Source organism: Pteronotus mesoamericanus, unplaced genomic scaffold, assembly GCF_021234165.1.
Source record: "Pteronotus mesoamericanus isolate MK-2021 breed Mesoamerican mustached bat unplaced genomic scaffold, CSHL_Meso_final scaffold_550, whole genome shotgun sequence".
Classification (NCBI taxonomy): Eukaryota; Metazoa; Chordata; class Mammalia; order Chiroptera; family Mormoopidae; genus Pteronotus; species Pteronotus mesoamericanus.
In genome coordinates, this window is record NW_026555322.1 from 48,216 (window position 1) to 105,504 (window position 57,289).

General features: G+C 38.2%; 1 protein-coding gene across 1 annotated transcript; it reads right to left on the minus strand.

Annotated features, from left to right (window-relative positions):
- Positions 1-8,893: 8,893 nt before the first annotated feature.
- FAM199X (family with sequence similarity 199, X-linked) lies at positions 8,894-42,851 on the minus strand. The gene is made up of 6 exons (XM_054561882.1): positions 42,452-42,851; positions 30,766-30,985; positions 18,287-18,436; positions 17,880-18,041; positions 16,498-16,764; positions 8,894-14,854 (listed from the first exon to the last, which is right to left on the minus strand). Exons 1-6 carry the CDS (start codon positions 42,646-42,648, stop codon positions 14,684-14,686), a joined length of 1,167 nt encoding a protein of 388 aa, XP_054417857.1. The 5' UTR covers positions 42,649-42,851; the 3' UTR covers positions 8,894-14,683.
- Between the last annotated feature and the right edge of the window lie 14,438 nt (positions 42,852-57,289).

The window sequence follows — 57,289 nt, forward strand, 5'->3', positions numbered from 1 at the left end:
CTTATTTTCCCCATTGATTTGAAACAGCAATCATATGTTACATTGTTAGATATATATGTTTGTTTCTAAGATGCTCATTTTATTTCACTGATCTACATGATTATTTCTGTGTTGGTGTCATGTTTTAATTGCTGAGACTTTATTGTGGATTTAAATTTTTTAATATTTTATAATGGATTTTGACATTTAAAAAAATAAATAAATAAAAAATCTGCATTTAAAAAAAAAGAAAGAAGGAACTCCTACTTTTTGTGACAACATGCATGCAACTGGAGAATATTATGCTAAGTGAAATAAGCCACTCAGTGAAAGACAAATACTATATGATCTCACCTATAAGTTGGATTTATTCAACAACATAAACTAACAAACAAAATAAAGCACACACATAGAAACATGGAGCAGACTGAAAGTGACCAGTGGGCATGGGGAAGGAGTACAATGGCAGAAGGAAGGGGAAGGGTCTAGACAAAGAACATGTATGAATGATCCATCGACATGGACAACAGTGTGGGAATTGACTGTGTTGCGGGGTGGGTGGAGGAGGGCAAAAGGGGAACAACTGAGACAACTGTAAGAGAATAAACACGATTTTTTAAATAAATAAATAAAACCACAATGAGATACCACTTTACACTGGTCAGAATGGCCATCATAAACAAATCAACAAACAAGTACTGGCGAGGTTGTGGAGAAGAGGGATCCCTAGTACAGTGTTGGTGGGAATGTAGACTGGTGCAGCCACTGTGGAAAACAGTTTGGAATTTCCTCAAAAACTAAAAATGGAACTGCCTTTTGACCCAGTGATTCCACTGCTGGGGTTATACCCTAGGAATCCCAAAACACCAGTTCAAAGAACCTATATACCCCAATCTTCATAGCAGCAAAATTTACAATAGCTAAGTGCTGGAAGCAACCTAAGTGCCCATCAATAAATGAGTGGACCAAATGACTATGGTAAATTTACACAATGGAATACTATACAGCATAAGGAAAGAAGGCAGGCAGGCAGGCAGGCAGGCAGGAAGGGAGGGAGGGAGGGAGGGAGGGGGAAAGAAAGGAAGGAAGGAAGGAAGGAAGGAAGAAAAGAAAGGAAAGAAAAGAAGGAAAGAGAAGGAGGGGAAGGGAAGGGATGGGAAGGGAAGGGCGAAGGAAAGAGAAAGAAAGCAGGGAGGGAGGGAGGGAGGGAGGGGGAGAGAGAGAGAGGAAGGAAGGAAGGAAGGAAGGAAGGAAGGAAGGAAGGAAGGAAGGAAGGAAGGAAGAAAGAAAGAAAAAGGCAAGCAGAAGAAGGAAAGAAGGAAAGAAAGGAAAGGAACAGAAAGAAAAAGAGAGAAAGAAAAAGAAAGAAGGAAAGAAAGAAAGAAAGAAAGAAAGAAAGAAAGAAAGAAAGGAAGGAAGGAAGGAAGGAAGGAAGGAAGGAAAGGAAATAAAAGAGGGAAAGAGAAAAGGAAAGAGAAGGAGGGGAGGGGAAAGGAAGGGAAGGGAAGGGAAGGGTGAAGGAAAGAGAAAGGAGGAGGGGAGGGAGGGAGGAAGGGAGGGAGGGAGAGAGAGAGAGAGAAAGGAAGGAAGGAAGGAAGGAAGGAAGGAAGGAAGGAAGGAAGGAAGGAAGGAAGGAAGAAAAGGCAGGCAGATAGGCAGAAAAAAGGAAAGAAGGAAAGAAAGGAAAGGAAGAGAAAGAAAGAGAGAGAAAGAAAGAAAGAAAGAAAGAAAGAAAGAAAGAAAGAAAGAAAGAAAGAAAGAAAGAAAGAAAGGAAGGAAGGAAGGAAGGAAGGAAGGAAGGAAGGAAGGAAAGGAAAGGAAAGAAAGGAAAGAATGAAAAGAGGGAAAGAGAAAAGGAAAGAGAAGGAGGGGAAGGGAAGGGAAGGGAAGGGAAGGGTGAAGGAAAGAGAAAGGAGGAGGGGAGGGAGAGAGGGAGGGAGGGAGGAAGGAAGGAAGGAGAAAGAAAGAAAGAAAGAGAAAGAAAGAAAGAAAGAAAAGAAAGGCAGGCTGACAGGCAGAAAGAAGGAAAGAAGGAAAGAAAGGAAAGGAAGAGAAAGAAAAAGAAAGAGAGAGAGAGAAAGAAAGACAGAAAAAAAGAAAGAGAGAAAGAAAAGGAAAAGGCAGGCAGGCAGACAGGCAGAAGAAGGAAAGAAAGGAAAGGAAGAGAAAAAGAGAAAGAAAGAGAAAGAAAGAAAGAAAGAAAGAAAGAAAGAAAGAAAGAAAGAAAGGAAGGAAGGAAGGAAGGAAGGAAGGAAGGAAGGAAGGAAGGAAGGAAGGAAGGAAGGAAGGAAGGAAGGAAGGAAGGAAGGAAGGGAGAGAGAGAAAGAGAAAGAAGAAAGAGAAAGAAAGAAGGAAAGAGGGAGGGAGGGAAAGAAAGAGAAAGCGAGTTACTACCCTTCGCAACAGCATAGATGGAACTGGGGAGCATTATGCTAAGCAGTGAAACACAAACACCGTATGATCTGACCTCTAAGTGTTACCTAATCAACAAAGCAAAGAAGCAAGAAAAATCTAACCAGCAACATTGAAATAAAAAACCAACCAATGGTAACAAGAGGGAAGGAAGGAGGGGGTAACAGGGAAAAGGGGAAGGGTCAAATCAAATAATTTGTATAAAGGATCCATGGACAAAGTCCAAGTGGGGAAGGATTGAGGGTGTGGCAGGGGAAAGTGGTGGCAGGAAAATGAATGTATTCGAACAATAAAAACATTTTAGTACTGCTTTGAAAAATACACCCCAATGGAGAATTAGGGTTGCCTTAAAATGCACTAGAATTAGGACTTCCAAAAACGTCTAAATGCGGCCTATGCTAGCCTGTAATGAAGTTTCTACTGGTCTGTAGCAAAATGATAAAAATGTCAACGTGGAAAAGTTTTTCGTATAGCGTCCTTTTTAAAAAAGATTTTATTTATTGAGAGAGAAAGGAAGGGAGGGAGAAAAAAAGGGAGAGATACACCAATGTGTGAGAAAATCAATTGGTTGCCTCTCAGAGAGCCCCAACCAGAGACCTGGCCCTTAACTCAGGCATGTGCCCTACCGGGGAATTGAACCGGCTGTACTTTTGCTTTGCAGCCTGGCACTCAATCCAGTGAACCACACCAGCCAGGGCTTGTAATAGCTTCTTTATATTATTTTCTTCTTACTTTCTTGGCAATAAGTATAGCTCTACTTTAATGAAATGCATCTTGCTTCCCTCTTTTATGAAACTCTGAAAACCAATGCCAAAGGATGTAAGCTGTGTGACGGAAGACACTGTGACTGCTCATTTAGTACTTATTCCCTAGTACTTAACAGTGCTTCACATATAGTAGGCATCCAGCAGATATTGCTTAAATGAAAGAGGAAGCAGCATCTGAGTGTTCTTTTCCTTGAGAAGAAGGATATAATGGGAAGCCATTTCATGGTATGTTTAATAAATTATGTATTAGTTATTTATGCTGCATAATAATTTACCCCAAAATATAGCAGCTTAAAACAATACACATTGATTATCTCACAGCTTCTGTGGGTCAGAAATATGTACATGACTTAGATGGGTGCTTGAGCTCAGGATCTCTCACCAGATTGCAGTCATCTCAAAGCTCCACTGGGAAGGGTACACTTCATAGCTCACTCACAATTGATAGCAGGATTCAGTTCCTCATGAGCTGTTATACCATGGTCTGCTGTCTCTCAGTTCCTTGCCATTTGGGCTTCTTCACAGAGCATGTCACAGCATCACAGCTTATTTCATCAGAGTGAGCCACCAAGGTGAGGGAGTACAAGCAAGACAACTGTCACAGTCTTTTGTAATTACAAAAGTGACATTCCATCACTTTTGCTGTATTCTAAGAGTTAGAAATAAGTCACTATGTACAGTCCACACCCAAAGGAAGGGGATTAAACAAAAGTTTGAATAGCCACGATCCTTGAGGGTCATATCAGAAGGCAGTTACCACAAATATAGAGTAGGCTGGTTGGTTTGAGTCTAGCGTAAATGAAGAAATTCATGGAAGATGACACTGGAAAGTATATTGGGGCCCACCAGACCATGGAGTCTTGTGTCCTAAGTTATTTGGACTTTGTTCTGACCCTCAGTACTCAAAATGTAGTTCATGGATCAACAGCATCCATATAAATTGAATACCTGCTAAAACTATAGAACCTTACACTCTGACCCCACACCTACTGAATCAGAATCTGCATTTTAAGAAGATCCTATGCACATTAAAGTTTTTAAAGTGCTGCTCTGGATGCCAAGGAGAAAGCAGCTTTAGTGAAAAGGCTGAACATGAAAGGAAAAGGAGGAAGACTGAATCAAAGATGACATTTTTAAAATTATAATCTTCATAGTATTTCTGATCATGGCATTAGGAGATTTACAGAAGAATATGGTTCACTCTCCACATCAGTAGTTCCCACACTTATCTTGCATAAAAATCACTTGAGCGACTTGTAAAAAGAGGCGACCAGTTCTTTGTAGAAATGCTGATTCTAGTGCTGGAGTATCATATGGTACCAGAAAATAAAATGCTCAAAATACAAAATAGGAATAGGTCTAAGGGAGACTGGATTCAACCTTTATGAGTTCCCAATGTCCAAAGTTGAAAACATTTGACCACAATAAACAACATAGTATTACGTTATAACCCAAAATATAAAATAAATACCCATGAATGCATGCTAATATAAATGATCAAATAAATAAATGAAGCAAAGGCAAATCTTTCAAAGAGAATTCCCAAGAATATGTATAAATACTTCACTTTCTAGGAGGTGAGCCTATTTCCCCTTTCCTGCTTGAGTGTGGGCTGGACTGAATGACTTGTTTCTAAAGAGTATAGAATGAAGAAAATAGTAGCTTTGCAATGAGAAGCCTGGCAAGTGCTACCTTAGCTAGGTACTCAAAGTTAGCATGCCTTGTATTAAGTCATGTTGATAGCACGTACCCTTCAGGATGATGTGATGAGAATGGCACCTCACCATTGTGGTGATCCTCCTCAAATTCCAATACCCTAGTCAATCATGAAGAAAACATCAGACAAACCCAAATTGAGGGATGACGTTTCATAAAATACCTGATCAATTCTCATATTTGTCAAGATCATGAACAAGACAGAATCTGTCACAGACCAGAGGAGGCTAAGGAGACATGATGATAAAATGCAATGAGGGATCCTGGATTGGATCCTGGAATAGAAAAAAAAATTAGTAGAAAAGCAAGCGAAATCTGAATAAAGTCTGTAGTTAACAGTAATATACCAATGTCAATGCCTTAGTTTCAACAAATGTGTATCACAGTTACTTAAGATATTAATATTCAGGTACTGGGTAACAGATACACGTGAACTCTCTGTATTATCTTTACACTTTTCTACAAATCTAAAATTATTCCGAAGTGTTTATTATAAAACAATTGATGCCCAGGCCTCATCTCTAAGATTCTAATTTTAACTTCTCAGTTAGTGAGGGTGATGGTGCTTAAGCACCATTATTTTCTAGGAGTTCCCCAGATGACTCTGATGTTCAGCCAGAGTAGGGATTCCTTATTCTGTACTAGTGGCTCTGAAACTTGAAGGTATATCGGAATCCTTTGGGAGGGGTTGTTAAAACAAAGACTGTTGGGTCCCACCCCAAGTTTCTGACTGGATAGGTCTGGGGTGGGGCCTGAGAGTTTGCAGCTCTTACAAGCTCTCAGGTGATGCTAATTTTGCTGGTGTGGGGGCCACACTTCAACCACTGATTTATACCAAACTCAAGGTAGTTTCTCCCAAACCACTGTGAAAAGTAGCTGCATGAGATAAAGCAGTGCGATACAGTGAGAAGAGCTCTAGTTTATAGCTCAAGAGACTTGGATTCTGGTCCTGAATTTGTCATCATTCAGTCATGGGACCTGTATGAAGCACTTCACCTCTCTTAGCCTCAGACTGCTCATCTGCAAAAATAGAGAGATTGGTTTAATGACCATTAAATCAAAAAGTTTTACATCACATCTTTCAAGTTTTTAATTACCATCTGGTTCTCTTATCTCGGATTTCAGAAACAATTTTGTGAAATCTAACCCAATATTCCTCAAACATTAGTGGAAGATTTTTCTCTAGAACACATGTCATGATTATAAAATAATGAAGGCTTTTTAATCAGTAAGCCAATACATCCAAATTAATAACATCCTCATTCCATGTCATCACCATACACCTAGTCCAGTGATGCTGTCACTGCCCAAAATATTTCTGAAATTCTTTTAATATATATCACAGCCAGTTTTTAGGCCACAAATGAAAACCAGTCTTACTACCCGTGAAACCACACCTCACTGACCAAGTGTAGTGATTTCTAGCTTTCTCACCTACATTAACCTCCAGACAGCCTCCAGAGGACCCTTGGTTATTTCCAAAAACCACAACTGCCCTTAAAAGGACAGAGTCCTTTTAGCCATTAAGGGGAAGAAAACTCATTTGAGAACTTGATAAAAAGAGATGGAGCCCTCCCCCGGAAAAATACATCAGCACGCAAAAAGTCTTTTGCCAATAATTTTAATCCCCAGACTACCATTTAGAAACTTACCATCTAGGGAGATAAAGACTTACCACTACCAAGAAAATCCAAATGTTCAGATGAAGACTCAGAGGAATTACTTGAAGGCAACTAGTCTGAAGGAAATTAACTCACAACAGGGAAAGCACTGGGCCTGCAGAGTTATTAAGGAACCTTAAGATTTGGACTCTGATTTGGCTATGTCACTAACAAGTTTAGAGCACAGAAGTGACTTTCCTGTTAGTGGAAATTTCCTCATGTGTAAAATGTAGGCAGGGAATAAAGGGGATACACCAGTGGTTCTCTGAGTTTTCATTGGACCAGCAGCATCAGCATCATCTAGAAGCGTGTAAAATATTCAAATTTTCAGGCCCCACCCCCAGACCAATTCTGGAAGTGGGGCCTTGCCATCTGTGTTTTAACAAGCCCTTCAGGAGATTTTGATACACACTCAAGTTTGACAACCACCAAGCTAAATGACCTCATAAGTTCCTTCAAGCTTTCAAACTCTACAATTTATTTGGAAAGTATAAACTTCAGTAAGTTAAAATATAAAACCAAAACCAACAGTCTCAGTCACATTTGTTGAAACAGATTTCCTAAACTTAATTTCTAGGGAATAAAAAAAAATTTCTATTTTTATTTATATTCGTCCATAGTACCCTTAAAAAACTCCTTATAAATACTAGATATTCAAATCTTTACCGTGACCAGAGGTAGGTAAGACAGAAAATACTTATCTTAAACAGTTACTTCCCTCATTCCTGCCTGCTATCAAAATTAGACCATGGCTTTATTAACAATGTAGTAAAGAAAATCACTGGAATTTGTTTTAAAAAACAATAGATAGCTCGCTTTCGATGAAAAAGTGCTCAAGACACACCATCAGGTCTTATCAAGCAATAATAAAATTATTCTAACTTATTGCTAACAAAATGCAGAATGATTTTGAAATTAATAAGACTAATGGTAATGGTTTTGATTCCAAGCCAAGTAAGCACAGCACATATTTAATGTAAGGAATCATTTTTATTTATGGAGGTATGATGATACCATAGGTAAGTATAAAACAAAAGTGCCCTTATTTTTTAGAAATCTGATACTGAAATATTTTCAAATGATGTTATATCGCCTGGAGTTAGCTTTAGCATCATTGGGAGTTGAGATAAGGTGAGTGGGTGACAGGGTAAAACAAACCAGAATGGCCATAAGAGAAGAACTGAAGTAGATGCGGGGATGTGAGGATTCATTTCGCTGTCCTACTCGAAATATTTTTTATGGCAAAACTGGAAGTACATAAATGTGGTTATCTGCTATTTTTTTAAGAGAAAAAATAAGCATATAATGGGATCCTGACAATCAAATGAATAAACTGGAATGTTCAAAATGTTACTTCCCCATTACAAAGAGGAAATTTACCTAAATCTAATATTGTCAAAGTATTACTAAGAAACATGGCTAATGTAATATAAACATCCCACTTACCATAAGATCCAAACTGATAGTGGCAGGACGGGGGATTGTCAGACCCAAGTAACACTGACTCTATTAAGGCTCTCACATCACAAGAATAAAGAAACACTCTGAGGGATGATTCTTAAATTCACACTTCTTATTTGATATACCTTACTGTCCCTCTCACATCAGTTGCCTACAAGTTAATTGTGGGCAGCAGTTTTGAGCCACTGATCAGTTTTCATTGGTAAAATGGTAACAGTCACTACGTAAACCATCAAATCTCTAGAATCAGTGTGGTCCAACAGATCCTTCTTTGACAGCGGAAATGTTCTGTATCCTGAGGTTTCCAATATACTAGCCTCTCACTATATGTGGCTATTTCGCACTTGAAGTGTTGCTAACGTGACCAAAGAACCAAATTTTACATTTTAATTCATTTAAACAGCCACATGTGCCTAGTGATTACCATAATGGACAGAAAAGTTCTAAAATACCTCACACACACACACACACACACACACACACACACACACACACACTCTTCACTTAATATCTAACATTTACTAAAAATTGAAGGTTACAAAAAACATGAATAAGACTGGGCTTTATTATACAAACTTAATTAACTCACCTAAGACTAATAAATGAAAGTATTTAATATCACAAAAGGAATTCTGAGAATGAGGTTGATTTCAACCTCTAAAATTAAAAACAAAAGAAAAGCAGCTAAGACATTTTCTGAACTGAACAACCAGACCTCCCTCTAGTGGCAAGAGATAAAGTTGCTGCTGAACAGCTGAATTGCTTCTGTATCTGCATGTAAAACTGTTCACAGACACTTCTTTTATATAACTTGAAAAGATTCTAGGTCAATATATAAGGAAAATAGATATGATATTTTAAATAAAACTTAGACCTAATTTTCACTTTCTATGAATGCTAATCTCTCTAGAAATTTGATCTCTCCAGAAAAAAATGACTTGCCAATGAAATTTGGAAAATTGGGGCTTTCGGAGCCTTAACCAAACTGTGAGCAAAAGGAAAGAGAGCAATTCTTCCTTGATAAATGTTCTGGGATGGAACATGAAGAAGAGTGGATTCAGCAGCAATGGGCTTTGTAGAAACTTCATTGTACATTTAAAAAAAGAAAGAAAGAAAGAAACAACACATTACAAGAGTCCTTAATATCCAAAACAACTCTTTTCATTCTGATATTGTTTCAAAAGACAGTTCTGCCACATTGCCAGTTTTAATTACAACCATACATAATCATTTAGATTTAACTACTGAGCTACTACTTTCAAGTACAAGAAGGAACTCAAAATAGAAACGACTTGTATTACAGCTATTGTTTTTCCCTCACAGCTTTAGGAAAAACAGCTTTTGTGTGCACTATAGTAAGTACAGAATGTAGAGAAGACAGCTATATATATGAAAGTGCATTAATATAATAATACATTTAGCACAAATACAGGGGAAAAAATCCTAGTTAACAATCTGATATATTACAGCATTTAAGACTACTTGAAGATTCTCCAAATGAGTCGAATTCCTACTTGCTTTGGTTATGATATTGATGCTATAGAACTAACCTTTAAACTAAAAAATGGAAATTTTTAAACCATCTGAGAAAATTTTTACATATACTTGTGTTTATTTTTAATAGCGTTTGACTACAGTCTTATTAAATTCCCAACACAAAGATTTAAAATGGATAATACCTATATCTAAATTAGAGTACTTAAAAAGAAAATTAAATTGATCCACTACAGGGAACAGACATAGTCTGCTCTATTCCCAAAAGCCTGAGCTGGATGAGTTAGATAACCCAATTCAAAAGTTTCCACTTAAATCTAACTGGTCTGCTACCATTAAAGAGCAACCAGCTCCACAAAACAAGCCATGGCTTCAGGCCACTGTTCCTTAGAACAATTAAGAATATGTAAATGTTAACTTGTCATTTATACACATTAAGTTTATAGCTACCTTTATATAGTCAAAATGCATATGTATAATTAGAGCAATTCTCCTCTTTTCTACTCCCATCCTCTACCACAAAAAAGAGCACACATTTCCATAGATTCCATTGACCAAAAATGTAACATAGAAACTTAACAATAAAGAAAAAAATACTACATATTGAAATCTGAGAAGACCAAGTTTTTCTGAGTTAAATATGAATATCAAATTAAAAATTAATTTACCATAATGTTGAACTTGATTAAAACATTAATAACCTTTATTTAAAATATAATTGTGAGGAGAGCTGAAAGTAATTTTAATATTAGAAAACATATGAAAATAAAATTTTAGTCAACTCAGATCTGCAGCTATTCCACGCAAGTTCCTTATTCTTAATAGCCAGCTAATTAGAGGAATTTGAACTCCTTCTAAGCGTTTTGGGATAAGCTGTTTTCCAAAGAAATAAGAATTAAGCATTCTAAGGAGCTATGTTCCAGATACTATGCTGACAGAGAAGCTTAGGTCTAAGTATCTCTCAGATGCTTCTTACCCACTTAGCATCATTTCATTGTAAAGACAAAATTTATCTTACTTTGTCAGACTTAAATCCAAAGTTATCACAGTACATGTTATACAAATGCTTATTTTCTAACTAATAGTCCTTTTAAGAATTAAATTTACCTCTAAGTTTAGAGATGTTGAATGTCAGTGTGCTCACCATCAATACTATTGTTTGAATGCAACTGAGAATTTTCCTATCAACCATCTCTAACTATACATTGACTTTAAGTAACTTCCTCCCAATTCCAAGCAAAAATTTTTCTTGAAGATAGGAGTGATAAAAGGTAATTTGTTAAAAGTGTGAGGATTGTTCAGCTGTTCACAAATGAATGCAAAGAATCCCTAAAGTTAACAAGAGAATCAACTTACTATATATAATCTGTGCTTGAAGTACTACTGCCTTAAAAATTATCCTTCCAGATACTAAGAGTTTGTCTGGTTTTAAAAAGTATTCTCGCATATGACATTTTTCAGGGGGAAAAAAATAAAAGAATACACTGAGCATACTTTAGATAACTTTCAGTGTTCTTCAATGGCCAAGATGGTCCAAACAAAGTTATGCAAATGAAATTTAAAATCTGAAAGTTTTTTTTCTTATACTCTCTGTTACCATTGATTGTTTCAATTTAATGGCTTTGCTTACTGATATCCAATTGCCATGAGCATTTTATAAAACAAATATCAACATTTAGATTATTTTTTAGTTTGGAAAAGTCACACTGACAAAAAGTATAGAGTTCACCTTTAAGGCACATGAGGCTATACAGAATAAGCCACGAACAAAAATCTCTGCTAGAGAAGCTGGAAACCAGACTTCTATATTTGTCATGTAATAACATTTTTAGCATAAATATGAACACATTTGATAAATTTCAATTTTTAAAAGTCATCAGAATCTGTATTCTTTTATACTTTTGTTTCTTGTAATTTTTCATTTATGAGGGGATTTAGCACTTTAAAAACTATAAAAATGAGATGCCCACCCATTCCATAAAGTCATTAAGTTACAAGTCAGTTTCTGGGATTAATTCAGCAATATTCAATTAACACAAAGGACTGAAAAAATGGTCAAAACCACAACAGCCTAAGAAAAAATGAGACAAGTCTCAAGGGAAAAAAAGGTTATTTTGCTCTAAGTCCTTACTGGGACATAATGAACTAGCCCTTTATACTCCACTATGCATTATACTAACAACATTGTCCTTACTTTAATTCCATTGCAAAACTGTAGAAAAAGACATGCCACTTTGTTTAACTCAAAGCTCATACTTTAAAAAACTGTGGTGGGGACTGACAGACCTCCATGGTCTCTCTTTTTTTCAGTTTTATTGAGATATAATTGACATGCACACAAGACCTCTAATAAAATGTGGATGAATCTCAGATGACTTTATCATGCTCTGCATTAACAAAGCTTATTTTAAAGCGGAGAATTGACATTTGAGCAAATAAATTTCACATTTTTATTAATTGGTTAGCTAGGGCTTATACTTAAAAAGAAAACAATACTGAGTTGTGTTTTTTTTAAATTGAACTCAGAGACATACCAGATTGAATAAGTTATTACTTATTCCAAAAAAGAAATAATTCAAACTTGAATTATTTACCTGACAAAGACACGAACTTTTTGATTTTTCTGCTGGGTTTTTTTGAAGGGGGATGAAGAGTTTGCAATCTCCTTCTTGAATCATAAGCAATCCCAAGTTGTTTTACTTTTTTATATTTTAATCAGAGGAAGCATTACAATCTCTTCCAAACCAACTTTCTGGGCTATTTCTAATTTATATAACTGTAAAAACAGTTCATCCAGATTTATACAAAGTATCATGGCATACTTTACTATGAACTCTCAAAACTTCATATACTTTTAAAGTTGGCTTTGCGGTGCTTTAGTAAACTTGTTTAATAGTGACTTAAGTTCAATCTAAGGTAATAAGACTATGTGATTGTTGGGAGAGAAGAATTAGTCTTATTACATCACAACCCTGTTTAGGATTTCCTTTTCCTGGTCACTGTCAAGTAAACTGTTTCCCAGTACTAACCAGAGAAATTCTGCTCTATGTTCTCCAAAAGGGGACTGTTTTCCTTGAATAGTAGGTAAAGAGAACAATCATTCACAGAAATTTTGCTTTTGACAAGAGCAGAGAGAGAATTTAGCTCTGTTTGCTCTTCTTTCCATCTACTCTCCCTATACCTGAAAAGGAAAACACAAAGAGGATGGCCCTTCCCATCTTCCTCAGAGTATTCTGGGGTCCATCCTCAAGCTCTCTTTGGGCCCTCTAAACTGGTTAGGAGCATCAAAGAGAGGATAAGGGGAAAGTCAGAAGGACTACTCCAACTAATAACCACATACACATACAAATTTTTATTTTAGTAAAATTGAAGTATGAATTTAATGGTCTTCAAAATTTTATAGACCTTAACAAAGCTGCAATATAGCAATTTTTATCCTCAATTTCAATTCTTTAACCTTCAAGGAACCATGATGAAATCCAATTTTCAAAACACCTGACTATAAACAAAGGTTATGCCTTTATATTTAGATAAAGAATTTTAAATTAAGAATTTAGGTCATTAATTTTTATCTTTACAAATTACTTGATGTGAATAAAAAGTTAAAAAAGTGTAGAAATTCCCATCAACCTGACTCTAATTTTAAAAATATTAACTACAACTCCTATAGTATCATGATTACCTTCCAAAAGTTATCTACAATAAAATGAAAATTATGAAAGTCAGAAAGCGGCTTGATTGTCAGTAGTATCAGTTTCCTTCTTTTAGCCCATGTGAATGATTAAAGATGTGTGGTAGAAGAAAAGAAATCACACTAGTTTTGAATGTTCATAACAAACTCTCCTTGAGAGCATTTAAAGAAACTCCATGATTCCACATTTAAAATTAGTTCTACTTTAACAGCTAACAAGCTAAGGGTTTTTTTTCCCTATTATCTCACTGCTGTATGTATTTCTAATGATTTATAGAGAAGTTTAGCAGAACTGTAATGGTTTTCTTTAGTTAATTTTGAACGTTAACCTGTTCACATGCCAGAAGCTATACCAAATATTTAAAAATTAGAGCTGTGTGGAAAAAAAAGAACTTAAGATATTTTTTGCCTTGAAGACATTTTCACAGCCTAAAACTTCAGAAATCAATGAAAAAGTAGAATGGGTTGTTTTAATTGCTTTCACATTTGAATATTAATCAACATAGCATCAAGTCTAAAATTCAGCTATTAGTAACATTATTTCCTCAGTAGTCATTACTTACAGAAAGGATTCTAAGTGTACATACGGTAAAAAGCAAAAACAAATCTAAGAAGAGAGATAATAGGGCCTGTTTTTACAACTATGAGTTAATAATAATGAATGAAAACAGATAGTACTAAACCTAATGAAGGCACTATTGTAAACAGCAATCCATACTCCATCCCCACAACCTCAAAAAAAGATCTCCACTAGGAATTGAGAATTATGCTATGGCCCTTTAGAAAAAGTAAACTAAGAAATCCTAACATTAAGGAAACTGAATTATGATCTCTATACATGTACATATACTGACATAATAAACTACTTGTCAGCAATACCTTGAAATCTTAATGGTAAGAGTACTAGTATTTTAAAAAGCCTATTTAACCACATTAAAGTTTAAATAGTCAAAACATTTACTAAATCAGTGGTTCTTAAAACTAGTGTGCACAGCCCTAGCAGGAGTGTCTCAGTTGGTTGGAGCTTCATCCTGTGGACTGGAAGGTTGTGGGTCGATTCCCAGTCAGGGCACATACCCAGGTTGTGAGTTTGATCCCTGGATGGGGTGCGTCCAGAGGCAACCAATCGATGTTTCTATCTCGCATCAATGTACCAGTGCCTCTCTCCCTCAGCAATGAAATGTCCTCAGGTTATTAATGTCCTCAGGATAAAAAAAAGATAAAGCAGAGTAACCTGGTGCTTGTTAAAACACAATGCTCGGTCTCTCCCCCAAGGTTTCTGATTCACTACATCTGGAGTGGGGCCCTACTGTATGTATTTCTAACAACTTCTCAAGTGATGTTGAAGATGCTAGTCCAGGACCACCTGCTGAGAACCACTGGTCTAAATTATTAATGGTATATCAGCACAGCTCTAACCAAAAGTTTGGTCAAGATGCACGTAAACAAATAAGAATTGAACGCTTTAATGCTTAGAAAGAATGCTGATAACTTCACCCTTATTACATCAAAACATCTACATCTGCTTCGTGGTCTTCCTCAGTCACTTTCAAGGACAGCACTTCTTCGTTAAGGAAGAGCCCACTGAGCCGCTCCTTCCGAGCCTGCCTCTGCTCTTTCAGCTGCCTCTTGCGTAAGGCCTTCTGCTGCAACTTCCGCTGCTTAGATCGCTTCTGTCAAAATAAAAATTTCTAAATCAGTAAGGTTTAGTTCTGGCATATCCACCCCAAAGTATTTTATTGATCCAAATCTCTATTTTCAGAATTTTAGAGATGTTCAAATTCCTCTGCAGTATGAGCCTGGTTCCAGTAAGTGAGCCACTGGCTCAGACCTGAAAATGATTCTTGATTCTTCAAGATTCTATTATTATGGTATCTGACCAGTGAATCTTCTGATAAGGAAGGGTTGAAACTTGATAATTTTGACTAGTATGGATAACCAATCATTTCAAAGATTTAAAAATCAAATTAAGGTACATTGGTGTCAGTGCAGAGTGAACACATCCTGAACAATACTGAATACAAATATAGAGAACATTTCCAAAATCTCTAATGCTTACACTTTTAAGATGTCTTTTATCCAAAAGCACTGGCCCTTTTACTGACTGGAAAAGAATCATGTATTTTCCATGTTATTCAAGTACTATCTTAAAGGCCCATTAGAAACCCAGTGAGTAGTCCATTCCTTGTCACTGCTGAACTGATGCTAAAAAGGAATGACCACACATCCAGAAGAATCTCTTGGCAACGGACAAAGCCAGCTATGTTCTGTTATTTAGGTAAAAACCAGAGGGGAAACACTGTGTATCTTCTAGTCACCACTGGTTTCCACAGAGTTATAAAGACACCCTTATCCTCCTTAAGCTGGCTCCAGACTGCCACCACTGCAAGGACTGAACTTCCCTGCTAGGCATCACAAAACCATACATATACTTATATTAGTATCTCCTATTTTTTATATGCCCAACAATATTATACAGAACTTTTTCAACTGTGAAAACAGTAGACAGAAATTAGAGAAAGCATTATTACATCTTTAAAAGGGCTAAGAAGAAACATTTAAGACTAAACATTAAGAAAACATTCAGCACACACACAAGACAGAACATTCTTAGGAGCTAAAAGAGAACAATATCAGCAATACAGTGAGATCTGCTCAGTAATAAGTTGCAGTCAGTATCATTCCTGAGACTCACTCATTGTTTCCATCAATTATCTTACTTAAAACAGACATAAAAATCAGATAGAACTGAATGCTATGCAGGTCACAATAGCATTTCAAAGCACTCAGCCTGGAGGGCTTTGTTCGATTGTCATGAAGTTCGTTGCCACAGAAGTTCCTCGCAATGAAGTGAAAGGGTTATGCCATATGTACAATTTGCTGTTCACGTTGTGGCTCTAATGCAAGCAAAATATGCGGTTTAATTGTTCTGAATCCTGTGGTTTCTTTCAGCCCACTTTTATCACTTAACCCAGTTTATGTATATTTTGAATTGTATGTCCTCAAAACTGAAATCAGTAATGAAGTCTTAAGTTTTGCTTTGTCCATGAAGTGCACAAAGATCTATTGTACCTGAATCTATTTTGGGGAGTATTACAATAGAATGCCTTGGTCTGATTATTTGATAGAACCAAATATTGCACATAAGACAGATCTGCATATGTATACTAAATAAAAGAATGGAGGACCAAAAAAATTTAAACCAAAACCCATAGGCATCTAGATAGCAGCATAAGTTTAACTCCAAGAAAGCTATATGAGGGAATACTAATATTAATACTGAAAGGTAAAGTTTTGTATTGATTAGACATTTTACTTTTGAATCCCGAATCCGCTCTGCTGCGCTTGCAGATAAGTTGCTGTCACTGTGTGCTCGACTCATGTTGGCACTGGAGTTTGAAGCAGAGTTTCCAACACTGGACCCACTGCTGCTCGCAGAACTGACCATGCTGGCGCTGCTGCTGCTGGCGCTGGCACTGGCACCGCTCACTCCACTGGTGCTTGCACAGCTAAAGTTGCTTCTCTTCCAGGCCTCTCTTACAGGCCGTTGGCGAGGGCTATGCTCCTTGATATAGTTTCTGACCTTGGAACACACAGAGAAAAGCTGGTTAGTGTTGTTAGTTGACATTTTATGCTCAGAATACCGGACGAAAAAAGAATGGTGTACTTCTGTTAAAAGACTGTCAAAAGTGTTAGAGATACACATAGATAGAAATAAGGACAAAAAGAAACCTCTTAACAATGTTCAAACTTCTAGAATACATATTATGGAGCCACATTTTAAAAGCCCATAATATATAATCAGAAAATGGAAGACTATTGGCCTCCAGAATTTAGGAATATAGGATAACAACACTCAGAGAATAACTAACAATAAAATAAAATAGATGAGATTTTTAAAAGGTCTCCACTAAAGACAATTTAAGTAAATTGCTAATTATAACTAACATTAGGGTGTTCAATAAATCCTAGCTAGGGGCACATGGTATCTGCTTTCAAAGGCAAGGCAGCAATTTACCATATAATGAAAAATGAGCTGGAATACAGGAAATTATAGTATGTCTGTTGAGAAAAATGCCAAAATGAGAAAAATGTTTCATATGTGATGATAAATGCAAAACATTTTTAAAAAGTAGAACCTAAGTATTCATTTAGCTATGTGACAGCAAAAACACTGCAGTAAAGACTGTGTTTAGAAGGTACCAGAAATGTCTATTTCAGAATAGCAGAAGGAAAAATTAATTACATTTTGTCCTAGCCAAGCTCAGTTATTCCATAAGACTTTTACTCAAATCATTCAGTTCAGATGGTCAAGTATACCTCTCAATAATCAGCATTTTCATTCTGCCAATCAGTCTTTTATAAGCTGAGTTAGAATAAGTCTGTACTTTAGTGTAACCACCACTAATGTGGTGAATTTAAGTTTTAAAGCCTACACAACTAAAAAGCAAGTTCTAGACACACATGATCCCAGAAAGGTCCTACCAGGTGAAATGTACATAAAACCTCTTAAAACCATGTATTTTCAAATATTACCATTTTTCTTTTTTTTATTACTTTTTTTATTGCTCAAGTATTACATTTCACAGCATTGATTTTGACTTTAATTATACACGTATTTACAGATGATTGTTTAGGTATACATTTTATAAAAACACTGTTATTTTCACTAGCTGAACAATATGTATTTTCTCATACCTGCTTCAGTTTTTCATCTGTGAGACAGTTAAGTTCAATAATAAACTCACTGTCTGTAGGAGAGATTTGAGCAGAAGGATCAATTATTTTTATAATATCTAGTTGCTCCCGAAGACCCATCTCGGTACTGACTTTACGGCTCAGATACTCAATATATTCCACCTGTGTGATGAAACGTTATAATAAACAAGATCAATGCCAAAACTTCTGATTATTTAGTGTCTCATTTATAATGTTTTAAACATCAAAGCACTTAATAGTATATTTGATCTCCATAAAACAGTGAGTTATAGCTCAAATTCAAATTTACTAAGCAATCCACATTTACCCTGTGACTTTAAACAGGAACTTGAACGTCACCTATTCTCCACATAGGTGCTTTTAATTAAGAATGCTGAGATCTCTACCTGCTCATCGTTTGTCATCGCACTCCAGGGAAGCTCATCTAAATTCCGGTGCTTGTTTTTCTTTTTAGGAAGCAGGCAAGGTGAACTTGGGATGCTGGGTATAACATCGGAAAGCACGTCACTCCCGCTGGCAATGTCGCTGCCTGGTAACTTCGTCAATATAGGGAGAAAGGGGAGGGAAAGCAAAATTTTTTAAAAACACATTTTAAATACCACAACATATTTTATATTTATTAAAATTACCGTACTTTAATGAAAGACATAATAAATACAGAATCCGAAGACATTAATTCTGATTCGGTCCTATTTTAGTGCAGCAGCATCAATATACTCTTTGTATATAGTCACTTATTCAGTGAGAGAGCTTCCAAAAGCTTAAAAACATAGTCAAGACCTCTTAAAAGTGCTAACTTTAGAGAAAATCATCATTGATGTTTTTAACTCATAATGCAACTACAGGCTAGGGCTCACACAGCATAATAAAAAAGGAGCACTGGTCTCCATCTCAGGAGACCTGAGTGATCTGCCATTACCTGGTTCTTTGCCAGACACTTGCTAGACATAATGCCAATATCTAAGACAAATAAATCATGGTCCTGGTCCTCAAGTCTGTATTAACAACCTCAAGACAATTAAAATAATTTAAAATATGCCCTTTAAAATATAAATCAGAGCACTTTAAAAGACCAGAAGTAGCCCTGGCCAGTGTGGCTCAGTGGATTGAGTACCCTCCTGCGAACCAAAGGGTTGCGGGTTTGATTCCCAGTCAGGGCACATGCCTGGGTTGCAGGTTAGGTCCCCAGTTAGGGGCGCACAAGAGGCAACAAAACACTGATGTTTCTCTCCCTCTCTCCTTCCCTTCCCCTCTCTCTAAAAATAAATAAAATCTTAAAAAAAAATAAAGACCAGAAGTATTATAAAAGAAAAATTTGAAAAGAAAAAGGTAAGAGACAATGTGTTAGGCAATGGAGAAGTACACAGAAAATCAAATCAGTTTAAAGTGAAATGAACAGCAAAAATTTGTGCTATAATTTTATATTGCCTATTAAAAGCCAGTGAAATGAATTTTTAACAGTTTTATTGGTTTATAACTAATATTCAAAGAACTGTAACATATTTAATATATACAATTTGATGAGTTTGGACATATGCATATACCCTGAAACCATCACCACAATCAAGGTAACACACATATCCATCACCTTCAAAACTCAGAATGGATTTAATTTTAAATAAATGTTATTTAAGTCATTCATCACAGAAGAGAAAATCTTTTCTTCTATAGGGAGTACATGACAATTTTCTAAGATAATGCTTTTGTTTTACAAGATACAAAACAGAATGTCGTCGTTGTTGTTTAGTTCTATAGGCTTTGCAATTTTAACTGAACTCTGGATCAATACTAGGGCTTTTGAAGTTACCAAAAGAGAAAAGCTACTTTCACCAAGAAGATTACTGTAATCACATGTACTTGGCTTCCTATTTTACCCACAGCGCTACAATGGGTACAGGAGATTCAAAGGAGTATAAGTCATGATCCTCACACAAGAACTTTATATTCAGGAACATAATACAATAACATGAACATACAATCATACAACATAGCAAATTATGACTGTTAGGTTTGAGATGACAGGTCACCAGTGGAAAGATCTAGCAGCGAGCTGAAGGTGCAGGATTAAAGCTTAGGAGAGCTACAAGGGGGCAGGCATTGGGGAGTCAACCACATACAAAAGAGGAATGAAACCAGAAAAATAGGGTTCATCACTATGCACAGTGACCATGGTGTTTAGAAGGAAACTATCCAAGTCAGCTACTACTCTTAAAAACCACATTTTCACTTTGACAGTCATTGGTGAACTCAAGTAAATCAAAAGCTTCCAACAATTTGTATGACTTCCTTTAAAATACCATTAACAACACTGCTTGAATTGCTTACCCATAACCCTTATGTTCATCTAGTCATTGTCATAAAGGATGATTACTGAACAAATGAACACATGAAGGTCATCTCTTTTTCAGCTTTTAATGTCAAGAAAGAAAATGTCTTACTATTTTCTCTTTGAAAGAAGTTAAATCACATTACTCCATTAAAGATCTCCCTAGGGTTCCTAAAAGAAAATGAAACACTCATCAGATGAAAGGCCTCTCCTACTTCAAGCTCCTTTGATAAATTAGGTAGAGAAAGGAACTCTCAAGTATCTATACTCTCCAAATTTAGGAAAAATTTCCACCTAAATCTTGAGCATATATATGCCAGCTGCCAGATTATGTTAAGCACTTAAATCTGTGTCTTTAATTCAGTTTATGTGTTTGTTGCAGGGGAGTGGTGGGTGTAAAGAAGGCAACTAATGATTCTTTGTCTACTTTTTTAGGGAGAAGTAAAAAGATCCCAAACAGAGTTCAAATCCCAGCTCCACTGCTTACTAGCTGTTTGATCTTCCAAAGGTTGGTTCACTTCTCTGAGCCTCAAAATCAGTAGATGTTATGGTTAATGCCATCCACCTCAAGGGATTTTTGGAAGCTTTAAATTAGATAATATGTCTGGCACATAGGTGACACTCAAGAAGCAGGCATATTTTGCTTTTTATGTCTCTTACCATGGTTTTGGATCCTTAAAAAGGTAGCACAAACCTTCAGAGACTCTCATATGTTACTAATGTGGCTGGGTTATATTTCACAAGGTAGTCTCTCAGAATGGCAGAAGGGGAAAAGGAAAAGGCATTCAGGTAAGGAGAATAACTTAGTAAAAGATATGGAAAAACATAGAATGAAGTTAGTGAAAACAATATGATTAAAACACAAAATCTTGCTATGGATTTGAAAGCTAAGAGAAGAAACAAAAATGTACACAGTATGTAGAAGTAAGCCAATAGCATTTCCTAAGTAGAAGTAACTTGATGAAACTGGTCTTGAAGGAAGATGAATTAAAAAGCAGTATGGGGACACAACAGAGTGAGGAAAGACTGGAATTAGTGCTCTAGTTTGATCTAGGCCTGGACTAAGGTAAGCAAAAATGGAAAGAAAAATGAGAACAGAGAAAATGTTGAATAAAAGCTATTTACGAGGCTCTTTATAACTGAATGGATAAGGGTAACACATGACCAACGTGAGACCAGAAGAAAGCAGGCAACATTTCAGTCATACAACCCATTCAGGTGATGCACTTAAACAACTCAATTTTTAGAGCAAAAAGCCTGAAGCAATGTTATAGATCTTCCAGTCTAACACCCTCATTTTAAAAATAAGGAAAAGTGGAGGGGGGCAGGGTGGGATGTGTGAGGAGGGCAAAGGGGGAAAAATTGAGACAACTGTAATAGAATATATATGATTTAAAAGTTTAAAAAAAAATTGAAAAAAAGGAAAAGTGATATCCAGAGAGGCTCACACAGTTAGTGGCAATATCCAAAGTAGGACGCAAGTCCATTGTTTTCGACTATGCAAGGACATCTTGCCTTGCAAGTTTTTGGAATGAGAGAAGAATGCAATTTGGGATATAGAGAGTTCGCAGTAATAATGAAAGAGGAAAGTACAAGTGTCCTTTGAAATGATAATAGTCATTTTTCACTACACCCTAAGACACATCACAAAGCAGAGTCTATGTTTTCCCCACAGGAACACTATTGGAAGTTTCATTACTGATCAAGAACTCAGCGTCAGATAATAGGTTAGCGTTAAATAATAAGGTCACCCAAGTAGAAATGTCAGGTAGTCAACTGGAGATATTGGATGACAGCAGCAAATGTACATGACAATTAATTGTATGGGCTCCTGTATATTTATTAGATCAGCAAATTTCCATTTTATAACTAATAATATATCGAGTATTTCAGAATAAAATGCTAAATAATTCTCATCCCATATTTTCCACAGGCAACAATATCTGGTATATTTATATTATAATCAGTAGTTGTGACACAGAGAGAATTAAATCAAACCTTTGCTGTATTTTCTGCAGTGTGCAGCAAAATTTTATGAGTAAGCTCATTTCTGTGACAGCTGATATGCAACTTCAAATTGTACCTCTAGGTTTCAAGTACAGCAGCTGAATTACTCTTTAAATTTTCTATGCTTTCCTGCTCAACAGTAAAATAATTTCTCAAGCTCTAAGACTACTCACATATATCAAAGAAAACGATCAGCAAAGCAAAATTCTTTGAAACTATTTCAAATGCTAAGATACTACTTCATTCTAAGGTTAAAATCCTGCCTTATTACGTAATTAGTATTATCTTCCCAGAATCTATGAATCATTTATATTTACTTTAGTAGTAACTGAAATATCTGTTTAAAAGAGAGATTTAAACAAATGCAGTTTTTAATCACAAGAGAGGTAACATGAATTTTTAAACTACAGTCAATGATTGTTAGTCCGTATTAATCCTAACCCATAATTTGTAATTATCTTCTTGGATAATTTACTGCTCATCATCATGAGGTCCTACAAAAGCGGGAGAGCATTTTAAACCTTTCAGCATATTTAACTAGCAAATATCCATGGCAACAGAGTACCCACATTTCAATTTCGTAAGTGGAAAAACACATTACTAACACAGGCCTGATTTCTGTTCCAGTGTTCTAGTCAGTCGTGTACATTAACAGAGAATGACTGAGGTCAGTTCCCCACTGTAACTCCTCATGAAGTGAGTGAAAAAGTCAGCAGTTAAAAAATACTTTCCACTTTGCAACGTGATAGGAACTCTACATAAATCACATGAAATAAGCAGAAAAATGTTTCTCTGAATTATAATTACATTTGATTAAGAATCCTTGTAGTCTGATTGTAAAGTACAAAGTGTGAGCCTAAAAATTGAGGCACTAGGCACAGGCAAGATGGCAATGAAGTCAGACATGGCTCGCATTTTCAGAAAACCACATTAAAATTACAACTAAACTATAGAACAACCATCACTCAGAACCATCAGAAATTGAGTTGAATCAAAGTCTGATAACTACAGAACTGAAGAAACCACATCCATCCAGATTGGAAGAAGAGGCATGGACACGGAAGAGGCTGGCCCCGCACCCACACGGATAAAAATATCAGGAGGGACAGATCGGGAGCAAGGAGTTTCAGCCCCACACTAGGCCTCCCAGCCCAAGTAGGTAAGTCCCCACAACTTCTGGCTGTGAAAACCAGCAGAGATTGAGTCGGTAGAAGAGGCTGCTGGAGCCCCAAGCACAGACTAACCTACTGACTTGGTCCCTCTGAGCTCCAGCACCAGGGTGGCAGCTTGAAGGAAATACAAGGAAACACTGATGCGTCTGGCATTGGGGCAAGCAGAGGCCATGTTCCCTTTGTTGAGCTCTTCCCCCACAGAACCAGTAGGCTGGTGCCATATCTGAGACTCCATCAACCTGGATAATACTCTGTGACCCATCTTGGAGATACCCAGAGAGTCCACAGTACCCAACTTATGGGCCCACCCAAGCTGCTTTTCCATAAGAACGGCTGGCCCTGGCTCCTAAATCCTGTCAAACAAGCAACAGCTGGTTTCAGTGAGCCCTACTGGCAGCCAGATTAGACTCATAGCTTGGCTTCACTTGGGAATCTCCAAGCCCAGCACAAGTAGCAGCCATCTCAGATTGCTTTAGAGCTCAGGCAGAGTGCCCCTGGGCACAACACAGGTGGGGGCTGACCTTGACCTGCATCACCCGGGAAACCCCAGGGCCAGTGCACCCAGTGGACAGCTACAGACCACGTGGGACCATCACCACCCTTCCCCTGCACAGCTGATCATCCACTGAGGGCAGAGATTGGTGATAAATGGTCATAGCCAGTAATTGTAGCTGACTGGCCTAATCCCTCCCATTGATCTGCCAACAGCAACCAAGGCTCAACAACAAGAGGAGAGTGTACTCTGCCCACACAAAGGGCACACCTTGAGTATCCAGCTTGGGTGATGGGGAGGCTGTGCCACTGGACCCTACAGGACACCTACTACACTAGGCCACACTACCAAGACACGGAACCAAAGAAACACGGTCCAAATGAAAGAACAGATAAAAACTCCAGAAAAAGGGCTAAACAAAATGGAGGTAAGCAATCTATCAGATGAGGAGTTCAAAACACTGTTTATAAGGATGCTCAAGGAATTTAGTGAAGACCTCAGATGCATAAAAAAGAGTCAGAAACAAAGAATACACTAACTGAAATAAAGAACAATTTACAGGGAAATAACAGTAAAATGGTGAAGCCGAGAATCAAATCAATGACTTGGAACATAAGGAAGCAAAAAACAACCATGCAGAAGAAGAAGAAAAAAGAATCCGAAAAAAAATGAGGATAGTATAAACAGCTTCTTGACCAACTTTAAGAGGTCCAACATTCACTTCATAGGGGTGCCAGGAGGAGAAGAGAAAGAGCAAGAAATTGGAACTCTATATGAAAAAATAATGAAAGAAAACGTCCCTAATTTAATGAAGGAAATAAACATGCAAGTCCACGAAGTACAGAGAGTCCCAATTATGATGGATGCAGAGGCCCATTCCAAGATACATCATTATTGAAAGGCCAAAGGTTAAAGATAAAGAGAGACTCTTAAAAGCAAGAGAAAAGTTAAGTTACCAGAAGGTTGCCACATGGGGAGGGAGGGGGAGAGTGGGTGTAGAGGTGAGGGGTTTAAGAAGTACAAATAGGTAGTTACAGAATAGCCATGGGGATGTACAGTATGGTATAAGAAATGGAGTAGCCAAAGAACTTATACACATGACCCATGGACATGGACAATGGTGGGGTGATTGAGTAGGGGGCCCTGGGTGGAAGGGGGCAACAGGTGGAGAAATCAGGACACCTAAAACAGCATAATCAATAAAATATAATTTTTAAAAATGAGGCACTAAAGACTAAAAAGGTACCCACACATAGATGCTCATTTCTGTGTTAACTTTAAAAGAAAAATAATTAAACATATCTACAGAGGGGAATGGTTTCACAAGTTTTGGCACATCTAGTACCAGGAATATTATGTAGTTATTAAAAGAATCATTATGAAGATCATGAAAAAATTATATGTTAAATGAGATAATCTTATTAGGAACACTTCATAACACATTTTATGAAGCCAAAGCCATAAAATCACAAGAAAACTATAGACCTGCCCTGGCTGGTGTGGCACAGTGGATTGAGCACTGTCCTGGGAACCAAAAGGTCACCGGTTTGATTCCCAGTCAGGGCACATGCCTAGGTTGCGGGCCAGGTCCCCAGCTGGGGGCATGTAAGAGGCAACCAATCAACGTATCTCCTGCACATTGATGTTTCTCTCCCTCTCTCCCTCCCTTCCTTTCACTCTAAAAGTAAATAAATAAAATCTTAAAAAAAAGAAGTTACACACCAATATACCTTATGGATATAGATGTAAAAATCCTCAACGAAATACTAAAAACAACACGCAGAAGTATATTAAAAGGTTTATATACCATGACCAACGAGGATTAATTCTAGGAATGCAAGGGTAAGTCATACCAAAATCAATCAATGTTGTATATCATATTAACAGAATGAAGGAGAGAAACTGCATGATGGTCTCTATAGATAGAAAAAAAGCATTAGAAAAAAATTCTAATACCCTTTTCAGATAAAAACAATGAACAAACTAGGAACAAAAGGGAAACCTCTCAATACGTTACAGGGCATTTATGAAAAATCTACAGCTAACATTATACTCAATGGTGAAAATATGACTGAAAGCTTTTCCCCTAAGATCAGAAAAAAGAAAAGGATATCTGTTTTTGCCACTTCTATTCAACAATGTACTGGAGATCTAGCCAGAGCAATTAAGAAAGAAAAATAAGGCTATCCAGATTGGAAAGAAGAAAAACTTCTATCTCTATCCACAGATGACATGATCTTAAATACAGAAAACCCTAAAGAATCCACAGAGAAAAAATAAACTATTAAAGCTAACACATGAGTTCAACCAAGTTGCAGGATTTATAACTGCAGTAAAAGAATGAAACATTTAGGAATAAACTGAGCCAGGGAAGTACAAAACGTGGACACTGAAAACTACAAAATGTCACTGAAAGAAATTAAAGAGGACCTAAATAAAGAAATACATTCCATTCCACATCCATAGACTGGAATATTTAATACTGTTAAGATGGCAATACTCGCCAGATCAATCTACAGATTCAATGCAATTCCTATCAAAATTCCAACTGCCTTTTTTTGCAGAAATGGAGAATCTAATCCTAATATTCATATGAAGTTGCAAAAGGGACCCCAAATACCTAAAACAATCTTGCTAAAGAAGAACAAAGTGGGAGAACTCATTGATTTCAAACCTTACTACAAAGCCAGGGTAACTAAAAACAGTGTGGTACTGGCATCAGGATATATACGAGTATATTTTGATTAAATAGTACTGAGAGTCCAGAACTAAAGTTACAGATCTATGACCAATTCATTTTCCACAAAGGTAACACAGGCCATTTGCCAAGGAAAGAGTATAGCCTTTTCAACAAATGGTGCTGGGACAACTGGATATCTACATACAAAAGAATGAACTTGGACCCCTATCTTACTCCATAAACAAAAAGTAACTAAAAATGGATCCAAGACCTAAATGTAAGAATTAAAACTCTGAGAGATAGGTGAAAATTGGCATAGTCAATATATTTTTTAAATTTTACAATATAAGCACAACATGCAAAGAAAAAAACAGATAAATTGGACTTCATTACAATTACAAACTTTTGGGAGTTGGGGGAGGTGGAAGAAGACAAAGGGGAAATTAAATGGTGGAGGAAAAACTTTTACTTTGGGTGGTGAGCACAAAATGCAGTATGCAGATGATGTGTTATTGAGCTGTACACTTGAAACCTGCATGGTTTTATTAATCAATGTCACCCCAATAAATTACATTAAAAAATTAAAATTTTTTTGTGTGTCAAGGGACACTTACCAAGTGAACAAACACTTAAACAGACACTATCAAGGGAAAAGACAACACACAGAATAGGAAATATTTTTGCAAATCACATATACAGTAAGGGTCTAGTAGCCATAACATATAAAGAACTCCTACAATTCAACAATAAAAGATAATACAACTTAAAACTGGACAACAGGTTTGAACATTTTTTCCAAAGAAGATGTACAAATAGCCAATAAGCACATGAAAGGATGCTCGACATCATTAGTCATTAAGGAAATGAAATCAAAACCTCAATGAGATGCCACTTTACAAGCAGTACAATGGCTATACCAAAAGAGAAACAATATCCAGTGCTGTCTCCAAGGATGTAGAGAAATTGCAACTTTCATATAGTTATGCACTGCGTTACTTTCAGTCAACAACAGACCACATATGTGAGGGTGGTCCCATAAAATTATAATAGAGCTGAAAAATTCCTGTTGCGTAGTGACTCCTCAGCAGTCATAACATCGAAGCACAACACATTACTCATGTGTTTGTTGTGATGCTAATGGCATCAAAGCTATTGTGCTGCCAGTGGTATAAAAGTATAGCACAAAGAATTATGCATGGTATGTAATACTTGATAATGATAACAAATGACTGTTACTGTTTTATGCATTTACTATACTGTACTTTTATTACTATATCATTATTGTATAGTGTACTTTCTCCTCATTAAAAAAGTTTCCCATAGCCCTGGTCAGGTTGGTCATTTGGTTGGAGCGTTATCCCATACACCAAAAGGTTGTGTGTTTTATTCCCAGTCAGGGCCCATACCTAGGCTGCAGGTTCAATCCCACTGTGGGCTGGATAGGAGGCAACCAATTAGTGTTCTTTCCCCCCCACTCTAAAACCAATAAACATATCCTCGTGTAAGGATTTATGAAGAAGTTCTCTGTAAAACAGTGTGTCATGTTACTCTAGCATCAGCCTCATACATCTTGTTTATCGTACCTCTTGATTACATCATTTTCTCTGTGCTAGATTTAATCTGATGTGGTTATAAAGTAACATTCTGTATAGGCTTGAAGCCTAGGAGGAAAATGCTATACCACAGAGCCTGGGTGTGTAGTAGGCTATACCATCTAGGTTTGTGTAAGTGTACTCTATGATGTCCACACAACAAAATCATCTAATGATGCATTTCTCAAAACATATCCCTGTAAAGTGGGGCATGACTGTATTACTCATAGAAATGTAAAATGGTACACAGCCACTTTGGAAAACATTTTGCCAGTTCCTCAAAAAGTTAAACACAAAGTTACCACATGACCCAGCAATCCCACTCCTCAGTGTATAGCTAAGAGAATTAAAAATATACATCCATCTAATAAATGATAGCTGAATGTTCCTGGCAGCCCAAAAGTGGAAACTCAAATGTCCATCAGTTGATGAATGAATAAACAAAATGTGGTGTATCCATACAATCAATGGAATATTCAGCCTTGGAAGGAAATTGCTACTGACTGAATGTGTACCTCCCCCACAAAAACGGTATGTTAAAGCCCTAAACCCCAATGTGATGATATTTGAAGGTAGGGCTTTGGAAGGTAATTAGGTTTATACAATTCATGAGGGTGGAGCCCCATGATGGGACTTGTGATTTTATAAGGGGAAAAAGAAATCATAGCTCTGTCCCCAACCCTCAATGTGAAGATAAAACAAAAGGCAGCCATCTGCAAAATAGTAAGAAGGCCCTCACTAGAACCTGACCATGCTGGCATTCTGATCTCCAACTTCCAGCCTCCAGTACCGTAGAAATGAATGTTTGTTGTTTAAGCCACCCAGACTATGGTATTTGTTACAGTAACTTGCGCTAAGACAGAATGGAGTACTGTTACATGCTACAACAGAGATGAATCTTGAAAACATGCTAAGTCAAAGAATTCAAAAACAAAAGACTACATGAGTCCATTTATATGAAATGTCCAGAAAGGCAAATCCATAGAGAAAGTAGATCAGAGATTGCTAGGTGATGGGTGCAGGGGGAATCACGACTATCTCTTAACAGGTATGAATTTCTTTTTAGGGTGATAGTACTGTCCTGGAATTAGTGGTGATGGATGCACAGCATTGTGAATATATTAAAAATTGCTGAATAACACTGTAAAATTATTTAAATGCTAAATTTTATCTCAATTTTTTAAAGTTCAAAAAATTATAATTTTTATCCAAATAATATTTACAATTATACATAAAAGGGCACTTTTGAATTTATATATAACATAGTAATACAGATAAACTCTTTATGTTTAACATAATATAGATTATTTCTTTCTTCTTTAAAAACTCTTAAATTTCAGTATAGCATTGTTTAAAAGAAAAAATGAGACCGATCTAAATATCCATTATTAGAGAGCTTATTAAATTATATGATGCAGCTATCAGAAAGAACAAGATACATTAGATGAAAAAAAGCACAGGGCCAAACAGTGGCTGAAGTATGATTTAAAGCTATGCAAACATACTTGTGTCTGCACAAGTGCTAACCACAGCAGAGTGGAACTTGGAATCTCTTAGTTTTCATTTTATGTCATCCTATATTATTGTAATTTAAAAAGTGTTTGAGGCCTGGCTGGTGTGGCTCAGCGGATTGAGCGCCAGCCTGTGAACCAAAGGGTTGACAGTTCAATTCCCAGTCAGGGCACATGCCTGGGTTGCAGGCCAGGTCCCCAGTAGGGGACGCATGGGAGACAAACACACATCGCTGTGTCTCTCCCTCTCCCTCTCCCTCCCCTCCTCTCTCTCTAAAAATAAATAAATAAAATCTTTTTAAAAATTAAATAAAAAATGTTTGAAATAAGAAAATATTTAGATCCTCTTTGAAATACAACTTTAAGTATTTTGATGGCTTTCAAACACATTAAGCATTCACGTATCTGTTGAATATAACATTTGCTGAATATAAGGAAAGCTTCTTTAAATGTTACTGTCTTTTATAATCATAAAATTTATGTTGCAGTAACACAATCTACATTTTCTGACAGATTGCATTCATTGTCAGGCAACATTTCCAAACAATTTGCCACAAAGCCATTTTGTGTGATATATATGTCACAAGAAGAAAAAAACACTATTGAGAGAAAAACATCTCTACATACAAAGAGACTACAGTATGAGAAATTATACTTCTCATAACAGGACTCAAAGTTATGTATTTATGGTAATAGTGGTTTATGACCTTAGACACATTAAATGACCCTGATATAAGGATACTGTGCCTATAAGGACATGAAAGCTATTTATCATAATGTAGAAAGAGTAAATTTGCTTAGATTCATGCACAGAAAGGTACTGATGATACATAATAATCAGAACATTTTACAAGTATTAAATTACTTGAAAAATCTACAAAAGAATATTAGTAGCATCAGACTAACAGGTACATTAGCAGAAATAAAGGCTACATATTCCATCTAATTCTTAATGTCAGAGTATCTGTAGGAATGGATAAACACTAGAGAAATTTGCTTTGAGGTAGAGATGAAAATACCAAAATAGAAATTCATACTTCTACTTAGGGAGTAACGATGGTGATATAAGGAAAACAAAATCTACCTGCCATTCAAACTCGCTGTCTGACCAATCCCAGTATGTGCTAATAGAGGAGGAGACATCACTGCACACACTCCCCTCAGGGAATAAATCAAAAGAAGTGAAGTCTTGATCATCTAACAAGGAATAGCAATCATCTTGATCTCCAACAGAAACTGATGAAAAGAGTTCCTCACTGCATTCTGAGCTGGCAACACTTGTTCCACAAGAAGTTAAGTTCCACCTTAAAAACAGAACACAAAAGAAATCACAACAGGAATTACAGAATTCACCCAATTTGAAGACATTAATAACATTTATGACATTTATGAGGAATGACAAAATATTTTAGGTATGATAATGATATTGTGATTATTTTCAAAAGAGCCCTTGTCTTTTTAAATATTGTATTTATTTATTTTTAGAGAGAGGGGAAGGGAGGGAGATAGAGAGTGAGAGAAACATTGATGTGTGAGAGAGACATCAATCGATCAGTTGCCTATCACACACCTCCAGTTGAGGATCTGGCCCGCAACCAGGCATGTGACCTGACCAGGAATCGAACCAAGAGCCTATTGCGTTGTAGAGTGATGCCCAACCCACTGCACCATGCTGCGAGCCCTTATCTTTTACATCTATATAGTACTGTAAAATATATATGAATGAAATGTATCTGGGATTTGTTTCAAAGTAATAAGGAATGGGTTGGTAAATCAGTATAGGTATTCATAAAGCACATTGCCATATGTGAATAACTGCTGAAGCTGGGCAGTGGGTATATCTGGTTCATTACACTATTCTCCCTACTGTGTATCTGAGAAATTTTGTTATACGGTATTTGAAAACAAAAATGTATTTAAATTAGGGATAACGTAAAACCTTTATCCATAAACAAAACATATACAAGGTCTGTCTAGAAATAGTCCAGCCATTGTTAATATAAGCAAGAACAGTATGTATGACATGATGTAACCTGGCAGCCAAGGAGAGTGGACTGGAATGTGCATGTGTGAACAATGACAATTTCACTGTACTAGTCAGTGGGGGCAGTAGACACAGTCGAGTGAGCATGAGTACTGTATGGCCATCACATTCAAAATGACTTAGCAAGTAGAGTAATGAATCTGCATCAATTTTTGCATTGAGCTTGATCATTCCTCCATGGAAACTATCTGGATGATTCAGAAGGCTGTAGCTATGGGCTACTGGTGATTGGCAACTTCATTATGACAACATGCCTGCTCACACATCACATGTCATGCAGAGTTTTTCTGGTGAAACATCAAATCATCCAGGTGACTCAGCCCCGCTACAGCCTGGAATTGATACTGTGCAACTTCTGGCTTTTCCCAAAACTAAAATCACCTTTGAAAGGGAAGAGATTTCAGGCCATCCATGAGATTCAGGAAAATACAACAGGACAGCTGATGGCAACTGGGAGGACTGCGTGAGGTCCCAAGGTGCCTACTTTGAAGGGGACTGAGGTGTCGTTATCCTGTATACAGTGTTTCTTATATCTTGTATCTTCTTCAATAAATGTCTCTATTTTTCATAGTATATGGCTGGATACCTCTTGGAAAGACCTCACAAGTACTTATAAAGACCATAATATACTTAGTCAAATACTTTTCTGAAAGGCTGCGCCAATTTACACTCTCCAAAGCAGTGTATAAGTGCTTATTTCACCACAACCTTAACGGCACTAAAATTTTCATTTTTTAAAAAACCCACACCTGAGGATTCTAATGATTTTAGAAAGAAGGGGAAAGGGAGGGAAGGAGAAAGAGAGAAGAGAGGGGGGAGGAAGAGAGGAAGGGAGGGAGAGCGAGAGAGAGTGAGTGAAAGAGAGACATCGATGCAGGATCCAGTGCCTCTCGTATGAGCCCCGACTGGGGATCAAACCCACAAACTTTTGGTGTACAGGACGGCGCTCTAACCAATTGAGCCACCTGGCCAAGGATGGAATTTTCATTTTTAAAATTGTTGCCAAAGGATGGGAGAAAAACATTTTTATTTGAATTTTTAATTTTTGATTACTGGCAGGATCAAAATTTAAAATATTTATCAGCTATTTTGCTACAGCATTTTTCTCATGTTAATGTTTTCTTATTGATTTTGTAAAGACTTTTTTATGCACAAAGGATATTAACCTTTCATCTGTAATATTTGTAACAGGATTATAATTTTTTTCTCTTTGGTTTTGAAATCTACAAAGCTGTGGATTTTCACTGTTTTGGCAGTAGCCTAGAGAATTAATCTTTAAGATAATGATTTAGTATATCCAATACTAATACAGTACTGCAATAATGACTTTTCTGAAGAAAAGCCTGTTATTTACCTATAACTCGGTTGTTTCTCATTCATTAAATCCAGTTTTTTTCTTGAATTGTATATTTTATTTATTTAATGCCCTTCATATTTTGTATGACTATCCTTAATTCCAAAGTTCTTAATTTACAAAATTCAGGCAACCCAGCAAATTCTATGGCACATTTTCCATTGAGCTACTGTATTTTAAATCATTGAAACACAGACACATACGCTCTAAACTATTATAGTTTAGTAAATACAAAAGCAGATGTCAATAAACTTTTATAAATAGGCAAATTATAAATTCATCTAAGAATCCAAGGATATACCTTGTAATACTGCCTAGTTTCATCATATGCTTTCTAGGTAGGAAGTATCCTCATTTAAAGAAAAACAATCAACAAACCTAGCAGAATTCACCAAACTGCTCACGTCATGCAGTAAGGCAATGTAAGTTCTGTCCTGGACACAGGTAAACTATAGCTACATTGTGTCCTGGGCAAACTATTTTTTCTTTTGTGTCTTCAAATTGCACGTGACATTTTTTGAACCTTTATTCACGCACCCACTCAACATTTAGTCAGTATCTTCTATGTGCAAGGACTGTGTTATGTCCTAAGAAAGGTGGTTAGAGAAATGTTTTTAATGAGATTTTCTTTTCAGCTTGCAAAATGTTGATAGAAATGTATATTTCCCTCTATGATTAATAATGACTTTTAAAAAACTGTGCCATATTTAAAAATCTTATGGTTAGATCACTGATAAGGGAGTCAGGAATATTTCAGAGTTGGTTTTCTATTGGTTTTGTGTTCTTACTCTAGGGCAAAATGAGTATGTTTTTCAGTTTTCCAGATCCATGTCTTTGTAACAGATATAAAAGGGTTCTGGGTATCAGAAGCCTTTTTCCTTTTAATTTAATCTTTGTTGTATTTTTTCCCATTACCATTTAGTCCCCTTATACCACCCCCCACACCAGTAAACACCACATTGTTGTCCATGTCATTAGTCCTTTTTCCTTTTTGTTCAATCCCTCCACCTGCTAACCTCCCCCACTACTTGCTGCCATCTGCTCTATGAGTCTGTTTCTGTTTTGCTTGTTAGATCTATTTGCTCATCAGATTCCACATGAGTGAAATCATATGGTATTTGTCTTTCTCTGCCTCGCTTATTTCACTTAGCATAATGTTCTCGAGATCCATCCATACTGTGACAATGGGTAAATTTTTCATCTTTTTATCTTTTATTAAAAAAATTAACAATGGTGTGAAACCTAACTCATACTTGAAACAAATCATTCAAAACAGAAAAATAGTATGTTTTACTATTAGAAATATTTTTATTCTATTGTGTTCTAACTTGCAAATATTATTTTTTATTATCAAAGGCATTGTGAATAAAAACAAGGTAGGAAGTACTTTAATTCACTACTTGGAGTGCTGTTAAATTGGCATAATTTTTTTGAAAAGCACTTGGTAATGCATATATATCAAGAGCTTCAAAAATGTTCATTCCATTCAACTCAGTAATCTAGGAATCTATCCCCTTCCTCAAATAGAAATTTGGAAAAAAGATGTATGTACAAACATCTCTAAACAATGGAATAATAGCCAAAAAAGGGAAAATAAATCTGATAAGAGTTTAATCTCCAAAGTATACAAAGAATTAATACAACTCAATGCCAGGAACATAAACAACACAGTTAAGAAATGAACAAAGGACCTGAATAGACACTTCTCCAAAGAGGACATACAGAGGGCCCGTAGACATATGAAAAGCTGCTCAATATCACTAATCACTGGAGAAACACAAATTAAAACCACACTGAGATATCACCTCACACCTGTCAGAATGGCTATCATTAATAAATCAACAAACAACAAGTTGTGGTAAGGATGTAGAGAAAGGGGAACCCTCGTGCAATGTTGGTAGGAATGCAGACTGGTGCAGCCACTATGGAAAACATTATGGAAATAACTCAAAAAGTTAAAAATTGGTCTGCCTTTTGACCCAGCAATCCCACTTCTGGGAACATATCCCAAGAATCCCAAAACACCAATTTGAAAGATGATATGCACCCCTATGCTCATAGCAGTGTTATTTATAATAGCCAAGATCTGAAAACAGCCCAACTGTCCATCAGTACATGAGTAGATAAAAAAAGCTGTGGTACATTTACACAATGGAATACCACACAGCAGTAAAAAATAAAAACTCCTACCTTTTGCTACAGCATGGATGGACCTGGAGACAATTATGCTAAGTGAAATGAGTCTGTGAAAGAAAAATACCACATGATTTCACTTACATGTGGAATCTAATGAACTCCATAAACAAAAAACAAAATAGTAACAGAAGCTTAAGATACATAAAACAGACTGACAGCTGCCTGAACGGGATGAAAGATGGTGAAGGGATTAACCAAAGAGCATTTATACACAACCCGTGGACATGAACAACAATATGGGGATTAGCTTGAGGAGGGGAGAGAGTGGAGCTGGGTGGAGGTGGGGAAAGGGAGGAAAAGAAAAAAATGGAACAGCATAAATAATAAAAATAGACGTTAAAAAAAGTAACAACATCAAAATGTTGTCAGTTACCTTTAGTGAAAGATACCATGAGTGGTCATTACAGTTTTGTATATGCCCACAATTTTCTATGATGAGCTTTCATAATAAAAATTTACATATTCTTTTAGACTGTTCTGTCAGTTTCAGATGTGTAACAAATAATCACTGTATGCATGTGCTCGACACTAAACTATTCAAATTTACAAAACCTTTACATCTTATTCCACTAAGAGAAAGCTACCTAAGACTAACATCCTAGCCATAACCATAAAATTATTCACAAAGGAGACTTTCTCCATACTGTAAAAAAAAAAAAAAAAAAAAGTTGAAAGAATCCCAATGAAATGGGTTTTAACTCAATGACTAGGCTTCCCGACAAAAATTTAATTTAAAAAAAGGTAAAGCCAAGAACATTTATCCACAAGGTTTTTCACTTAAGAATAGACAAAGGACTTTCAGTGGTATTTTGGTAAAATTAAAAAAATGTATTTGAAAAAATAAATTAAAATAAAATTTAAAAAAATTAAAAAATAATAAGTTGAAAAAGAAAAAGAAAAAAGCATGTGCTACTATTTCAGCAAAAAATAAATAAATAAATAAATAAATAAAAATAAAAAGTACCTAGGAATAAATTTGACCTAGGAGGTAAAAGAACTGTACTTGGAAAACTATAGAACATTGAAGAAAGAAACTGAGGAAGATATTATCAAGTGGAAGCATATACCATGTTCTTGGATTGGGAGAATTAATATCATTAAAATGTCCACACTACCCAAAGCAATCTATAGATTCAATGCAATTCCTATTAAAATACCAATGGCATATATCACAGAACTGGAACAAATACTCCAAAAATTTATATGGAACCAACAAAGACACAGAATAGCCTCAGCAATCCTGAGAATAAACAAAGTTGGAGGTATCACATTACCTGATATCAAACTATACTACAAGGCCATTGTAAACAAAACAGCCTGGTGCTGCCCTGACTGGTGTGGCTCAGTGGGTTGGGCGTCATCCCTCAATCCCAAGGGTTTGATGTCTGGTAAAGGCACAAGCCTCAGTTGCGGGATAGGCCCCCAATTGGAGGCTGTGAGAGGCAACCAATTGATGTTTTTCTTGCACATCGATGTTCTCTTCCTCTTTTTATCCCCCTTCCCCTCTCTCTAAAAAAGAAATAAATAAAATCTTTAAAAAAACAACAACAACAACAAAGGAAAGCCCTGGCTGGTGTGGCTCAGTGGATTGAGCGCTGGCTTGTGAACCAAAAGGTCACCAGTTTGATTCTCAGTCAGGACACATGCCCGCATTGCAGGCCAGGTCCCCAGTTGGGAGTGTGTGAGAGGCAACTGATCCATGTTTCTCTCACATACCAATGTTTCTCTCCCTCTCTTTCTCCCTCCCATCCCCTTTCTCTAAAATTATATAAAACCTTAGGGAAAAAAAAAAGAAAAAAAAAGCCTGTTATTGGCGTAAAAACAGGAAGATAGATCAATGGAATAGAACAAAGAGCCCAGAAATAAACCCACACCTTTATGGTAAATTAGTATTTGACAAAGTAGGCAAGAGCATGTAATAAAGACAGTCTCTTCAGTAAATGGTGTTGGGAGAAATGGACAACTACAAGCAAGAAAAATGAAACTAGATCACCAGCTTACACCATACACCAGAATAAACTCGAGATGGAGAAAAGACTTAAACAAAAGTCATGAAACCATAAAACTCCTAGAAGAATACACAGGCTGTAAAATCTCAGGCATCTCTTGCAGCAATATTTTTGCCACTGTATCTACTTGGGCACAGGAAACAAAGGAAAAGAATAAACAAGTGGGACTCTATCAAACTAAGTTTCTGCACAGCAAAAGAAGCCAGCAACAAAGTGGAACGGTAACACATTGTATGGGAGAACATACTTGCCAATGATACACCAGATAAGGGGTTAATATCCAAGGGGTTCTTAATATATAAAGAATTTCTACAACTCAATACTAGGAAGATAAACAATCCAATTAAAAAAATGGGCAAAGGTCAACAGACATATGAAAAAATGTTAAACATCACTAATAATCAGATAAATGCAAATTAAGATCACAACAAGGTATCACCTCACACCTGCCAGAATGGCTACCATCAGTAAATCAACAAACTACAAGTGTTGATGAGGGTGTGGAGAAAAGGGAACGCTAGTGCGTTGTTCGTGGGAATGCAGGCTGGTGCAGCCACTGTGGAAGACAATGCACAGTTTCCTCAAAGAAATTAAAAGTGGAACTGCCTTTTGACCCAGCGATCCTACTTCTGGGAATATATCCTAAGAATCCAAAACACCAATTCGAAAGGCTATATGCATGCCTATATTCATTGCAGTGTTATTTAAAATCGCCAAGATATAGACGCAGCCAAGTGCCCACTTGTAGATGAGTAGATAAAAAAAGCTGTGGTACATTTACACAATGGAGTATGACATGGCTGTAGAAAAGATGGAACTCATACATTTTGTGACAGTACAGATGGACCTGGAGATAATTATGTTAAGTGTAATACACCAGTCGGTGAAAGACAAATACCATATGACCTCACTTATATGTGGAATCTGATGAACAAAATGGAAACAGAAGCATAGATACATGGAACAGCCTGACAGCTGTCAAAGGAGAGCAGGGAAGGGGAACTAGATGAAAGAAGGTGAAGGGATTACACAAAGAACATATGTGTGTACCCCAGAGACACAGACAACAGTGCAGTGATGGCCAGAGGGAAGAGGATGAGGGGAATGGGTGGCGGTGGGCAAAGGGGTGAGGGATGACGACATCTGTAGCAGTGTCAACAATAAAAATAAAGTTAAAAAAAAAGCAAAGCATGTACACCATATACATTCTTCCGCAGCCCTTTCTCTCTCAGGTAGACCTAATCGTTGCCTCTCAAGATGAGAATTCAGCCAAGGAGCCCTGTGGAATAAAGTCCTACTGTAAGGCTGATGAAAGCCATTCCAAATCTATACCATTCATTCTCAAGGAACATTCCCCTAATATCATGAGTATTCATCACTGACTCCCTGCCAAACTCCCCATAAAACCCTGAATTTGGCTACTTCTCTGGAGCCCCAAGGTCCCAGGTTGGAGCAGATGACACAAGCCCCCAAACTCTATCTACTCAGTCAAATTCCCAGCTCTCCTCCCAGTGACCTCAATTGTCTTGGAATCGTTACACATCCCTCGTATCCCCTCTACAGTCATGAAAATAAAAACATTCTAGGTCATTTTTAAGGCATTTTCTTGCATTTGGGCTTCTAAGTTCCTCCCATCCATCTCTTGTCATAGCACCCTCTCTTGTATTTTCAATTTCTCCCTTTCCTATGGGCTGCTTCTAAGGAGCTAAAATCTCTATTCCTGGAAAAGAAAAACTAAACAAGGCAGAAAACAAAGAAATCTTTACTTTTTCAAATATTACTACACTTCCTCTCCTTCCTTTCACTGAAAAATTTATTGAAAATTTCATCTACTGTCTCAACTTTTGTAACCCAGGTTCCACTCATGTCACACTACTGGAATTTCTGTTCTGATTACTCCCAAATCTACATTTCTAGCCTGGATAGTTCTCCAAAGCCTGATCTCCATTCTTAATTTGTCTCAACAAGTCCCCAAACCAAATTCTTCCTGCCTCTGTAACCTGTCTCACTTCATGGAACTTCAAGTTCTCCCACCTGCAACTCACAGCTCTTCTGTACCTCTATTTCTATAATGAGATAGGGAAACTGTAAGTGACATAAAAAACACACAGTAATCTTGGGTTTTCTGGTTAGTGGTGATTGAAAACAGGGCTCTAACATCACTTAAATGAGTAACTGCTTTATAAAACAGTTCATTTCATATCCTGACAACAGGATGTACAAAAGTGAGGCACTATCCTCCCACACACTTTTCACAATTGTTCTGTGTCAAAGTACTGCTGACCTCCTGAAAGATTAAGAAAATAACACATAAAGTAGTTCATATTAACCCCCTTTATCTCACAATTTAATTACAGGACCTACCAATAGCATTATAATTATTTTCAATTAGCTAAATGACATCCTTTTTTTTTTTATGATGGTGGAGGTTGCAGTGAACAACTGCTAAGAGAAAACCCACAATTGCAACAGAAAAACCCAGTCCCCAAAACGAAAAAAAAAGTCTTTGTCACTAGATTCCACATTGACATTCCAATTTTAAAAATATTTCAGTTTTTTGCTTATTGAAATTCATTTCATTCTCCTAAAATTCCAGACAAAGTTTACTTGGTCATAAAATTCTAAGAGATAGTACTGGGAAAGTGAATTCTTACAAAACTGGCTGTGTTCATGTAAATTACTTTCCACTGAACCTAAATCAGAGGAGATTATAACCTGAACACTACATTCAACCTTAGGGATTATAAGTAATAGTGTCTGTCTATTATGGTTAATGAAGGTTGCAAATACAGCCCAGAGTCCACTAAATGAACAGGTACAGAACTGTCATCATCCTAAGGCCCTTGTCAACAGTATTACTTAAACAATCTCCACAGTTTTCTTATCAAGCAATAAGGAAGAAGCAAAATAAAGGTAAATCAAGTGTCCATCCACTGACAAGCTTTCTACTTTCAATGAAATTTGTTTTATAATTACTAAACCCAAAGCAGAATATCAGTAGTCAACTATACAGATATGATTAGATTCTTGCTCAAATTGGTGAATGATGTGATGTGGAGGGAAAAAAGAAGTGACACGTAAAATTCCAAAATAAAAGAACTCCTGAATCCTTGTCCATATACATGATTTAGCTGTTTGCTTCTCCCTGACAAGAAATAACTGGAGCATATGATCCTCTCAAATATCATCATGGGTAGGGCTAAGAAGGCAGAAAGAACATTCCAGAAGGAAAAAAGATTTGAAGAGCAAGGTAGCCCAGGGCAGAAACATCATCTGCTGTAAATACTTCTAATTCTGCTTCCCCTAACCTCTGCTGAAAGAGATACAGAGCAAGATACCTTAGATCTCTTAGTCATTCCAAGCCTTGCAAAAAGTAGAGCGGGTGAGGAAGATTTTTAAAAAGCAAGCAGTAACTAGGAAAATAATGCTTGATCTGGAAACATTGAGGCTGAACAGGAACTTCCCCCCTCTATCTTCAGGGCCCATTCTGCAAAACAATCTTGATTTTACCACGATCTCTGAGAAAAGTGGTAGGAAAACACAAACAAAACTGAGGGAGGAGAAAGCTGTAAGAAATGTATTATTATCCTTGCTTCACTCCTCATCATCCCAACCCATTTTGGCCGTGCTTACCTTCAGCCTCTGTCCCCATACTCCTGTGCCCCCATCATCAGAGCAAGCTAATTATGAAATCATTTTACTTTCCTGAGTATTTAACTTGATCCAATGCTGCAAAATGTAAATGTGAAATATATGCAAAAGTATTCATTTATGCTATTTTCCAATGCAAAAAATCCTAAGGACAACTGATTTCATGAGTATGTGACATTCATGTTATACTTACCTCAGGGAATAAACAGACTTCTGTCAGTCTAAGAAACTATAACAATCATCTGAGCATTAGCTCTGCTCGCAAGTTTCAGCATTGGCTCCAAAGGAGTAATCCCGGGTTTTGCCTAACTCAGTTTTATGACCTTGAACTCAGTCTTTTCTCTCTGGGCTTCAGTGCACTACCACTTTCTTTTCAAATGTGTTATACTGATGTTCTGGATGATTGCTTAACTTCCAGACTATATAACTGTCTTTTAGGTAAGAATCATATTCTATACACTCTTTTTATCTGGTAGAAGCTCAGTGAATCTGTAGACTGATTTAAGAGATGACAGGAAACATACAAAAGACATTAAAATGTGGAAGGATTTGTTTATGTTCATATTATAAACTGGATCCGAAATCAGAACTAAACTCCTTAATTCATCTGCAGTATTTTTCATAGCTGAACTCCTCCCCTTCTTCACACACCTTCCCAGGCCTTTGCATAGGTGTCTTGAACATCCACCTGTATTAAAGGTTGTGGCGATCTGTAAAACATCTTCAAATCCCCCACATTCGGTATAACACTTAAATGCTTGCATAAAGGAATTCTCCAGAATACTCCCTTCTAATAAAACCAGTTAGGGGATGCACCCTCTGAATAAATTTGTATTAAGCAAGCCTATCCTAAGCCTCGCTCTATCCTTCCACCAGGGGAACAAATCAAGGGATGTGCTACATGAAAGAATAAGAATCTTCCAGATTTAAGCTTATACATTTTGGGAGGGGCTAACGCATGAAGGCAAGAGTCATAAATGAAAGAGAGAAAAAAAAAGAGAGAATTGTCCGGTTTCCTAGAGCTTCACTAAAAAATAGGGGAGGGTGGAAACAGTTGTAAAACAGGTTAGAAGTCGGGAGAAATTAAGATCATAGCTTTAAAAGTGCTCTTTCAAGAGATCCACGGACTGATTTTGAGCCATCAGATATGGAATTAAACTTTTTCGGGTGGAAGGAAACAGAGGAAGAGTTAAAAATCAAAGGTGGGGGTTTGGAATTCGCAGGGGACGGACGTGGGTGGGGCGGGGAGAAGGAAGGGAGGAGTCGCTGTGGTCAGAAGATGAATGGGGGAAGAGAGTCAAATGCCGGCCGAAAGGAAGAAAGGGCAGAGGTGAAAAGAGGGAGGGTGAAGGGGAAGGAGCCCAGGGAGGAGCGGTAGTAGAAGAGAAAGATGGGGGAGGGGGGGAATGGAAGTACAGACCCACGGCGAAGCGCCAAGATAGAGGGCGACCCAGAGGTCCCAGACTTGAGAGAGGGGTGTGGGCAACCCGCCCCTACCCCTAGCGGCGGTACTTACCTGTTGGTGTGGAAGCGGTGGAGCGGGTCGGTGCGATGGCAAGAGGACAGCTGGCAGCCGAAGTCGCTGATGTCCAGGCAGCCCGGCTCCTCGCTCGGGCAGGTGCCCACCCCACGAGGGGGTCCCAGAAGCGGGAAGGGTTCCTCGGGGGTCAGAAACTTCTCGTACGAAGTGGTGGCCGACGCCTCGTCCGACATGGCTGGAGAAGGCCTGGCTCAGGCTACCTCTCTGGGCCCGGGCTGCTCCCGCGTCAGCCCCTGCCCCCACTCTAACCTGTCCGCTGTCGCCGCCGCGCCTGGGTGTGCCAGCCACAGTTCACCAGCAAGCTGAGCGTCGCTGCCTGCCGCTGTTCCTAGGAGTGCGGCGCTGCGCGAAGAGGCTGCTTCAGTCCACTGCAACCCGCTGCCCCCCAAGTCCCGTCCCCAGTGCCCTCCGCAGCCGCCTCTGCCACCACCACTGCTGCTACTCAGCCCAGCCTCGTCAGCGCAGCGCAGCGCCGGCGCAGCGCCGCCGCCGCCGCCGCCGCCGCCGCCGCGCCGCCACCGCCCCGCCCCGCCCCGCCCCGCCCCGCCCACTGCGCTCGCCGCCTGCGACTGCTGCAGTCCGCCAGGCATCCGCCGGGGTGGGGTTGGGTGGGGGTCGCGGGGGCCGGCGGGAAGCCGCTCCCCGCGCCCCCTGCTGGAGTGGAGGAGGAACTGAGCCGACGTCTGCCGCAGCCACAGCTGCACCGCCCACCCCGCCCTCCAAGTGGCAGGTTAAGGATTCCAGGCGCTAAACGGCCCGGCACTTCAGGTCTACCCGCTCCTCCGCCTTCTCACCCACGGCTGATTACTGAACAGCAAGCCTCAGGCCTTCGAAAAGGGGTTTGGCTAAGGTAACACTGTGGTTGCGTGAAAAAGAATCCAGATGCCCTGGTTCCCAGCACACTCGATCACCCTGTCCCAATTCAACAAGTATTTATTGAGCTCCTGCTGATCTGGGCCCAGCAATATGCAGTGAACTTTAGGGAAAGCAAGTTAAGTAGAGAAAAACAGTCCCTACCTCATCTCTGGTCTCCAAACCCAGAGAATTATAGGCAGCGGCCACCAGGCTACTCAAAGCTGATGGACATGTAGAGCTCTTTTGTGTTCTGTGCTGTGGCTTGCGTTTTGCATTCTGCTTGGAATGTCCTGTGGTTTCTCCCTTGCTAATCCTTAAAGCCCTAGCTCAAACGTTACCTTATCTGTTAAGCCTTCCCTGACTCTCAAAGAAGACAGGCATTCCTGCCAATGCTCCCATTGAAAGGGTGCTTACTTTGTTCAATCTGAATCAATGTACTAGGTATCACACACTATTCTTTCTTCCTCTCTTTTATCTGTATTCCCGACAAGTGGTTCCAGATCTTAGGTGCATACATTTTTAAAAGTATTCGGAGGAAAACATAAGATTGCCAATTTCTTATTTTGCCAACTGAACGCAAAATTATAAAACTACTATTTTGTAAAAGGAAGCGTGTTTCATATAAAATTATGTGAATCCTGAGGACTAAGAGGATCTCCTGGTGGCTAACTGGGCTCAAACAAAAAAAGCAGAGCCTCGCAGCCATTTCTGCACAGGGACCTCTCACTGCAAAATGCACTTCAGAGAGAAGCCTCTTCGTTAGACTGACTACCTGTGAGCCCCTAAATTCCCTGTCTGCGCTGTTTCTGCTATTTGAGAAAGCCCATATAAAAAAGTTCCTGGAGTCCTAATTCAACCAATAGCACTGATGCTTACCCCATCCAATCGGAGCTGTGTAGCTCTGACCAATCAGGGATGAGGGGCGGGGACTTCTAGTAAGTCAGATCCACTCCTGCTTCCAGGACGGTCTTCTCATTGAAGATTGCCATTGGCAGGCTGGAGCTGAAACAAGCAGAGCAGACCGGTGCAGGCTGTCCTACGTAGGAGCGGAGCCGGCCATTATGGCTCTGCCTAGTGAAAAGGGGCCCGGGCTCCAGGCCTTGCTGTTTTCGCAGCAGCTGCCTATAGCACTATCAGAGCTATTCACAGCAGTGATGTTTCACACCCATGCTTATTACCGTTAAGCTATTTGCAGTCAATCAAAACTGGGATTCCTGTTGGCATTTGAATTGTCGCCAAGAACCATGACTGAGAACAAAGGCATAATCTCTCAATAAAACACTAAATATTGGGTTGGCCAAACAGTTCCTGTGGGTTTTTTCCATATGATGTCTCTTGTACAGCTTAGTTGTCTTTAACTTCTTTCGAAACAATCTTGTTACATTGTATCGTGACAGCTGTCATATCAGCTTTCATTAAAAAATCTTAAAGTTGAATTTTTGTGTAGTTATTTTAATATTGAAGATGGAAGACAACCCGGAACATTTTTGCCATATTATGCTTTATTATTTCAAGAAAGGTTAAAATGCAACTGAAGCAGAAAAATATTTGTGCGGTGCATGGAGAAGGTTCTGTGACTGATAGAATGTATGGAAAGTGGTTTGCGAGGTTTCATGCTAGAGATTTTTCGCTGGTGAGGTAGACCTGTTGAAGTTGATAGTGATCAAACTGAGACATTAGTTGACAACAATCAACATTACACCACATGGAAGATAGCTGATATATTAAAAATGTCCAAATCAATAAAGCTGAAAATGAAAATGAAAAATGTGCCTTTAATTTTACTGAAAAAAGTAATGGACTTTTTGGTCAATCCAATATATTGAATCTCAGAAAGGCCTAGCACCTCTTCTGATTGGACAGGTCCTCCTATGCAACTCATCAATACTAACATTGAATGAACATAATAATTTCTAGTACCTCTTTTTATAAGGTAAAAGAAAATGTCTGGTTATACAAGGGCCATCTAGAAAATCTCAAAAATAATGTTATGTGCTAAAGATATCCTGAAAATTATTTAGCTTAATTTTACATTTAGGATTCAATCTTAGGAAGGGCAAATAATCAAAAGATGTCAGGATATTTGACATTTAAAATAGGACAGTTGGTGATCCAAAACAATACAAGGTTGGACCCCCCCCAAAAAAAAACCCAGAATTATCTTCTGGAGGGCAGGCCCCTTGTTGTACAGTCTTACCTCACTACATGAGTGTTCTAAGAACCCATCTGTATCAGTATACCAGTGGTGCTGTGAGAGGTTGCACTGAGCTTCAGTGAATTTTTTTGAAGACTCTTTTCAACACCTTTGCCCATTTCATGAAGGGTGATTTACGAGCACACCTGCCCATACTGCTCTGAGGGTTCAGCAGTTTTTGACCAAAAACAGCATGACCCGCAGGCCCACCCTCCCTATTCACCCCATCTCCCACTGAGTGACTTCTTTTTTGTTTCCCCAAATGAAAAAATCCTCAAAGGGAAATGCTTTGCCGATGTGGAAGAGGTGAAACAAAAGTGGCAGAAGCACTAAAAGGCATGAAAATTGCTGGGTTCAAAAACTGCTTTGAGCAATGGAAAAAATATCTCAATAGGTGTATTGCATCAGATGGAGAGTACTTTGAAGGTGACTGAGGTTTAAACATGTAAGAATAAATACACAATTTTTTATAAATAAATCCCAGTTTATTGGGGTTTCCCCATCATATCTGACTATTCATGGAGAGTAGCAAAACTTTTAAAAATAAAAATATAAGGTAGCATGAGGATCAAGAACCATAGTTCTTTCATAAGTGATAAAGCTTTGTTTTCTTACATAATTAAGGATTATAATAGTTAACATGAAGCACAGAAAATTATTATGGTAATACATGGAATATTTTTTACCTAGGCAGATTACACAAACTAACCCTGAATATTGCAGGTGAAGAAAATAAACAGTAAATCATTGAGTGTCTTGTACTGTTCTGGGCCCCAGAAATACGAAATGAATGTGACATACACTAAACCTTCCAGGAATTAACCTAGGTAAAAAAACAGATATGACAAAACGGGGTAGGGTGCAGAAATTGCTAATTGACTATCACATACCTTTTCTTCCATTTCTTTCTAAGTAATAAAATCTGATTTTGGGGGGGAGTAGCTATGTGCCCAGATGAAAAAACGTAATTTCCCAGCCTTCCTTTCACACAAGGGTGTACATGTGACTAAGGACAATGATATGTGTGTGCATATGTACCTGCACTCTCTGCACATGCATGCACCAGTGTCAGGGAGTAGGAGTAATGGTGTCTATGAGGCTGCTAAACTCAGGGGCCCTTTTAGTTACCTTCTTACTAATTCTCGCCCAGATATGGTTGTGATGGCTGGAACTACAGCAATCATAATGCTACATGGAGAAAAACTTGAGCTAGGAAGCCAGAGCTTGACCTTGGAAAATGGCAGAAAGATAAAACAAGCAACCATAACCATATTGAATTGCCTACCTTTGAATTTATTTTATGTGATGGAAAAATAATGGATTCTTAATGAGCCAAACACAATTACTAATCAATGCAGCACTTAATTGTAATACAGTGAGATAAAAGGTCTAAAAGAGGTATGTATTAAGATCTATGAGTGCACATTTAAGGAAAGGATGAGTTCTGCTAGGGAGAAATGAGATTGGGGGATTCACAAAAGGAGTGACATTTGACCTGGGCTTTTAGAATATGAGTAGCTGTCTACTGGGCTGGGAAAGATGTATATTTTAGATGAAACACTGTGGTACTGAAATTCCATTTAATTTCTGTGGTAAAACTGGTGCAATTTAAAAGATAGATGATGGATTTAGAAAACATTTTTGATTAGCGATGAATGATGTGACATTAATCATAAGCAATTTTGAAAACCCTTAAAGGTTGATGGCCAAAAAATGTTGAGAAATATAAACAAGGGGATTATTACAATAAAATTTACATATTTCCCCTTATATAATTTTCTCCTTTTTTCTGAAAAGAAAATAACATATATTGTTTCCCTGTGTAATTCTATCCATCCCAATGTTTAAGTACTTTAAAATTTTAAATGACTGGGTAATTCACCCTTCTTCAATTACTCTTGCCAAACTTTTACTTAACCATTGTTATAGATAAGTTAAGAAAGTCATATCCTCTTCAGTATACATACAAGGTCTGTCCGGAAAAAGTCCAGGCATTGTTAATATAATGAGAATAGTTTGCATGACATCAACATAACCTGGCAGCCAAGGAGAGTGGACTGGGATATGCATGTGTGAACACTGATGACTTCTTTGTAGTAGTCAGTGGGGGTGGTAGACGCTGTTGAATGAGCATGTGTACTGTGTGGCCTTTGCATTCAAAATGACTGTGCGAGTAGAGCAATGAATCTGCATCAAATTTTGTGTTAAGCTTGAACATTCCTTCACAGAAAGTATTTGATGATTCAGAAGGTTTTCAGAAACAATGACATGAGTGCAGCACAAATAAAATTATGGCACAAATACTTCAAAGATGGTTGAGAATCTGTTGAAAGTGATCCACATTCTGGAAGGCCTGCAACAAGCAGAACACCAGAGAATGTTGAACGTGTATGGGCTGCAATCAACAAAGATCAGCGACTAACAGTGTGAGAACTAGGAGCTAATCTGTGGATTCCAAATACTACTGTATCTGAGATTTTGACAAAGGATCTTAGCCTGAACCGTGTTGTGGGAAAATTCGTTCTGTGGCTGCTGCTACCAGAGCAGAAGGAACAACACGCTGCAATAGCTGATAATTTGATTCAAACCACTACCAATGAACCAGATTTTATCAAGAAGTTCATAACCGGAGATGAATCATGTGTCTACAGTTATGATCCAGAATCAAAGGCCCAGTAATTCCAATAGAAGTTGCCCAGTTCTCCATGACCGAAGAAGGTGCGGCAAACTCACAGTAAGATCAAGTCCATGTTAACTGTGGGTTTTTTTGGCCATTTTATTTTATTTTTTAATTAATTAATTTATTTTTTCAAATACATTGGTCTCTGCCTTCCCCCCACCCCTTTCCCTCACCCCACCCACCTCTCCCTCCCTCAATCTTTCCCCACCTTGGCTTTGTCGATGAGTCCTTCCTATATGTTCCTTGACTTGCCACTTCCCTTCCATTTCCCCAGACAACCCCTCCCTCCTTCCCTCTTGTCTCTGTTGCTTTGTTTGTTTTTTTCAGTGCTGCTGGTCTTCTTTTCCTTGCATCTTTGTTTTGTTGGTTAGGTTCCCCTTATAGGTGAGATCATACGGTGTTTGTCTTTCGCCCCCTTGCTTACTTCGCTTACCATAATGCTCTCTAGTTTCATGCATGCTGTTGCCATGGGTACTAGTTCTTTTTTTCTTTCTACTGCGTGGTATTCCATTGTGTAAATGTACCATAGTTTTTTGATCCAATCATCTACTGATGGACATTCAGGATGCTTCTAGCCCTTGGCTATTGTAAATTGTGCGGCTATGAACATTGGGGTGCATAGGTTCTTTTGAATGGGCATTTTGAGATTCTTAGGGTATAATTCCAGCAGGGGAATCACTGGATCAAAAGGCAATTCCATTTTCAGCTTTTGGAGGAAATTTCACACTGCTTCCCACAATGGCTGACCAGTCTGCATTCCCACCAACAGTGTACTAGTGTTCCCTTTTCTCCACAGCCTTGCCAGGGCCTGCTGTTTGTTGATCTGTTTATGATGGCCATTCTGACAGGTGTGAGGTGGTATCTCATTGTGGTTTTGATCTGCAATTCTCTGATGGCGAGTGACACCGAGCATCCTTTCAAACATCCTTTCAAGTGAGTTCTTTATATTTTTTGTAGATAAAGCCTGTATCTGATGTATCATTAACAAATATATTTTCCCATAGGGTTGGATCCCTTTTCATTTTGCTGATGTTTTCATTCACCGTGTAGAAGCTTCTGATTTTGATGAGGTCCCACTTGTTTATTCTTTCCTTTATGTCCCTTGCTTTAGGAGACATATCAGTGAAAAAATTGCTGTGTGGGATATCTGAGAGTTTCTGCCCGTGTTCTCCTCTAGGACTTTGATGGTGTTGCGACTTATATGCAAGTTTTTTATCCATCTTGAGTTTATTTTTGTGTATGGTGTCAGCTGATGATCCAATTTCAATTTTTTGCATGTAGCCATCCAGCTCTCACAACAGCATTTGTTGAAGAGGCTATTATTGCTCCATTTTGTGCTTCTGCCCCCTTTGTCAAATATTAGTTGCCCATATAGACCTGGGCTTATTTCTGGGCTTTCTATTCTGTTCCACTGGTCTATGGATCTGTTCTTGTGCCAGTACCAGATAGTCTTGAGTATAGTGGCTTTGTAGTATAGTTTGATGTCCGGTATTGTGACCCCTCCTAGTTTGTTTTTCTTTCTCAAATTGCAGCGACTATTCGGGGGTGTTTATGGTTTCATATAAATTTTTGAAATGTCTGTTCTATTTCTGAGAAATACGTCATTGGTATCTTAATAGGGATTGCATTGAATCTATACATTGCTTTGGGTAGTATGGACATTGTGATGATATTAATTCTTCCAATCCATGAGCACAGGATATGCTTCCACTTATTTCTGTCTTCCTTAATTTATTTCTTCAATGTTGTATAGCTTTCTGCGTACAGGTCTTCTACCTCCTTGGTTAAATTTATTCCTAGGGTACTTTATTTTTCCTGTTGCTATATTGAATGGTATTTTTTTTCTGATTTCTTCTTCTTCTATTTCATTGTTGGTGTACAAAAATGCCTTTGATTTCTGAATATTGATTTTCTATCCCACTGTTTTGCCAAATTCACTTATTAGGTTGAGTAGTTTTTTGGTGGCGTCTACAGGGTTTTCTATGTACACTATCATGTCATCTGCAAACAATGATAGTTTTACATCCTCCTTTCCTATTTGGATGCCTTTTATTTCTTCTTATTGTCTGACCGCTGTGGCTATGACTTCCATTACTATGTTGAATAGAAGTGGTGAAAGTGGGCATCCCTGTCGTGTTCATGATCTTCATGGGAAAGCTTTTAGTTTTAGCCTGTTGAGTATAATGTTGGCTGTAGGTTCTTCATATATGGCCTTTAATACGTTGAGGAATGCCCCATTTATTCCCATTTTGCTGAGTGTTTTGAACATAAATGGGTGCTATACCTTATCGAATGCTTTTTCTGCATCTACCGAGATGATCATGTGGTTTATGTCATTCCTTTTCTTTATGTGATGTATTATGTTTATTGATTTGCATATATTGTACCATCCCTGCATCCCTGGGATGAATCCCACTTGATCATGGTGGATAGTCTTTTTAATGTATTGCTGGAGGTGGTTTGCCAATATTTGGTTGAGGATTTTAGCGTCTGTGTTCATCAGCAATATTGGCCTGTAGTTTTCTTTCTTTGTAGGGTCTTTATCTGGTTCTGGGGTTAGAGTGATACTGGCCTCATGAAAAGAGCCTGGGAGTCTTCCTTCATATTGGATATTTTGGAATAGTCTGATAAGGACAGGGGTTAGCTCTTCATTAAATGTTTTGTAAAATTCTCCTGTGAAACCGTCCATCCCTGGGCTTTTGTGTGCCGGGAGTTTCTTGATGACTGCTTCACTTTCTCCAGCTCTTATCAGTCTGTTCAAGCTTTCTGTTTCTTCCTCCTTCAGTGTTGGAAGATTATACTTTTCTAGAAATGTTTCCATTTCATCAAGGTTTTCAAATTTCTTGGCATATAATTGTTCATAGTAGTTTCTTACACTCCTTTGTATTTCTGTGGTATCAGTTGTTATTTCTCCTCTTTCATTTCTGATATTGTTAATTTGTGTCCTCTCCCTTTTTTTCTTGATGAGTCTGCTGAAAGGCTTGTCAATTTTATTTATCTTATCCAAGAACCAGCTCCTGGACTGGTTGATCCTTTGAATTGTTCTTTTCATCTCTATGTCATTCAGTTCTGCTCTAATCTTGACTATTTCCTTCCTTCTACTTGCTCTGGGATTTATTTGTTGTTGTTTCTCCAGTTCTTGAAGTTCTAGTGTTAGGTCTCTTATTTTAAATATTTCTATCTTTTTTAGGAAAGCCTGTATTGCTATTAACTTCCCTTTCAGGACTGCCTTTGCTGTGTCCCATAGGTTTTGGACTGTTGTCTGTTCATTGTCATTTGTTTCCGGAAACTTTTTGATTTCTTCTCTTATCTCATTATTGACCTATTCATTGTTTAATAGTGTACTGTTCAGTCTCCATGAGTTTGCAAGTTGTTGAGGTTTCTCTTTGAGGTTGATTTCCAGTTTCAATCCCTTTTGGTCTGAGAAAAAGTTTGGTATTCTTTCAATTTTCCTGAATTTGGTGAGGCTTGCTTGTGTCCTATCTTGTTGTCTATCTTTGAAAAACTGCCATGAGCATTTGAAAATAATGTGTATTTTTCTTCTTTGGGATGTAAGGTTCTATATATGTTCGTTAAGTCTATTTGATTCAGTGCGTCATTCAGCTCCATAATATCCTTATTGATGTTCTGCTTGGAAGATCTGTTCATTTTTGAGAGTGGGGTGTTGAAATCCCCCACTATCAGTGTGTTGCTGTCTATATCTTTTTTGAAGTCCTCCAACAATTTCCTTATAGACTTGGGTGTCCCTATATTGGGAGCATATAAGTTTACAATGTTGATGTCTTCTTGATAGATTCTTCCTTTAAGTATTATAATGTGCCCCTCTGGGTCTCTTTTTCTGGCCTTTGTTTTGAAATCTATTTTGTCTGATACAAGTATGGCAACCCCTGATTTTTCCTCTTGCCCATGTGCTTGGAATATTTTTTTCCATCCCTTTACTTTCTATCTGTGTAGGTCTTTTGCTCTGAGGTGGGTCTCTTGTAGGCAGCATATGTGTGGGTCATGTTTTCTTATCCATTCAGCTATCCTGTGTCTTTTGATTGGGGCATTTAGTCCATTTACATTGAGAGTTATTATGGATAGAAACCTGTTCATGTTTTCTCTTTGTACCTCTGTTTTTCTCTTTCTCATTCTTTTCCTTCATCTTCTTAAACCAGTCCCTTTAGCATGTCTTGGAGGGCTGGTCTGGTAGAGATGTATTCTTTTAGCCTTCTTTTGTCTGGAAAACTCCTTATTTCCCCTTGTATTTCAATTGAGAGCCTTGCTGGGTAGAGCAGCCTTGGTTGTAGGCCTTTGCTTTTCATTCCTTGGAATATTTGTTGCCATTCCCTTTTGGCTTGTAGTGTTTCTGTTGAGAAGTCAGCTCCTAGCCCTACCGGGGCTATCTTGTATGTTACTTTCTCCTTCTTCCTTGATGCCTTTAGGATTTTCTCTTTGTCTTTGACATTAGCCATTTTAATGGTGATGTGTCTTGAAGTGGGCCTCATTGGGTTCCTTTTGAATGGGGCCCTCTGTGCTTCCTGGATCCATGAGACCTTTTCTCTTCTTAAATTGGGGAAGTTTTCCAACATTACTTTTTCAAACAGGTTTTCTATCCCTTGCTTGTCTTCTTCTCCTTCTGGGATCCCTATTATGCAGATATTATTGCGTTTCAGGTTCTCCTGCATTTCCCTAAATGTGTCTTCATTCTTTTTGAGTCTTTTTTTCCATTTCTTGTTTTTTCTGGGATCATCTTTCTACCTTATCCTCCATCTCATTGATTTGATTCTTGCCTTCATCCAGCCTGCTTTTGATTCCTTCTACTGTGTTCTTCAATTCTGAAATGGTATTCTTCATATCCTCTTGAGTCTTCTTGATAGTTTCTATGTCCTTTTCCAGGTTGATATAGTTTGCTGTTAGTGCCTGATAATTTCTCTGCAGTTTCTCATAGTTATCTTTGAGCTGGCTGAGCTCATTGATCTTCCTTAGAACCATTGTTTTGATTTCAATATCTTATAGTTCCCTTGCCTCTATTTCATTTAGCTCTCTCCATGGGGATTCCTCCTTTCCCCTCATTTGGGGCAACTTCTTTTTCTTCCCATATTTGTGAGTCTATTTTTTTTTTATATATATAATTTGCTTCTGCTTCAATTGATTCGTGTAGATATCCTGACTTTGTGGATTAAACTTCTGTAGTAGTAGGTGGGTCTTTTTATTTATTTAATTATTTAGTTTTTTATTTTATTTTATTTTATTTTATTTTATTTTATTTTATTTCTGTGTCTGCCTTTGATGGTGTCAGTTGTTAACCCTATCTGGCCTTATTCCATTTGTTTGAGACTTTCAGGAATCTACTGTCTGTGTCTGTCTTCTGTGATTGTCAATCTAGTCACTCTGTCTTCGTCTGTCAGGCTTAGGCACCACAGGTCCGAGCAGTGCTTCCTGATGGCGGGACTATTGTGTCCTTATAGGCTGCTGTCACTCAGGGGAGTATTTCCCCCGAGCAAAATATAGATCGTAGACTTGGGAAGATTCAGCACCGGGACTCCCCAACGCCTCTGTCTCCAGTCTCTCCTCAAGGGTCTCTGGGTAGCTCTGTGAGCCCTTCAGCCAGGGATCCACTATTTCTGCGGACCGCTCTGCAATCGTGGGCCTGCGTGGGCATTGGCCAGCCCGAGCCCTCGCCTGCCGCGGGGGCGCCGGTCCACGCGTGCCCTCGTTCATCCATTTGTGCCCTCGCTGGCCTGTGCAGGCACCGGTCCTTGCGCGCTGTCACAGGCCCTGTGGACGCCGGTCCTTGCGTGCCCTCACCAGTCCTGTGGACACAGCCTGCCCGATCCCTCGCTGACTCGCACAGTAGCGGGTCCACACACCACCTCGCCGGCCACTGGCGTGTGCGCCCCTGCACTCGGTGATTGTGGGCTGTCTATTGTGTGCTTTTCCGCTTTTGGCTCTTTTGGGGCGTGGCCTGTCCGCTCACAATGGAGACTATGGAAAGGGGAAGGAGTGGGGACTCCCCGGTTCCTCCCGTTTTTTCCCCAACTCCCCTGTCTCCAGTCTCTCCTCGAGGTTTTCTGGGCAGCTCTGTGACCCCTTAGGCCAGGTATCCACTATTTCTGCAGACCATGTTGTAATCGCGGGCCTTCTGGGTCCTGCACATCCTCTTCTGCCTCTTTGGGGGCGTGGCCTGCATGCACAAAATGGAGACTACAGAATGGTGAAGGAGTTGGGACTCCCTGGTTCCTTCTTCCCTTCTTTCCCCAATGCCTCCGTCTCCAGTCTCTCCTTAAGGGTCTCTATGCGGCTGTGTGTCCCCCTTGGCCAGGGATCCTCTATTTCTTCCAGACAATCTCTAACTGTGTTTTTTGATTGGGAAGGTGTATCCAACACGAATATGACTCTCCAAGCCAAACAATTATAAGGAGTACTACCTCAATGTTCTTCATTGGTTTAGAGGAGCAATATGATGAAAATGGCCGCAGCTATAGGCAACTGGTGATTGGCAGGTTCTTCATGACAACACGCCTGCTCATGCATCACATCTCATGCAGAGTTTTTGGTGAAACATCAAGTCACCTAGGTGACACAGCCCCCCTACAGCCCAGATGTGGCACCCTGTGACTTCTGGTTATTCCCAAAATGAAAATGACCTCTGAAAGGGAAGAAATTTCAGAGTATTGATGAGATACAGGAAAATACAATGGGGCAGCTGATGGCGATTGAGAGAACTGTGTGAGTCCCAAGGTGCCAACTTTGAAGGGGACTGAGGCACCATTGTCCTATGTACAATAGTTCTTATATCTTGTATCTTCTTTGAAAAAAGGTCTATTTTTCATAGCACATGGCTGGATACTTTCTGGACAGACCTCATAATAGAGTACTTTGTTATTTTTCGTTGACAAAAATATATCTTTCAATTGCTGAATAACATATCCAATTACCAATAATATATGCAGGGTGGGATGAAAGTAGGTTTGCAGTGCTGAGTAAACAAAACAGTTTATTCTTGTATTATTATTTATTAATTACTGTATTATTTTCCATACAAACAACTGTAAACCTACTCTTCCCCACACTGTATTCCTTTGTATGGATATGAGGTCTGTCCAGAAGATATCCAGCCATGTAATATGAAAATAGAGACATTTATTGAAGAAGATACACTTTTCAATCCCCTTCAAAGTAAGCACCTTGGGATCTCACACAGTACTCCGAATCTCCATCACCTGCCCTGTTGTATTTTTCTGAATCTCACTGATAGTCTGAAATCTCTTCCCTTTCAGAGGTCACTTTAATTTTGGGAAAAGCCAGAAGTCACAGGGCACCAAAACTGGACTGTAAAGAGGGCTGAGTCACCTCCGTGATTTGATGTTTTGCAAAAAAACTCTCCATGAGACATGATGCATGAGTGGGCATGTTGTCATGATGAAGCTGTCAATCACCAGTTGCCCATCCATAGCTGCGACCTTCTGAATCATCTGGATAGTTTCCACGGAGGAATGTTGAAGCTTAATGCAAAAAAATGATGCAGCTACGTTGCTCAGTCATTTTGAATGAGAAGCCACACAGTACACATGCTCATTCAACGGCGTCTACTGCCCCCACTGACTAGTGCAGTGAAGTCATCACTGTTCAGGCATGCATATTCCAGTCTACTGTCCTTGGCTGCCAGGTTACATCGATGTTGTGAGAACCGTTCTATTATATTAACAATGGCTGGACTTTTTCCAAACATACCTCATATAATATTCTTTCTTATGCTATATTGACAGTCTTGTATACTACTAAACTACCACACAAGACCTATAAATATTGTGATTTATTTGACTATGTAAAAAAGGCTTTTCAGAAACAACCAACATTTCTCACATCAGTAGAAAAATTATATTGTTTCCTTATGAAATAGAGAATGTTGCAGTTACATTGGACAAATCAAAAGCAACCAATTAAAAAGCCCTCTCTAATCTTATTTTTTGGAGGAAGGATATGAGCAATATATTATTCTAAATTACACATTTTTAAAAGAATTAAAATAATAAATTATAATAGATAATTATTAGTAATTAAATAAAAATAATAAATAATTAAGGTAACTAATTATGAGAAATAATAACCAAAGGAATACATTCAAATATACTCAAAAATTGGTTTTCAGATATGTTTGGGTCTTATGTTTGAGGAATGAGGGAAGCAGGATAGGGCAGGGAAAAAACACTAAGCAAGTTGGAGACTAGCTTTGGCCTGACTCCACAAGGAGTGTGGGAGTAGGATTTGCATGACAGAATTGGTCCACCTTGAGGTAAGGTGGCTGGCATTATGCACCCTCATCATCAGTCAGTCCTTGACTGCAGGTTTCAGGGCTGTGTGGGGAGTGGGGCTATTGTAGAGTAGTGAAGCTCTTATTCTGCAGAGTGCAATACTCCAGAGAAGAAAGCAGCTATAATTAGGAGCTAGCACTCACAATTGCTGAGTGGTGAGTCTATCTGCCATGCAGAGGGGGCTTAAACTGATCACCAGCAGTGTATGCACACTACAGTATAGAAGCATTGTCAAAGACCCCTGATCAGCCCTTTAAAAACATATAAATGAAACATTCTATAGAAAGCAGTGCAGAATTTGAACACTTAAAACTATATGTGATGTAAAAAATAAAAAAAAACCTATGTGTGATGTGTTTTTTAAAAATATGTTATGAAAACAACTAGGGATGTTCGGAACACATCTTCCTTTCTAACACTGGGTGTAGGAGTCTCCTCTCCCCTCACTTACACCCTTTGCTAAGCATTAGCAGTTGTGGTGGCATCCATGATTTTTGCCCATCAGTGAAAGAGCCGGGTTGGTTAGGAGAATTCAAGACAGATGAAGTCTCTGGAATGCGTATACGGGGTGTAGGGTGAAAGGAGCTGTAAAGGCAGGGTCTCTTGTTTGGGTCTGAGATCTGCACCCAAACCTCCCCACCCCATACAACCTTTGTTTATTTCTACTGGCCCTAAAGGCACCCATGTATGCTGTTTTTTCTCTGTCAACATTTTGCTTTACATAAGGATTTTTATCTTTCCTGGCCTCTGGAACTGGAATTCTCACAGCTTTACCACTATGTTGACAT

Excerpts from the sequence above, each read along its gene's own strand:
- FAM199X (XM_054561882.1), bottom strand. The coding sequence starts at position 42,648 with ATGTCGGACGAGGCGTCGGCCACCACTTCGTACGAGAAGTTTCTGACC. Across the intron at positions 18,437-30,765 it reads ACAGCGAGTTTGAATGGCAG|TTACCAGGCAGCGACATTGC; the intron begins GTAGATTTTGTT and ends ATATTGACGAAG. Across the intron at positions 16,765-17,879 it reads CAGATGAAAAACTGAAGCAG|GTCAGAAACTATATCAAGGA; the intron begins GTATGAGAAAAT and ends GTGTGTTCCAAG.